The sequence below is a fragment of the Mus musculus genome, chromosome 4 (genome assembly GCF_000001635.26).
Source record: "Mus musculus strain C57BL/6J chromosome 4, GRCm38.p6 C57BL/6J".
Lineage (NCBI taxonomy): Eukaryota > Metazoa > Chordata > Mammalia > Rodentia > Muridae > Mus > Mus musculus.
In genome coordinates, this window is record NC_000070.6 from 50,182,836 (window position 1) to 50,254,924 (window position 72,089).

Here is a 72,089-nt window from a genome sequence, read left to right on the forward strand (position 1 = left end):
GATTTGGATCTAAAATCACTTCTCATGATGGTGATAGGGACTTTAGGAAGGTCATAAATAACTCCTTTAAAGAAATACAGGAGAACACAGGTAAACAAATAGAAGCCCTTAAAGAGGAAACACAAAAATCCTTTAAAAACTACAGGAAAACATAATCAAAGAGGTGAAGGAAATGAACAAAACCATTCAAGATCTAAAAATGGAAATAGAAACAATAAAGAAATAAAGAGATAGCCCTAGAGTTAGAAAACCTAGGAAAGACATCAGGAGACATAGATGCAAGCATCACCAACAGAATTCAAGAGATAGAAGAGAGAATCCCAGGTGCAGAAGATACCATAGAGAATATTGAAACAACAGTCAAAGAAAGTGCAAAAAGCAAAAGGCCTCTAACCCAAAACATCCAGGAAATCCAGGACACAATGAGAAGACCAAACCTAAGGATAATTGGTGTAGAAGAGAGCGAAGATTCCCAACTTAAAGGGCCAGTAAATATCTTCAACAAAGTTATAGTAGAAAACTTCCCTAACCCAAAGAAAGAGATGCCCATGAACATACAAGAAGCCTACAGGACTCTAAATAGACTGGACCAGAAAAGAAATTCTTCCCATCACATAATAATCAAAACATGAAATGCAGTAAGCAAAGAAAGAATATTAAAAGCAACAAGAGAAAAAGGTCAAGTAACATATAAAGCCAGACCTATTGGAATTACACCAGACTTCTTACCAGACACTATGACAGCTAGAATATCCTGGGCAGATGTCATACAGACCCTAAAAGAACACAACTTTCAGCCTAGGCTACTATACCCAGCAAAACTCTCAACTACCATAGACAGAGAAACCAAGATACTTCATGACAAAACCAAATACACACAATATCTTTCCATAAGTCCAGCCCTATAAAGGATAATAAATGAAAAACACCAACACAAGGAGGGAACTACACCCTAGAAGAAGCAAAAAAGTAATCTTTCAACAAACCCAAGAGAAGATAGCCACACAAACATGACTCCACCTCTAACAACAAAAATAACAGGAGGTAACAATCACTGTTCTTTAATATCTCTTAACATCAATGGACTTAATTCCTTGATAAAAAGACATACACAACAGACTAGATATGTAATTGGGACCCAGCATTTTGCTGCCTACAGGAAATATACCTCAGTGTCAAAGATAAACACTACCTCAGAGTAAAAAGCTGGAAAACAACTTTCTAAGCAAATGGTCCCAAGAAACAAGCTGGAGCAAAGCAGACATTTCTTTTCTTTTCTTTTCTTTTCTTTTCTTTTCTTTTCTTTTCTTTTCTTTTCTTTTCTTTTCTTTTCTTTTCTTTTCTTTTCTTTTCTTTTCTTCTCTCCTCTCCTCTCCTCTCCTTCCCTTCCCTTCCCTTCCCTTTTCTTTTCTTTCTTTCTTTCTTTTTTTTTTTTTTTGGCAAGTGACTCACTTTACTTCCTCTACCATGTGGCATCACAACAAAGGGGTGAGATAATTGCTGTTATGCTATTTTGATTTGTTGACAATTTCAACCTCTTCAAATAGTTGGATGAATATCTACAGCATTTTATTTATCACAGATGACTCAATCAGTAGTAGGTCCACAATTCTCATGACTTCCTGTACATATTACTACTCTCTTGTTATACACTAGCACAAATTACTTGTCTTAGGATGGAGTAGCCATTCAAATATTGTATAAAACAGACTTTCAACCAAAAGTCATCAAAAAGACACTTTATACTCATCAAAGGAAAAATCTACCAAGAGGAACGCTCAATTTTAAACTTCTATGATCCAAATGCAAGGGCAGACAAATTCATAAAAGAAACTTTATTAAAGCTCAAACACACATTGCACCCCACACAATAATAGTGGGAGACTTCAACCCCCCCACTATCATCAATGGGCAGATCCTGGAAACAGAGACTAAACAGAGTCACAGTGAAACTAACATAAGTTATAAAACAAATAGATTTAACAGATATCTATAGAACATTTTATCCTAAAACAAAAGGATATACCTTCTTATCAGCACCTCATGGTACCTTCTCCAAAACTGAACATATAATTGGTCATAAAACAGGTATCAATAGATACAAGAAGATTGAAATAATCCCATGCATCCTATGAGATCACCATAGACTAAGGCTGGTCTTCAATAACACATAAATAAGAGAAAGCCCACATATATGTAGAAGCTGAACAACACCCTACTCAATGGTAACTTGGTCAAGGAAGGAATAAAGAAAGAAATTAAAGACTTTTTAGAGTTTAAAGAAAATGAAGCCACAATATACCCAAACTTATGGGATACAATGAAAGCAGTCCTAAAAGGAAAACTCATACTGGAGAGAGCATACACTAGCAGCCTAACAGCACACCTAGAAGCTCTAGAACAAAAGAAAGCAAATCCACCCAAGAGGAGTAGATGGCAGGAAATAATCAAACTTAGGGCTGAAATCAACCAAGTAGAAACAAAAAGAACTATTCAAAGAATCAATGAAACCAGAAGTTGGTTCTTTCAGAAAATCAACAAGATAGATAAACCCTTAGCCAGACTAACAAGAGGGCACAGAAATAGTATTCCAATTAATAAAATCAGAAATGAAAAGGGAGGTGTAACAATGAAATATAGCTTAAAATAATTATTCTGCTTGTTGAATATTAACAGTTGAAAATATTAAAATCCTGGTCTACAAACATCATGGAAATATTATTGATAATTTTTCTCTGTGCTTAAAATTAGCATTTTCTTAATGTTTAACTTCCAAGAGTTTTTGGTATTTTCAAATTTTTAAAATATACTTACTGATTAAAAAAAAAAAATCCCAAGAACAAAGAAAGAGTCCAGGGCCAGATGGTCTTAATGCAGAATTCTACCAGAACTTCAAAGAACTAATACCAATACTCTTAAAACTATTGCACAAAACAGAAACATAAGGAACATTGCCAAACTCATTCTATGAAGCCATAGTCACCTGATACCTAAACCCCACAAAGAATAATCAAAGAAAGGGTATTTCAGTCCTATCCCTCTTATGAACATCGATGTCAAAATACTCAATAAAATACTTTCAAACTGTATCCTGAAACACATCCACATGAAGAAGTGGGGGAATGATCTCCAGGAAGATACAGAGAACTGGGATAAGGGGGGGGGGGTGCCAAAGAATCAATGGAGGTGACTTTAGGTATGACTATCAACATTGGGGATATGGAACGTGAAGTGGCAACCTCTTGTAGCCATGCAGAAACCCAAGTGGATCAATAAAGACACCAACCCACTCAGAAACTCTCAAAGCTTTCAACTCAAAATTTATCTTGTCTACAAGAAATGTAGGCACAGGGTTGGAGCAGAGACTGAAGGAATGGCCAACCAACTTGAGAACCATCCCCTAGACAAACACCAGTCCTTGACACTATTAATGATATTTTGTTATGTTTGCATAACTGTCCTCCAAGAGGCTCCACCCAGAAGCTGACTCAGACAAATGCAGGCAGCCACAATTAAACAGTGCATGGAGTTTCTGGACACTTATGAAAGAAGAGGAGGAGGATTGAGGCCCCTAAAGGAATGGAACTCTATAGGAAGATCAACAGAATCAACTAACCTGGATCTTTGAGGTTCTCAGAGACTGAACCACCAACCAAAGGACATACATGGGCTGAACCTCAGCCTCCTTGTACATATGTACCAGATGTGCAGCTTGGCCTTCATATGGGTCCTGTACATCTGGGAATGGGGGTTATCCCAAAAGCTGTTGCCTGCATGTGGTATATGTTCTTCTAGTTGGACTGCCTTGTCTGGCCTCAGTGGGAGAGGAAAGGCCTAGACTGGCAGAGACCTGATGTGCCAGGAAGTGTGGATACCCAGGGGACACTCACCTGCTCACAGGAGAAGGGATAGGGGGATGGGCTATGGATCATGAGAGAGGGTGAGCAGGATGTAAATTTAATAAGTAAAAAAGAAATAAATTAAATAAAAACCTGTACAATGAAATGATCATGATACTTTTTTGATACAAGAATAAGTTATTTTATATTTTAATCATGCTATTATTGAATACAGATATAAAACACTTGTACTCTACAAAAAAGTGGAATAAAGTTAGGTGTCACTTGCTATGGGCCTCCATATCTTGTTGGAAGTATACATGTGTGAATTACTGACATTACCAATACACTCTGTTACTCCATGTTGTATCACACCACGCGTACTGGTTGCCAGTGACTGGATTAGCTTCTTATTAACAGTGATGACAGAGAGCCTTCATTTGATTGAAGCCTACTCTATCGCCTTTACATCAAATATTTCAGTGGATAAATGTGTATTATTTGAAAATTATATGCTACACATTATTTTGAGAAAATGTAGGTATATACTTATCATTCTACTCAAAAATCATGATTTAAAACGAAGTCAATGCTGTGTTTACCATCAGTGTGACTTATTAAGTCTTTTGGCTGTTTAAATGTTACCGGTGCTTCTCTTCTCTTCCCCATCTGTCACTCTGGCTCTCAATTCTTCAGTATTCCAGCCTTGTTGTTGCTTTACACGTATTCTAAAGGATCTATTCTAGATAAATCCAAAGATTTGTTTAGTTTAAAACCTAAATACAACAGTTCAGCACACTGCAGATACTCTGCTGGGACCTGTCCTCCCCAACCAGGAAGCCAGAACCAAACTTTATCATGCCAAATGAAGACATCCTATTATTGAAATTGCAAAATGTGGATTATGAGAAGAAGTGTGGAGAAAATGAGAATAAATGGCAAGAATGTAATTCTATACTGCAGCTGGCCATCTAGGGCATTTGTAGTGCTTTAACATAAATAGTTCTATGAGGCAAGTTTCCAAACTAACCCAGCTCAATTTTCTCTATTGCACTCCAGGAACAGAAAAATATGGGAGTGATACTAATGTATGTTTGTTAGCTAGATTAAGTCCAGAAATAGCCATTATTGTTCAGTTTTACTTATTTAGAATATTAGTGTATAGTAGGAGAAGATGAAATAGTCATTAACATCTCATACTGTTCTAGTTATATTTATATTTTTGTGTATTATAATCTCATGGCACCAGACTATTTGATTGTTTTCTATAGATTCACGTTAAATAAATTGTGCTTTCTCAAGTGCTAAGTGATCATGAACTTGCCATGGTGACTTTGGAGTACATTGAGCCACTTCAATGAACTCAGTAATAAACCAGACATGCTATGCCATGTTGTACTGGGATTCAGATACCAAGAGCAGAGCATGTCAAATCCTAGGAAACATCAGAATGAAACCAACCAAATTTTATCCTCTAATTGGAAGATAATTTCTCAATTGCTTGCTTGGGAATCACATATGCTTAGAGTTAGAAATTAGAAAACTCTAAGTATATTTACATATGCTTATTGATATGTGTACACTTAAAGATTTATGCACACACATATGTGATACATGTACACATATATACCATATATATATGTTTGTGTAAAAATGATCTTTTTTAGAGGTGCAGTCACTTATATATCTACACCAATATATTTATAGAGCTACGTGAGTCTTATTATCTCTTAACTTCTGTTAGCTTTCCTATGCTCTTTACATAGGGATTTAGACTATTTCTCATGGAAGGAACAGAAATCCATAGGCATAGAAAATTAGGTGCAAAGATTGTGTTTTAAGGAACTGAATTTACTTGGGTCATAAACCATAAATATAGAGGATAGTTTGGTAAAGAAGTGAAACATTTACATTTTATCCTAACAACCCGAGACTAAATAGCATTTCTAGAGGAATAAGAAATAAAGGATATACAAATCTAAGCACCTATAATTAGAGGACCCCTGTTTTTAAAATGTTTGTTGAGTCTAGGGGCGGGGTAGGAGAAAAATCTGTTGGGCTTATGGGCTTTCAAGTAAAATGGAAACCTGAAAATTTCCTAGGTAAAATATAAGACAGAGGTAGCAAGACCTCAAATAAAATTAATATATCTAAACAAATAATCCCCATCAGCCATGCATTGCTATGCTGGGTCTAATATGAAAATTGTATAATGAGCTTTATGTTCTTGGGAAAAGGACAAGTAGCTATTGTCTGCATTCTAGAAGGTAATTTCAGCACTGGGCTAGAAACATGATCATGTGTACATAAGGACATCTATATTCAAATGGTGACTATGTTTGACAAGTGACATTCAATTTTGGAGTTGGATTTCAGGAGATGTAAGCTTGGGCTTGGGATAACCTAGTCTAGATGACACTTCTATCATGTGTTCATATAATGCTAACCTTTAGAATTTTGAAAAAAATTCAGGGAAGTAAGGAGAACTTTGAATTCATTTTAATTTATAAATGTCCTTCTTTGGAATTATCAAAGATTAATATAGACATTAGCATTTGTGGCAAAAACTTATTTATTTTTTACACACGTATGTTGGACAGAAAATTCCTGTCTCAAAAAATCTAAAAGAAGCAAAAAACAAAAAACAGAAAACAAAAAAAAAAAAAAAAAGAAAAAGAAAAAGAAAAAGAAAAAAGAAAACAACCATGGCTATGATTTTAATTTGCTCTATTTACAAACCTAAGTATTGGTGAAAGACCTTATCTCTAAAATATTAGCCATAAAATTTTATGTGTATGTGTGCAAGGTGTGTGTGATATATGTGTATGTGTGTAGGTATGGGGGTAAATATACCAGTGTACAAATATTTGAAGCCAGAGGAGGATATTGAGTATCCTGCTCTGTTGCTTACCTTATTATTTTTTAATTTTTGACATAGGGTCAAATCTCATCAATTCTGGAGTTAGACAGATAGCCAACAATTCCCAGCAATTTATTCTTTCTTTTTGTCCACCCAAGTGTTAGGGCTACAAGTGTGTATGTGTGTGTGTGTGGGGGGGTGTTTATGTGGCTTGTGAAACAACATTCATAAGATAATGGAAAATAGCAAATTAACTTATGATTAAAATATATTTTCAATAAAAATTCTGAGGGTTTTTTTCCAAGAAAACAAGGACAACCAACTCTTCTTTAAAGAAATTTTTGTTGAGAATTAGAATGTTTCAGGCCTGGGAAAGTAGCTCAGCAGCCAAGCATTGCCTACCATGGATTAAGTCAGGTTCAGTCCCCAGTCCCCCCTTCTCCCCCCCCCGAAAATGAAGGAAAATGACCCCGCGGTTTTGTTGAGTCAAATTTTAAGGAAACCCAGCTCGATAGCTGGGTAAAAGGATGGGTATGCCAGTCTAACTGGAGGGCAGAATATAAATCTTAAAGAACACTGTTTTTAAAAAGAGCAGGGTAGAAAATTGATTTTAGGGTGACAAGAATGAAAGAAAGATCTGATACAAGGCTGTTGTTATAGCACATTAAAGAAATAAATGGAGCTTAATCTATGTAGAGAACATTAGGAATGGCTAAGAAGGCTGTTCCTCTTCTCTGTTCCAAATAGATCTTTCAAAGTTCAGGGAAAAATAACATTACAAGTAAAAATGGCAGGGTTGAGATTCTAATTGAATTTAAGAATGAAAAATGAGTCAAAAAGACTCATGAATTTCTACATAAAGTCAGATGAGATGATAGTACCTAGATATAAAGTAAATCTGGTGGGGAATAGACCAGTTGGTATTTGTCTTAGAGTTTTATTGCTGTGAAAAGACACCATGACCAGGGCAACACTTATAAAGGAAAACATTTATTTGGGCTGGTTTACAGTTCAGAGGTTTAGACCATTATTTTGGCAGGAAGCATGGTGGTACACAGGAAGACATGGTGGTGGAGAAATTTTTAAGAGTTCTTTCTATATTTAGATCGGTAGGCAAAAGGAAGAGGGTGCAACATTGTGCCTGTATGGGTCTTCTGAAACTCCACAGTGACACACTTCTTCCAACAAGGCCAAACCTGCCAATAGTGCCATTCCCTATGAGTTTATGGGGGCCATTTTCATTCGAGCCACCAAAGTATTGTAAAGGTATTTATATACATTTAGATCTACTGTGAGATGCATGCAGGACAACTGAGTAGCTATCAGGCAACCTAGATGTTTGTTGGTTCTTAAGATGCATGTGGCAGAGAAATTCAAAGAATTACAAGTTTATATGAGAATCTAGTGAACTTAAAAGAAGTCTTCACAATTGGAAGCTGAAAGAAAACAGAATAGCCACAAAATGGTAAAAATAACAAGGGAAACTTTTTTTTTTTTCCATTTTTTATTAGGTATTTAACTCATTTACATTTCCAATGCTATACCAAAAGTCCCCCATATCCACCCACCCCCACTCCCCTGCCCACCCACTCCCCCTTTTTGGCCCTGGTATTCCCCTGTACTGGGGCATATAAAGTTTGCAAGTCCAATGGGCCTCTCTTTCCAGTGATGGCCGACTAGGCCATCTTTTGATATATATGCAGCTAGAGTCAAGAGCTCCGGGGTACTGGTTAGCTCATAATGTTGTTCCACCTATAGGGTTGCAGATCCCTTTAGCTCCTTGGCTACTTTCTCTAGCTCCTCCATTGGGAGCCCTATGATCCATCCATTAGCTGACTGTGAGCATCCACTTCTGTGTTTGCTGGGCCCCGGCATAGTCTCACAAGAGACAGCTACATCTGCGTCCTTTCAATAAAATCTTGCTAGTGTATGCAATGGTGTCAGCGTTTGGATGCTGATTATGGGGTGGATCCCTGGCTATGGCAGTCTCTACATGGTCCATCCTTTCATCTCAGCTCCAAACTCCGTCTCTGTAACTCCTTCCATGGGTGTTTTGTTCCCAAATCTAAGGAGGGGCATAATGTCCACACTTCAGTCTTCATTCTCCTTGAGTTTCATGTGTTTAGCAAATTATATCTTATATCTTGGGTATCCTAGGTTTGGGGCTAATATCCACTTATCAGTGAATACATATTGTGTGAGTTTCTTTGTGAATGTGTTACCTCACTCAGGATGATGCCCTCCAGGTCCATCCATTTGGCTAGGAATTTCATAAATTCATTCTTTTTAATAGCTGAGTAGTACTCCATTGTGTAGATGTACCACATTTTCTGTATCCATTCCTCTGTTGAGGGGCATCTAGGTTCTTTCCAGCTTCTGGCTATTATAAATAAGGCTGCTATGAACATAGTGGAGCATGTGTCCTTCTTACCAGTTGGGGCATCTTCTGGATATATGCCCAGGAGAGGTATTGCTGGATCCTCCGGTAGTACTATGTCCAGTTTTCTGAGGAACCGCCAGACTGATTTCCAGAGTGGTTGTACAAGCCTGCACTCCCACCAACAATGGAGGAGTGTTCCTCTTTCTCCACATCCTCGCCAGCATCTGCTGTCACCTGAATTTTTGATCTTAGCCATTCTGACTGGTGTGAGGTGGAATCTCAGGGTTGTTTTGATTTGCATTTCCCTGATGATTAAGGATGGTGAACATTTTTTCAAGTGCTTCTCTGCCATTCGGTATTCCTCAGGTGAGAATTCTTTGTTCAGTTCTGAGCCCCATTTTTTAATGGGGTTATTTGATTTTCTGACGTCCACCTTCTTGAGTTCTTTATATATGTTGGATATTAGTCCCCTATCTGATTTAGGATAGGTAAAGATCCTTTCCCAATCTGTTGGTGGTCTTTTTGTCTTATTGACGGTGTCTTTTGCCTTGCAGAAACTTTGGAGTTTCATTAGGTCCCATTTGTCGATTCTCGATCTTACAGCACAAGCCATTGCTGTTCTGTTCAGGAATTTTTCCCCTGTGCCCATATCTTCAAGGCTTTTCCCCACTTTCTCCTCTATAAGTTTCAGTGTCTCTGGTTTTATGTGAAGTTCCTTGATCCACTTAGATTTGACCTTAGTACAAGGAGATAAGTATGGATCGATTCGCATTCTTCTACACGATAACAACCAGTTGTGCCAGCACCAATTGTTGAAAATGCTGTCTTTCTTCCACTGGATGGTTTTAGCTCCCTTGTCGAAGATCAAGTGACCATAGGTGTGTGGGTTCATTTCTGGATCTTCAATTCTATTCCATTGGTCTACTTGTCTGTCTCTATACCAGTACCATGCAGTTTTTATCACAATTGCTCTGTAGTAAAGCTTTAGGTCTGGCATGGTGATTCCGCCAGAAGTTCTTTTATCCTTGAGAAGACTTTTTGCTATCCTAGGTTTTTTGTTATTCCAGACAAATTTGCAAATTGCTCCTTCCAATTCGTTGAAGAATTGAGTTGGAATTTTGATGGGGATTGCATTGAATCTGTAGATTGCTTTTGGCAAGATAGCCATTTTTACAATGTTGATCCTGCCAATCCATGAGCATGGGAGATCTTTCCATCTTCTGAGATCTTCTTTAATTTCTTTCTTCAGAGATTTGAAGTTTTTATCATACAGATCTTTCACCTCCTTAGTTAGAGTCACGCCGAGATATTTTATATTATTTGTGACTATTGAGAAGGGTGTTGTTTCCCTAATTTCTTTCTCAGCCTGTTTATTCTTTGTATAGAGAAAGGCCATTGACTTGTTTGAGTTTATTTTATATCCAGCTACTTCACCGAAGCTGTTTATCAGGTTTAGGAGTTCTCTGGTAGAATTTTTAGGGTCACTTATATATACTATCATATCATCTGCAAAAAGTGATATTTTGACTTCCTCTTTTCCAATTTGTATCCCCTTGATCTCCTTTTGTTGTCGAATTGCTCTGGCTAATACTTCAAGTACTATGTTGAAAAGGTAGGGAGAAAGTGGGCAGCCTTGTCTAGTCCCTGATTTTAGTGGGATTGCTTCCAGCTTCTCTCCATTTACTTTGATGTTGGCTACTGGTTTGCTGTAGATTGCTTTTATCATGTTTAGGTATGGGCCTTGAATTCCTGATCTTTCCAAAACTTTTATCATGAATGGGTGTTGGATCTTGTCAAATGCTTTTTCTGCATCTAACGAGATGATCATGTGGTTTTTGTCTTTGAGTTTGTTTATATAATGGATTACATTGATGGATTTTCGTATATTAAACCATCCCTGCATCCCTGGAATAAAACCTACTTGGTGAGGATGGATGATTGCTTTAATGTGTTCTTGGATTCGGTTAGCGAGAATTTTATTGAGGATTTTTGCATCGATATTCATAAGAGAAATTGGTCTGAAGTTCTCTATCTTTGTTGGATCTTTCTGTGGTTTAGGTATCAGAGTAATAGTGGCTTCATAAAATGAGTTGGGTAGAGTACCTTCTACTTCTATTTTGTGAAATAGTTTGTGCAGAATTGGAATTAGATCTTCTTTGAAGGTCTGATAGAACTCTGCACTAAACCCATCTGGTCCTGGGCTTTTTTTGGTTGGGAGACTATTAATAACTGCTTCTATTTCTTTAGGTGATATGGGACTGTTTAGATGGTCAACTTGATCCTGATTCAACTTTGGTACCTGGTATCTGTCCAGAAATTTGTCCATTTCGTCCAGGTTTTCCAGTTTTGTTGAGTATAGCCTTTTGTAGAAGGATCTGATGGTGTTTTGGATTTCTTCAGGATCTGTTGTTATGTCTCCCTTTTCATTTCTGATTTTGTTAATTAGGATTTTGTCCCTGTGCCCTTTAGTGAGTCTAGCTAAGGGTTTATCTATCTTGTTGATTTTCTCAAAGAACCAACTCCTCGTTTGGTTAATTCTTTGAATAGTTCTTCTTTTTTCCACTTGGTTGATTTCACCCCTGAGTTTGATTATTTCCTGCCGTCTACTCCTCTTGGGTGAATTTGCTTCCTTTTTTTCTAGGGCTTTTAGATGTGTTGTCAAGCTGCTAGTATGTGCTGTCTCCCGTTTCTTCTTGGAGGCACTCAGAGCTATGAGTTTCCCTCTTAGAAATGCTTTCATTGTGTCCCATAGGTTTGGGTACGTTGTGGCTTCATTTTCATTAAACTCTAAAAAGTCTTTAATTTCTTTCTTTATTCCTTCCTTGACCAAGGTATCATTGAGAAGAGTGTTATTCAGTTTCCACGTGAATGTTGGCTTTCCATTATTTATGTTGTTATTGAAGATCAGTCTTAGGCCATGGTGGTCTGATAGGATACATGGGACAATTTCAATATTTTTGTATCTATTGAGGCCTGTTTTGTGACCAATTATATGGTCAATTTTGGAGAAGGTCCCGTGAGGTGCTGAGAAGAAGGTATATCCTTTTGTTTTAGGATAAAATGTTCTGTAGATATCTGTCAGGTCCATTTGTTTCATAACTTCTGTTAGTTTCACTGTGTCCCTGTTTAGTTTCTGTTTCCACGATCTGTCCTTTGAAGAAAGTGGTGTGTTGAAGTCTCCCACTATTATTGTGTGAGGTGCAATGTATGCTTTGAGCTTTACTAAAGTGTCTCTAATGAATGTGGCTGCCCTTGCATTTGGTGCGTAGATATTCAGAATTGAGAGTTCCTCTTGGAGGATTTTACCTTTGATGAGTATGAAGTGTCCCTCCTTGTCTTTTTTGATAACTTTGGGTTGGAAGTCGACTTTATCCGATATTAAAATGGCTACTCCAGCTTGTTTCTTCAGTCCATTTGCTTGGAAAATTGTTTTCCAGCCTTTCACTCTGAGGTAGTGTCTGTCTTTTTCCCTGAGATGGGTTTCCTGTAAGCAGCAGAATGTTGGGTCCTGTTTGTGTAGCCAGTCTGTTAGTCTATGTCTTTTTATTGGGGAATTGAGTCCATTGATATTAAGAGATATTAAGGAAAAGTAATTGTTGCTCCCTTTTATTTTTGTTGTTAGAGTTGGCATTCTGTTCTTGTGGCTGTCTTCTTTTTGGTTTGTTGAATGATTACTTTCTTGGTTGTTCTAGGGCGTGATTTCCGTCCTTGTATTGCTTCTTTTCTGTTATTATCCTTTGAAGGGCTGGATTCGTGGAAAGATATTGTGTGAACTTGGTTTTGTCGTGGAATACTTTGGTTTCTCCATCTATGGTAATTGAGAGTTTGGCCGGGTATTGTAGCCTGGGCTGGCATTTGTGTTCTCTTAGTGTCTGTATAACATCTGTCCAGGCTCTTCTGGCTTTCATAGTCTCTGGTGAAAAGTCTGGTGTAATTCTGATAGGCCTTCCTTTATATGTTACTTGACCTTTCTCCCTTACTGCTTTTAATATTCTATCTTTATTTAGTGCATTTGTTGTTCTGATTATTATATGTCGGGAGGAATTTCTTTTCTGGTCCAGTCTATTTGGAGTTCTGTATGCTTCTTGTATGATCATGGGCATCTCTTTTTTTATGTTTGGGAAGTTTTCTTCTATTATTTTGTTGAAGATATTAGCTGGCCCTTTAAGTTGAAAATCTTCATTCTCATCAATTCCTATTATCCGTAGGTTTGGTCTTCTCATTGTGTCCTGGATTACCTGGATGTTTTGAGTTAGGATCCTTTTGCATTTTGTATTTTCTTTGACTGTTGTGTCGATGTTCTCTATGGAATCTTCTGCACCTGAGATTCTCTCTTCCATTTCTTGTATTCTGTTGCTGATGCTCGCATCTATGGTTCCAGATCTCTTTCCTAGGGTTTCTATCTCCAGCGTTGCCTCGCTTTGGGTTTTCTTTATTGTGTCTACTTCCCCTTTTAGTTCTAGTATGGTTTTGTTCATTTCCATCACCTGTTTGGCTGTGTTTTCCTGCTTTTCTTTAAGAGCCTGTAACTCTTTAGCAGTGCTCTCCTGTAAATCTTTAAGTGACTTATGAAAGTCCTTCTTGATGTCCTCTATCATCATCATGAGAAATGTTTTTAAATCTGGGTCTAGATTTTCGGTTGTGTTGGGGTGCCCAGGACTAGGTGGGGTGGGAGTGCTGCGTTCTGATGATGGTGAGTGGTCTTGATTTCTGTTAGTAGGATTCTTACGTTTGCCTTTCGCCATCTGGTAATCTCTGAAGCTAGCTGTTTTAGTTGTCACTGTTAAGAGCTTGTTCTTCAGGTGACTCTGTTAGCCTCTATGAGCAGACCTGGAGGGTAGCACTCTCCTTAGTTTCAGTGGGCAGAGTATTCTCTGCAGGCAAGCTCTCTTCTTGCAAGGCAGGTACCCAGATATCTGGTGTTCGAACCAGACTCCTGGCAGAAGTTGTGTTCCACTCACTAGAGGTCTTAGGATCACGTGTGGAATCCTGTGTGGGCCCTTGCGGGTGTCAGGCGACTCAGCTGGCAAGGTAGCCGGGGCTCGAGTGGAGTGGAAGGGGTTTGTGCCCCAGATCAAGCCCGGGTAGCCTGCTTCCCTATGTACCGCAGTCTCAAGTTCCACGCGATTGGATTGGGGTAGGCGCTGTGTTCCACTCACCAGAGGTCTTAGGGTCCCGTGGGGAGTCCCGTGTGGGCCCTTGCGGGTGTTGGGCAAGACTCTGCTGGCAAGGTAGCCCGGGGCTCGAGTCTCGAGTCGAGCGGAAGGGACTTGTGCCCCAGATCAGGCCTGGGTAGCCTGCTTCCCTATGTACCGCAGTCTCAAGTTCCGCGCGATTGGATTGGGGCAGGCACTGTGATCCACTCATCAGAGGTCTTAGGGTCCCGTGGGGAGTCCCGTGTGGACCCTTGCGGGTGTTGGGCAAGACTCTGCTGGCAAGGTAGCCCGGGGCTCGAGTCTCGAGTTGAGCGGAAGGGCGGGAAACTTTTTTAAGCATTAAAGATTTTCTAGAAAAAGATCAATGTCAAATGCCCTGACATACAGGAGTTAAACAACAGGATTCTTGAGGGAATGGAGCTACAATGACAAGTTTTGGGATCAGAAAACTTGAAGGAAGGAGGCAAGACAAAAATTCTGTTCAAGTCTCTTTTAATCAAGGGAAGTGGGGGGCTTTTTAAAGCTGAAAACCACAAACAGAATTTGCTCAGGTAAACAGATCAAACAGGTGGTTCGAGGTTACACATTAAGGTCAACGGAATGTCCCCATTCTAAAAAGGTCCCAAAAGGAGTGCTCTCATTGTAAAAGGAAAGGAATATCTTCATTGTAAAATGTCCTGAGTCAATTACAGAATGGAAGAAAGGTAGTGGAAGAAGCAAAAGAGTGTTAGATAATGGCCCCGGAAAAGGATTCCAGGGGCTTCCAGGCCACAACAGTCAAATGATAGTATTCAAACATAGATAGCTAAAATCTAGTTTGTCTAAATAATAAAGATGTTCAGTAGTGATTTATGACAATCATAACATTGATAACTCTTTACCTAAGACCCTGTAGGATAACAACAAACTGTTCCAGATTGAAGAAAGGATAGACATGATCACATGATAATAGAAAATTGATTGCGGCAATTGTATTATGCAAGCACAGATTATGGTATCTGCTTATCCTTCATAGTGAATGTGACTCCTAGAAATCTATCCTTTAGGTTCCCAAGGATGGAATTGAAAGTAGAAGGCAAGAAGCTGACCATGATGGTGAGCATCTGTGATACCAGCATAAGGGATGCTTAAGTAGGAAAGCTTTATGAGATCAGTGCCTGCCTGAGCTTTACAGTAAGGCCTTGTTTGAAAAAAAATTCAGGCAAAATTAACTCATAGGCACAAGATAATAAGTAAAATAAACTGCAAAGCTCATCCCATGGCCTTTGCATGTGTAATAATCTAAGTGAAGACAAATAGATAAAGTTTAAGAGTTTGAAGCCAACAACAGTACATGATAGTTTGGAAATATTAACCTAGACAGGAGGCTGAAGAATTCTGTTTTTTCTTTTATTAGATATTTTCTTTTTTTACTTTTCAAATGTTATCCCCTTTTCCTGGTTTCCCCTCTGAAGCTCTCCATCCCCTCCTTCTCCCCCTCTCCCTGATCACCAACCCACCCACTCCCATATCCTAGCCCTGGCATTCCCCTACACTGGGGCATAGAACCTTCACAGCACCAAGGGCCTCTCCTCCCATTGATGACCAAAAAGGCCGTCCTCTGCTATATATGCAGCTGGAGCCATGAGTCCCTCCATATGTACTCTTTGGTTGGTGGTTTAGTCCCTGGGAGCTCTGGGGATACTGGTTAGTTCATATTGTCGTTCCTCCTATGGGGCTACAAACCCCTGTAGCTTCCTGGATCCTTTCTCTAGCTCCTCCACTGGGGCCCGGGCCCCTGTGGTCAGTCCAATGGTTGTCTGAGTATCCACCTCTTTATTTGTCAGGTACTGGTAGAACCTCTCAGGAGACAGCTATATCAGGCTCCTGTCAGGAAGCACTTCTTGGCATCCACAATAGTGTCTGGGTTTGGTGACTGTATATGAGATAGATCCCCAGGTCGGGCAATATCTGAATGGCCTTTCCTTTAGTCTCTGCTCCACACTTTGTATTTGTCTTTTTTGGGTAATTTGTTCCCCTGTCTAAGAGGGACCGAAGTAGACACACTTTGGTCTTCCTTCTTCTTGAGCTCCATGTGGTCTGTGAATTGTATCTTGGGTATTCCGAGCTTCTGGGTTAATATCCACTTATCAGTGAGTGCATACCATGTGTGTTGTTTGTGATTGGGTTACCTTGCTCAGGATTATATTTTCTAGTTCCATCCTTTGGCCTAAGAATTTCATGAATCCATTGTTTTTAATAGTTGAGTAGTACTCCATTGTGTAAATGTATCACATTTTCTGTATCCATTCCTCTGTTGAGGGACATCTGGGTTCTTTCCAGCTTCTGGCTATTATAAATAAGGCTGCTATGAACATAGTGGAGCATGTGTCCTTATTACATGCTGGATCATCTTTTGGGTACATGCCCAGGAGTGGTATTGCTGGGTCTTCAGGTAGTAGTATATCCAATTTTCTGAGGAACCACCAAACTGATATCCAGAGTGGTTGTACCAACTTGCAATTCCACCAGCAATGAAGGAATGCTCCTCTTTCTCCACATCCTTGCCAACATCTGCTGTCACCTGAGTTTTTGATCTCAGCCATTCTAAATGTTGTGAGGTGGAACTTCAGGGTTGTTTTGATTTGCATTTCCCTGATGACTAAGGATGTTGAACATTTAAGAGGTCCCCAATAATTGCTTAGTTAAAACTGTTTGGCAGAAATAGAAGCTAAACTATTCCTCCTTTAATGGAAGTTTGTCAAATATATTTACCTGATATGAAAGTAATTAGGTGAAAGGGGATTGAAGATCAATAGATCCCCCAGAAGTATTTAGCAATGTGGTCAAGTGTAATGGATTAAGTAACTATTAAATATTTTCATGTAGTGAAAGAACACCTGAGACAAGATAATTTGAAACATGTGTTACCAGTATCAAAATATTGGAGATTTAGAAGGATATTGTTTTAGATCCTTCCATCTGCCTTTCTTTAATATCATGGAAAAGGTTGTTATGATGGCTATTCCTGGTTGTCAGCTTCTGAAATGGAGGGCACATCTGTGATCGAGATCTTGAGGCTGGAAAACACAGGCTTCTGTCCTGTATGTTGACATGGAAATCATGAGGCTTAGTGGCATGAAAACTTTAGACCCAGGCAAGGTACTGTATGTCTTTAATCACTAGAGACTGAGGCAAGCATATCTCTGAGTTCATGGCCAGCCTGGGACAAAGTAAATTCCAGATCCAGGCATGGTGTTACACACCTTTAATCTGGGCCACACCTTCACTGGAGGTCTATATAAAGACACTGGAAAAAGGAAGACTCACTCTTCTTTGTCTGTTTGCACTTACTTGCCAGAACACTTCTTCAAGATTCCAGCTTACACAGAAAATTGCAGGAAACAATTAGTCTCGTGGGAATGAGCAACTATTAGATTGTTGAACTTCCAATTCATAGCTTCCCATTGTTGTGTCAGTTGCACTGCAGACTGTCATTACAGTAAATTGCCTTAATACAGAGAGACATTCCAAAGTTCTGTCACTCTAGAGACCCCTGACTAATATAGTTACAATTGAGAATAATTTCTTGTTGTTGCTGAATAAGGAGTTTGCGTATAATTAAATGTCTTAGACTTGCACTTGCTAATAGGTATTGATGAGCAAGGATGGAGTACTAGAGGTTAGTAAGAAACTCTGAATGATTAAACAGAGGTTGAGTACCATTTGTTTTGTATAAGTCAGGATTCTCTAGAGTAAAAGAACTTATAGAATAAATCTTTCTTTATATATATATATGGTATTCACTAGAATGGCTTGCAGGCTGTGGTCTAGCTAACACAATAGATAGCTATAAACATAAAGTTTAGGATCCCAGATGTTGTTCATTCCAAGAAGCTGGATGCCTATGCTGGTCTTCAGTATAGGATGGAGTCCTGAAGAAGTGGGCTCGAATGTTAGTGAAGGAATGGAGTTGCTAGCAAGGTGAGAGCAAGCAGGTGATGAAGCACAGGCTTTCTCTTTCCATGTCCTTATGTAGGTTTCCAGCAGATGGTGTGTACCAGATTAAAGGTGTGTCTTCCTGCTTCAGAGATACAGATTAGAAATAGATATTTCTACTTCAAATTAAGCAAGCAAGCAAGCAAACAAATAAATAAACAAATCCCCTCACAGGTGTGTCCTCTGTTTTTGGATTTTAGTTAATGCTGACACCCAAGAATAGATATCATACTCTGCAATGCCACCAGCATTTATTTCTGGATAATTTTTCTGTTTTACTATATATTATCAATTAAGGATTTAGACCTTGCAATTACATTATTTGCCTTAGTATTACCATTGCAGTGATAAAACATGACCAAAAACCAATTTGGAGAAGAAAGGGTCTATTTACCTTACACTGATATACCATAGTTATCAGAACACATTAGTACGAACTCTAGTGGTGTAGGAACCTGCAGGCAGGAGCTGTTTGATCCCTATGGCTTGCTCAATCTGCATTTTTATAGGACTCGGGACCACCAATTCAGGGGTGGCAAAACACACCATGGGCTAGCCCCTCCCACATCCATCACTAATTAAAATAATCACCATGGACTTCCTTAGAGACCAGTTCTATAGGGGACATTATCTCAGTTAAGAGCCCTTCATCTCAAATGACACTATCTTGTGTCATGTTTACATAAAACTAGCCAGCACTCATCAGCATTATGTTGGTGATGTAGTGAAAGTACTTTAATATCCAGGGTTCATAAAATATTTTGAAATGCTGAAATATTGTATCTAAATGTACTATGAGAAGTAATATGGTCTGGAAATCTCAGAGAGACAAAAGTGATAGGAATAATTTAATCTGGTAGATCAAACAGTAAAAGTTTCAGTAGGTTATTAAGGTTAAAGAAAACAAAGAACTGGTAATGTTTAGTTACTATTTTTTCCTGTGGTGCTGGGGTTTGAACTGCAGCCTGAATACATGCTAAGCATGTGGTCTATCTTTGACTTACACTCCTAGCCCAATTTTTGAAGTGTTAGTTAGCATTTTTGCTTTAAATAGATCTCTAGCCATGATCTCAAGTGTTGAGGAAAGCAGGCTATAGAACCCTGATTTCATTTTTATTTTTTTCAAAAATAACTTTTATTAGATATTTTCTTCATTTACATTTCAAATGTTATCCCCTATACCCTCCCCCTCCCTGCTCCTCTGCCCACCCACTCCTGCTTCCTGGCCCTGGTATTCCCCTGTACTGGGGCATATAGTCTTCAAAAGACCAAGGACCTCTCCTCCTAATGATGGCTGACTAGGCCATCTTCTGCTACATATGCAGCTAGAGACACAAGCTCTGGGGGTACTGGTTAGTTCATATTGTTGTTCCACTTATAGGGTTGCAGACCCCTTCATCTCCTTGGGTACTTTCTCTAGCTCTTTCATTAGGGGCCCTGTCTTCCATCCAATAGATTACTGTGAGCATCCACTTCTATATTTACCAGGCACTTGCATAGCCTCACACGAGACAGTTATATCAGGGTCCTGTCAGCAAAATCTTGCTGGCATATGCAATAGTGTCTGGGTTTGGTGGCTGATTATGGGATGGATCTCTGGGTGGGACATTCTCTGGATGGTCCTTCCTTCTGTCTCAGCTCCAAACTTTGTCTCTGTAACTCCTTCCATGGGTATTTTGTTCCCCATTCTAATGAGGAACAAAGTATCCACACTTGGGTCTTCGTTCTTGAGTTTCATATATTTTGTAAATTGTATCTTGGGTATTCTAAGTTTCTGGGCTAATATCCTCTTATCAGTGAGTGCATATCATGAGAGGTCTTTTGTGATTGAGAACCCTGATTTTAAAATGCTGTTGATAACAGAGTTTAGATCGCAAATGCTGTAGTTGGAAGTGGAACAGACCTTAGGTTGTGGAGAGAATCTGTGGGCTTTGAAGCTAACATAGGACCAAACATCCAGTGGCTAGGGAAGAGGTGAGAGAGTCCAGGAGTCAGAGAGGCTCACTGAGCGCTTCAGGCTAGGCATCTGCATTCCACAAGCAGCCCCGTTGCATCGTTAAAGCTACATCTCTCTTCGTTTTTGTCATTTGATGCTCAAGCCACAAGGGAAGAAGATTCTTTATCTCTCAGAGGCCTTGCCAATGGATTAACTAAAATAAAAACTGTTCAATTGAACATATCCATACCAAGGACCTGGGTTTCTATAACACTTTCTCTGGAATAATCCATTCGGTGGTTTGTTTTTTTGTTCTTTCTTTCCCTTTTCTTTTGCTCTACATCATTTGGCACTTGTGTATATCTTAAATATCTCAAGTAGAACCAATTCACTCAGCACATCGAATTTCACTCTCTCATTCAAGTGGAGAACTGACCTGCCCTGATATTTTTCATGGGCATGGTGATAATTGGTAGAGTGGCTGGGGCCAGCTTTACCCAGCTGGTCACCTGCATGGAGAACAGCTTTTCTATTAATGTTAATTCACCCATGAAGGACCTTTGAATGCGTTGCTTTCTCCAGGTGGATACTGTGATGACTCATTCTGCTCAGATAACCAAAGAAAGAAGGCTTGGGTTATTTTTAATTCAAAGCAAGCAAAGGGCTGATAAGCAACTGCCTGTACAGTTAGAGAATATGCTGGATTTTAATTCTCTTTTTGCTATGGGACACGATTCTGTATCTTTCTAATTCTTAAGCCTGGTTGAGCCTCAGAGTCATCTAAAGAGGTTTTAAAATTTTCAATAATTAAGCCTCACATAGTGATCTTGATTCAGGTCCCTATTCCCAAGTGATATTATTGATCTAAGCACTGTGTTAGACAGAGATGCTTACCTACCTGATAGGAATGTTTGGGAGTGTATCCTCACAAAGGTGTGGGAAGAGAAATAGAAAATGCTTGACATTGATAAGACACAGAACCTAGGCCACTACTTCTCCTCATCTCTAGGTCTTTTGATCTTAATAGGATTAAAGTATGAATATGTTAGGGCTTGCCTTCAGGGCAATGTAGTAGGATTAATGCTTAGCTCTCTGCATCACTAAATCACTTCAAATACTTCACTAATTTTATTATTTCTTTCATAATTCATTTTATTCTCTAAATTTATTTACTTATTTATTTTTATTTATATTTTGAGACAGGTTCTCATATCATATAGTTTTTATGCTGACATTTTATATGCTATGTAACAGAAACTAGACTTGAAAACTATATCCCCCTGCCTGTACTTCCTGAGTGGTAGGATTACAAGTATATGCAACAAAGCCTGGCTCCTCCAAACACTTTACATGAACACTGATAATTTCTCCAAACTCAAATAGCATTTATGCAATCCAGAGATTGTCTATAATGGCAGGATCCATTCATGCAAAGACTAGTGTAATATTGAGGAGGTTTATTCTAGATGAGGAGAAAGAGCATATGTTGAAGAATGGGGATAAAACACAATTAAGAAGTCTTAGAATGATGCTAGAAAGTGGAGTTTCTGTATTTCATCCTGGTGTTAGGTGATTGAAGTAGAAAGGGCAAGAGAGAGTCAGTTTCATGATGAGCAGTAATGAGCCAGGATACTCTACAGTGAAATGGGCATTTATAAAACTAATTGTATTCATGCAAGTATCAGAGCTGGTTTTTTACAATGCACATTTAGTATATTTCTTTTTCCCTAGACAATGGAGATAGTGAAGGTTCTTTGCATGGAACTTAAATATGTATTTTATTATTCATTTTCTTCTCCATGGAATTGTCACATGGAAAGAATGTGATCTTCCATGCTAAAAATCTCTCTCTCTTTTGTTTTTCTGTGTGTTTGTCTTGCAACAGTCTCCTTCACACAGCAGTGATTTAAAACTCAGGATTCTTTTTAGGAATTGCACCTACCTAAGTAGACAAATGGATAGGTCTCTGCTCATTAGCTTATGTTCATGGTATCAGGCATATTATCAGTTGGGCTGAGAGATTGATTGTGGTCCAATTGTTGGGAGGTTGATGAAGGAGAAACAGATCTTCTGTTTTAGGATTGGATAAAAATCTTGGAATGCCTGACATATATCTCCCTATAAGATACATTCTACCAACATTTGCAACCACCAGAAGGAAAGTATGCCCCGAAAATTTAACTCCCAAATCCAGCCATTCTCTGATCCTCTGATGTCTCTGACTGAGACAAAGGACTCCTCTCTCTCTTATCCCCTCTGTCATCTGTTCTCCTTCTTTCTGTTCTCTCTCTCTCTCTCTCTCTCTCTCTCTCTCTCTCTCTCTCTCATTCCAGTCAATCTGTCAAATTGAATTGGGATTTCTAATACCTACAAACAAAAAGAGTGATGATTAAAATTTTCTGAAGCAGAAAGCTATTTATTCACTGAAAATTAGGTTTCCTTTTGGCTCAAATGTAGTGTGTAAAAAAAAATAAGCCTTTAAACACATTCTGATAATAATCACTTGTTCAAAGAGTGAATCTAAGTGAAATTATTTTGAGAGATGTGCCAAAATACTGCTTGAAATGTATAAGCAACAAAGACAAAAGTGGAGGGGTAAGGAAGAAGAATTGGGGAGGGGAAGAGAGGGAAGGGGGGAAGAGAGGGAAGGAGAGAAGAGAGAGGATGGAGGGGGGAGGGGAAGGGAGGAGGGAGGGGTGCAGGGAGAGAGAGAATGTGAGACTCTCTTAGTGTCTAGGAATATACATATACATGGACAAATTATGTTACAACTGTTTGTCTACCAACCCAAGGGCTGCCTCACGCTTCTGGAAACAGAGAGCTATTTGTTTTAGTCTTGACTCTTAGATTTAAAGATGGGAAAATATTGGGGAGGCTAAATAATTAATATACTTTAGGTAGTGAATGGCTGTATTAATTTCACCTTGATGCAATGCCAATCTATCCAACAAACCCACCAAAGGTAGGGTTATGTTGTGCCACAGTTCAAGAGTGACCCTCTTTATGGTGAAGATGTCATTGCACTGAGTGTCAATCAGATATTTACATTGTGTTCACAGTCAAGAAGCATAAAGCAATAAATTGTTGTAATCATCTCACTATCTCCTGTTTATTCAGGTAAACACAACATCTCACAGAATGATACCACTCACATTTATGGTGGGTCTTTCCATCTCAATTAACCTAATTGAAATAATCTCTTACACACTAGCCAAAAGACTTGTTTTCATGGCAATTCTTATGCCTATCATATTTATCACCAAAATTAACTTTCACAAATGCTAAAACTAGCAGGTAGATGTGAACAAAAATGAGAATGTTTTACAGGTATTAAAGTGTAACAAATCATTAAAATTTCTTTTGAAGTAGCATGGACAGTTTTTCACTAGATTAATCTGATAATAATTGTTTTAACTTTTCACAAACTAAGAGGCAAGTTATACATAGTCAGGAGGGATAGGAGATGTGCTTACACAATATCAGTCAAGATATCACAGTGGAATAGAGAGATTGTCCAGTGGGTGATTAGTAAGATGGTACAAGTAAAGTTGGGCAATCTATTCGCCATCCTACTTGAGCTGTCATGAAATTAATCTTACAGCAGAAGTCTCAACTAGAACCTAAGTCATGTTTGTTTCTGGGACTCAGATATATCCATACATGCCAAGAGAATCGGCAAGATACTTAAAAAATGTTTCTTGATAAATAAAGCTGATGGAATTCATTGTGTCTCAGTGAACTTGTTTGAGGAAAGATTTCGACTCAATCTTTGAATTGCCATGGAGTGTACTCTTCATTTTCTGGTCAGGTGTCAGAACAAACAGTACAATATACAAATAATAAGAAAATGAATTATAGAAAAGATTTCAATACAAGAATAAGCTGGAAGCATCAAAATATTATTATCTCACTAAAGAAACATGCAAATGCAAGGCATCTTCAGTCACTACATCATAGCCTATAGGGCACTAGGAAATTCTAGAGTGTAAGCAGTTCAACTGTGGCAATAATAACCTATAGAAACACTGCATCTGATCAAGAGTCATAGATGCAACCATCACTATCAGAATATAAGAGACAGAAAAGAGAATCTCAGGTGCAGAAGATACCATAAGAAACATTGACAAAGCAAATGCAAAATGCAAAAAGCTCCTAACCCAAAACATCCAGGAAATCCAGGACACAATGAGAAGACCAAACCTAAGGATAATAGGTATAGAAGAGAGCAAAAATTCCCAACTTAAAGGATCAGCAAATATCTTTAACAAAATTATAGAAGAAAAATTCCTTAACATTTTCCAAGCAAATGGTCCCAAGAAGCAAGCTGGATTAGCCATTCTAATAGCAAATGAAATTGACTTTCAACCAAAAGTTATCAAAAACGATAAGGAAGGACACTTCATACACGTCAAAGGAAGAAAATTAGCAAGATGAACTCTCAATTCTGACTATCTGTGCTCCAAATGCAAGGGCACCCACATTCATAAAAGAAGCTTTACTAAAGCTCAAAGCACACATTGCACCTCACACAATAATAGTGGGAGATTTCAACACCCCACTCTCATCAATGAACAGATTATGGAAACAGAAACTAAACAGAGACACAGTGAAACTAACAGAAGTTATGAAACAAATGGTTTTAACAAATATCTATAGAATATTTTATCCTAAAACAAATCTTTTCAGCACCTCATGGCATCTTCTCTAATATTGACCGTAAATTGGTCATAAAACAGATCTCACAGATACAAGGAGATTGAATAATTACATGCAACCTATCATATCACCACGGACTAATGCTGGTCTTCAATAACAACAATAATAACAGATAGCCCACATACACATGGAAGCTGCAGAACACTCTACTCAAAGATAATTTGGTTAAGAAAGAAATTAAAGACTTTTTAGAATTTAATAAAAATGAAGGTATAACACACCCAAACATATAGGACACAATGAAAGCAGTGCTAAGAGGAAAACTCATAGCTCTGAGTATGTCCAAAAAAAACCAAGGGAAATTTTCCTGAACAGAAAATTAATGGCTTATGCTCTAAGATCAACAATCGACAAATGGGACCTCATAAAGTCGCAAGCTTCTGTAAGGGAAAGTACACTGTTAATAGGACAAAACAACAACCAACAGATTGAGAAACTATCTTTACTAATCTTATATCCAATAGAGGACTAATATTCTATGTATATAAAAACTCAAGAAGTTAGACTCTAGAGAATCAAATAATACTATTAAAAATGAGGTGCAGAGAAAAACCAAGAATTCTCAAATGAGGAAATTTGAATGGCTGAGAAGCACCTAAAGAAACTCCTACGAAGAAGCAGCCAGTCTCATAGCTCTCTATCCTGGATAATTAAGATGTCAATATGATATGCTTGTTCCAGCTGCTGTTAGTATATCCTAATCCAAATCACTAGATGCTAGGGCTCAACTTGTTACATGTTATTTGGTGTGCTTGTATTTGTCTTGTCTTGCCTTTCAAAGAAATAATGAGAGAGAGAGAGAGAGAGAGAGAGAGAGAGAGAGAGAGAGAGAGAGAGAGAGAGAGAGAGAGAGATATGTTCAACATCCTTAGTCATCAGGGAAATGCAAATCAAAACAACCCTGAGATTCCACCTCACAACAGTTAGAATGGCTAAGTTCAAAAACTCACTTGACAGCAGATGCTGGCAAGTATGTGGAGAAAGAGGAACACTCCTCCAATGTTTGTGGGATTGCAAGCTGGTACAACCATTCTGGAAATCAGTCTGGTAGTTCCTCAGAAAATTGGACATAGTATTGCCTGAGGACCCAGCTACAGCTCTCCTGGGCATATATACAAAAGATACTCTAACATATAACAAAGACACATGCTCCACCATGTCCCTCAACAGAGGAATGGATACAGATAATGTGATACATTTATACAATGGAGTACTCCTCAGCTATTAAATATAATGACTTCATGAAATTCTTAGGCAAATGGATGGAACTAGAAAATATCATCCTGAGTGAGGTAACCCAGTCACTAAAGAACACACATAGTATGCAGTCACTGATAAGTAGTTATTAGCTTCAAAGCTCAGAATACACAAGGTACAATTCAAAGACCAAATGAAGCTCAAGAAGAAAGACCAAAGTGTGGGTGTTTCAGTCCTTCTTAGAAGGAGGAACAAAATACTCATGGGAGGAAACACAGAGACAGTGTTGAGCAGATCCTGAAGAAGACCATCCATAAAATGCTCTACCTGGGCATCCATTCTATCTGAAGACACCAAACTCGGACACTACTGTAGATGCCAAGAAGTGCTTGCTGACAGGAGCCTGATGTAGCTGTCTCCTGAGAGTCTCTACCAGAGCCTGACAGATACAGAGGCAGATGCTAGCACCCAACCATTTGACTTAGCACAGGTTCCCCACTGGAGAAGTTAGGGAAAGAACTGAAGGGGCTGTGGGGTTTTGCAACCTCATAGGGTAAACAGCAATATCCACCAACCAGAACCCCCCACAGCTCCCAGGGACTAAAGCAACAATCAAAGAGTGCACATGGGCAATCCTATGTCTCCAGCCACATATGTAGCAGAGGACTGCCTTCAGGGCATCAGTGGGAGGAAAGGCCTTTATTTCTGTGAAGGCTTGATGCTCCAGTGTAGGGGAATGCCAGGACAGTGAAGCAGGAGTAGGTGGATGTGTGGGAACACCCTCATAGAAGCAGGGAGAGGGAGGATGGGGTATGGGGTTTTTTGGAGGGGAAACTGGGAAAGGGGATAACATTTGAAATGCAATTAAACAAAATATTCAACAACAACAACAACAACAAAACAACAAAAGAAACATGGCATCAGCAAGGACAATGTGACAGAACAGAGGGTATAGTACCCAGCAGCAATGGTAACAGCAGCAGCAGCAACAACAGCAGCAATGTGTTTAATAAAATTACTTACTTACTGGAGGGATCACCTCTGTCCAGAACAGCGGTGGTGTGTAGTAAGCATGGCTTGACTTAGCAGCATATGACGCAGTGCCTGCCCCAGGCACCAGGTGGAGAACAGCAAGGCGTGCAGAGTTTTTTCTAGACTATGAACTAAAAGGTAGTGAAACAATCACTTTAGCTATTGGAAGTATTTCTGTTCTTTACTCATGAGCACCACTGCAGGCAGGCATTTCCAAACATGTATTCCCCAAATCAACCTATACTGTTTTGCAGTTGTACTCTTATTGCAAAGTGTTCTTTTTTTAAAAAAACTATTTCTTTTATTTTTGAGGCAGTACTAAGTTATTACCTTCTTTTTTTCCCTTCGCTCCGAATGTTCCCATATATATGCACTTCTTGCTTTCTTTTAGTGACCTATTTCCACTACTTGTTGCTACATATATAAAAGAACATATATATTATTTCTTTTTTTTCATTTTTATTAGGTATTTAGCTCATTTACATTTCCAATGCTATACCAAAAGTCCCCCATACCCACCCACCCCCACTCCCCTACCCACCCACTCCCCCTTTTCGGTCCTGGCGTTCCCCTGTACTGGGGCATATAAAGTTTGCGGTGTCCAATGGGCCTCTCTTTCCAGTGATGGCCGACTAGGCCATCTTTTGATACATATGCAGCTAGAGTCAAGAGCTCCGGGGTACTGGTTAGTTCATAATGTTGATCCACCTATAGGGTTGCAGATCCCTTTAGCTCCTTGGGTACTTTCTCTAGCTCCTCCATTGGGAGCCCTGTGATCCATCCATTAGCTGACTGTGAGCATCCACTTCTGTGTTTGCTAGGCCCCGGCATAGTCTCACAAGAGACAGCTACATCTGGGTCCTTTCGATAAAATCTTGCTAGTGTATGCAATGGTGTCAGCGTTTGAACATATATATTATTTCTAAGAGAACTAAGAGGTAAAATACTCCCCCACCTTGCCATTAAAATCTACTGCTAATTTTAGAAACAGTCAGACAAATACCTGTCAGCATTACCAGTATTTGAATCCAACAACAAGGAAAAAAAGGCTGTTTCTTCCGCATCCACATTTTCCTAGAGTTGTGAGTTCAATATATCGTCATTTTGACATTGTTAGAGATGAGTCTGTTAAACATGAATTATGGTTACTCTGTCTCTTATGTTGGTCCATTTAGGCTAATAGCTTCAATTGACCTAAGTAGCAGATGGTACATTTTATTTTCTTTGAAATTAAAATAGATTGAATGTTTTTCTTGTATGTATCACTGTTGAAGTTTTTGTTCCACATTTAATTAATATAAATAGCAGAAATGACAGGACTGGATGCTCCTGGCATGCATTATTGGATTTATTACAAACTATTTGATAATTGAGCATTTACATTTATGTAACTGAAACTCAGTAATGGTTTAAATGTTTCAAAATCAGGATGCTTTAAAAAAACAAATTCTAAAAATATAAGCAATATATCAATCACATTAAGAAGGGGTAATGTCCTACCCAGTAAACTAATAATGGATCATCATTCTGCAGGGTGTTCTAACAACACATGGCAAAACCTGTAAAATGTCCATACCCTCTGACTCAGTAATTCCTCTGCTAGATTTTATTCAAATGACATAAATTAAAGATATAATAAATATCTAACTAATTTCTGTCCTTGACAAATTTTGTGTATAATGTGTGAGTAACTTTAAATATCCATTAATAGGGTCTTGAATTAAAAGACACTTTATATCAGTTCAATGAAAAATTATGTTTTAAATTTAACCACATCTATTTTTTATTTTATTTATTTTTATGTTTTCAGTCATCAAAAATAGATTCTTTCCTCATACAATATATTCTGATTACAGTTTCCCCTTCTCCTCCCAGTTACTTCTATCCCACATCCCATCTGAATCCACTTGCTTTCTGCTTCTCATTATAAAAGAGCAGGTTTTTAAGAGATAACAACCAAACATGACAAGACAAAATAAAATAAGACAAAACAAATACCATCACATTGAGGCTGGCCATGGAAACCCCAAAGAAAGGACAAAAGCCCCAAGAATAGGAATAAGAATCAGAGACCTACTCATTCACACACTTAAGACTACCATAAAAATGATTTAGCTGAAAGCTAAAATACCTGTGCTTGGATGTGGTACAGACTCGCGCTGGTCCTGTATTGCTGCTTCAGTTTCTGTGAGCTCATACCAGCCATGCTCAGAGGGCCTTGCTCTCCCTGTGTCCTTCATTTCTTCTTCTTACATTCTTCCTTTCATGTGGGGTACCCTGAGCTCGGGGGAGGGGATTTGGTGGACACATCCCATTTATACTTTTTAAAAAGTAACATATTTTATGTACTCTTGGAAAATTTTACACATACATAAATGTATCTTCTTCATATTCAACTCTCATTATTTTCCTCCAATTTCTTGACTCAGTGACTATAAAACACTATAGGTGTTTTAAAATTTTAAAGCAAAATGCAAAAAATGGAAGGTCAGGCAGATATTCATGATGTAATAAGTTATTTTAACTCGAACAGCATTGTAGAGGCAGAAATTGCCCATGGCATTTGGCTCTCCTCTTCATGTATGAACACTAAAGTTTATATAAAGCATTTTTTTGGTGTGTCTTTAAAGTTTCTATCATTTTGGGTTATTAACAATGTCATAATTCATTCTTAATCATTAACATAAAAATTGCAAGTAGTTTCAATACCTGTTAAGATTTTGTTTTGTTTTTGTAATTGTTAAGCTTTCCTTACATCTGGTAATTTTTTCCTTTTAACTATAACTTGTATGTTATTTACATGAGGAACATTTCAATATGAAGAGTATATTATGCTGAATAGTGTGGAGGCTCCTTGTTTTTTGTGTACTTTTATGTAAATGTGTCTTTTATCCACCAGATGCAATTGTTGTCTTAATATTAAATAAGCTTACTCTTTCTAGTTCTTTCTGAACTCTGGCTGGCTAAGTTGTTTTAGCTGCTCTGGCTCAAACTTCTCTCTAAGCTGACTAATTCAATCTGACTTCTCTCAGTTTCTCACTGAATTGCTCTGCCTGGCCTCAAACTAGCTCTGGTAATCTGTTCTACTCTTATGGTTCCTAATCTTCTGGCTAGTTCTGCCTTCACCTGCAACCTGCGTCTGTAAAACTGCTCTCTCTCTCTCTTTCTCTCTCTCTCTCTGCTGCTTTCTTAACTAACCTCTCTTTTCTGTGCTATTCTTTTAAGTAGCCTCATGAGAATTGGGTATATCCTATCTCTGACTAATTCTGTCAAATCTTTCTCTGATTTGTCACTTTGTTTGCCACTCAATTAGATGTCACTTTGAAACAAGGTCTCTTTCTCTTTCAAGCTAACTTAACGTTCATTGTTAGAGATTAAAGGTGTGTATGGAAGGCCATGAAGACCTCACACAGACCCAGGCCTTTGGAAGGAACACTTACCAGACCAGCCATGTTGCTGGATTAAAATTACTTAATGATACTATAGTTGTTGATAACAGATCTATTAATTACTTGAACTGATTCATTGTACACATTTCACCGATTTTTAAAAACATTGGTAATCAAATATTGGAATATAAAATCTTATCTGCTATGCTGTTTTTAAGCAATTCTATAAAACATTTTATCTGGTACGTGATTAATAAGCAAAGGAAATACATGCCTCCTTTTTTTTTTTTTTGCTTTTTTTCAAAAGAGATATACACTCTCCCTTTTCCATTTATTTTGGTGCTATTTGTCAAAGAAATTAACATCTGTTCTTATGTCAATATTTCTCCTGTCACTGTTACCTGAATTCATTATAGGTTGTACTAAAAATTAATTTAACTGTATTTCTGCATGTAGATAAAATATTGTGACCTATAGAATCCAAACTCAGTTTTGCTAAATAGAAATCCTTGGCTTATATTTTATCTCTTGGATTCTTTTAAGCCTGATTTTCATTTTTTATCCAATGGACATTATTTTTTAAAGTTGAGTGATAAGGCAATATTGTTTTCTGTCATAGATTCATTTTTCCTCGATTTCCAAAGATTTTACTTTCTTCCTTTTTTTCTACTTAATTTTGAGCTTCTATTAGTAGTTCACTTTCTTAATTTTTTAATTTTTTTTTTACTTACTTTGAATTCTATTCTGAACTCTGGACCATTCTAAGATTTTTTTCTATTGTTTCTGTTTATCCATGTATATTTTGTACTTGCCTTAAGGCAAAAATTGTTTATGTCACAACATCTTTCCATAAAAATATTTTAATGAATACTTTATGAATGAATGATTTTGGCTTGGGGTAACTTTATCTTGCCAGAATTAACATATAAGAACTTCAAATATTTCAGTACTTAGAGAATATAAAACTAATGATCTGGTAGAAATTATTTGAGCTCTTGGCACTAGTGTGGATATTGATGCTAAGGAAACATGTGGAAAGTTTGACAAAAGCACTTCATAACATGAATTAATACATATTTAAAAGATAATGGAATGTGGAACAGTCTGAGGATAGATGGGGTGAATAAAATATGGAGTGTAAAAAAGTAAATTAATTAAAATAAAACAATAAATTAAAAAGTAGGTGGTTTGCGGAGGGGAAACTGCAACAGGGGATAACATTTGAAATATAAATAAATATAATAACCAATAAAAATACAAATATAAGTCACTTTTTAATAATAGAAAAAAGAAAATATGTTAAATATTTGATCTCATAAATACATATATTTGCAAATAAAAACATTCCTAGAATTTCTTAAGTACAAATCTGTCACCTATTTCTGTGAAAATTTATATTTTCAACCAAGTCACTTGATTTTTGTCAATGATCAAAGGGGTGTGAGGATATTTTCTTGGTTGTGATGAGTTTCTTTTCAATGCTCTATCATCCTTATTATTTTCCATAGTTTCTTTATGGATTCAAATATGTCTGGCCATCTTTCCTAACACATGGAAAACAGTGACAAAGTTTAGTATCACGACTCTATGACACGTGAATATCTATGTTGAAGGCAGTCTGAGTATGCACTTTGGTTATTATAGTTGAGTCATGCTTACATGAAAACATTATTAAGTCATGTTGTTTGCTTACTTGTTTTTTTTTTTTTTCTGTAGACCCACCAGACACATGTTATGCACACCTTTTCTTAGTTCATCATCATTTCAGATTGTTTTTTGAAATAGTCTCTGTTATGATACTGTTATTTCTCAGGTTGTATAGATACTTAATATTTTAATATAGGTTGAATTAATATAGGTTGAAGTTATTTAAAAATTACTTTTAAATGGAGTTGATTCCCTAAATTTGTTTTTGTTTCCTACAAGGAAAATTGCAATCTTATAATTGTCTTAGAGTACAGACATACATACAATTGATCAATTTTAATTGTTTTTAATGCCCTAGTACATTGTCTAAAATCCAGGAGTGTCATTTTGGTGCATTAATATATTCTTGTATGTATGGATTAATTATTACATTTTAAAGTTTAGGAGATATTTATGTTATTATTCAAGATCAAACAAAACAGTGACTCTGTAAAAAATCTTCAGAAGTATTGCTTATCAAAACAATTATTGGAAACAGATGAGAATGGCTTTTAAAACCCAATACCAAGTCATGAAATGTGCATTCTACTAAAAGGAATTTCTCATACACAAAGAGGCATAAACAGTATGTATAGAAAGTAATGATAGAGTCTGCCTTGTTCACTTCATAGAAGATGAAATCCAATGGGTATGATACCTACTTTGTTAGTTCATGACAGAAGAATAGAGAGATAATTTTATGAATCAATAATAGTTAACAGATAAATTATGTAAAGGACCAGTGAAGTAGAAATTAAGCAAAGTTGATAACAAGATAGCAAATAGATAATAGGAGTCATAATAGAGTTACCCATTAGTTATATAGAGTTCTTGAAAGTACATAGTACAGAGCCTGACAAAATTAACTGCTTTCATTTAAAAAGTTATGATCTTTTAACATCCTCTGTGTTGCAGTAAACCTCCAAGCCCCCACAAGGAAAACATGACTCAATTAATATAAATACATGCTGTGTGCCTAGATTGGGAAGATCTACCACTACACTACCATCTTCCACATTTATGAGACCCCTTATAACTTGCCGTTTTTCTGGGCCATGTGCTTCTACTCTGCTTTTCTTCTCCTTCTTACTTCTCTGAGTCCTCTCTCTCTTCCATTTTCTCCTTCTTCTTCTCCTTCTTCTTCTTCTTCTTCTTCTTCTTCTTCTTCTTCTTCTTCTTCTTCTTCTTCTTCTTCTTCTTCTTCTTCTTCTTCTTCTTCTTCTTCTTCTTCTCCTCCTCCTCTTCTCTCTCTCTCTCTCTTTCTCTCTCTCTCTCTCCACCTTCCCTTCATCTGCCCAATCATCAGCTCTCCTTTATTTTACAAATTAAGGTGGAAAGCAGGTTTGTTTACAGGAAATCACCTGAGTGCTGACTCATTCCTTGTTCACAACCCCTCCCAGGAGAACAGATTTAAAATCAAATATAATTAGCCTCAGGGCTATCCATAACACTCTGTATATCTAAAGATGAGTTTTCTTGTAACATCTATGAACAAAATACTCAGTCTCTGCGCTAATGGACTCAACTTTCTGATTAGCTAGAAATTAATAATTGTACCCTCCTGATTAACTTACAATACCTTTTTATCTTCCCAAACTTCAGCTGATGAAATGGAGTCTTTACTGCACTTCCTACCATAAACTATTTTTCGGAAAGAATAATACAAATTTTTCATACCCACAGATACTACCTTTATTTCCTTTTTATCCCTAATATTTGACCTGGACTAGTAAAACCCACTTATAACACAGAAATACTTAGTTACTTGTAGCAAATCAACTACCCTCTTCATTTGTTGTTTTCTGGCAGCTGTACATTTAGATCTTCATTATCCAGCATTCATCTGCATATTGATTGCAGTTAACTAGATATGCCCATAAAATTCAAAATGAAATAAAATAGAAGGATGAATTTCTCAACAAAATTCAGCCATAAGATGACATTACCCATCTTGAATAAACATCCTGAAATTACATGAATATATGCATGTATAAATTCACAAGATATTAAAATTCAATTTACTTGATAATTTAAAAATAAAATTATCCTAATTCTTTTCTAATAGATATGAAAGTTTTGTATTTTACCTTTAGGTATATGATTCATTTTTTTGTCTAACTTAAAATGGCAATTATAAACTGTATGTACTCCCCTTGTACAACAGATCAATTGAAGTGATTGTTTTGTACCATTGTACAGGTTTTTTTCATGAGAACACACCTATTCTAGTTTTCAGAATTAAACATTTGCTTTTTAACTGTAGTCTAGTTTACCTTTTTTGCGATGTGTATAAGATCTACTCATAGATGACCTAGGGTTTAGTGATGGCTCTTAGAGACAGTAAATGGTCCATGGTGAGGCTTTGGAATGATCCATGATGTGGCTTGACAAGCTAGATTTAATTAAAATTGAAATGGTATGCTCTGAAAAGTAATGTCAAGAGAACAACAGCAACAACCGTAAAAACGTAGAAGTAAGTATTTTGAAGGATTTTTATGTAAAATATACAACAAAACCTATTAAGAGTGAACAATAGGGAATGAACTACAAAATAAAGAATAGACCAAAGTACTTACATTTCTTTAAAATAGTATACAAGTCTTAAGTAAGTATATAAAAGATGTCCCATATCATGTAATCAGGGATATGCAAGGAGATAAAACAACACACCTACTAGAACATAGAAAATTCAGGACATTGACAGTAATAATTGCTGGCAAGGATATAGAGTTACAGGAACTGTACTTCATTTTTAGTATCCCTCAGAGCTTGTGTCTCTAGTTGCATATGTAGCAGAGGATAGCATAGTAGGCCATGAATGGGAGGAGAGGCCCTGGGTTTTGTGAAGGTTATATGCCCCAGTACAGGGGTATGCCAGGGCCAGGAAGCAGGAATGGGTGGGTTGAGGAGCAGGACATGGGGAGAGTATAGGGGATTTTGGGATAACATTTGAAATGTAAATGAAGAACATATCTAATAAAAATTGTTTTTGGAAAAAAATAAAAAAAAATAAAGAAATATATACATGCAAAAAAAACAAAAAACATTTGCCCCAAAGATGCAGTAAATGTATACCAACATTAAAACCTGTTTATAAACAGTTACAGCAGCTTTGTTCAGTATTGATCAGATGTTGAGGCAACCAGGACACATTTCAATGGGTAATGTGCATAAATTATAGTATGCAGACAATAGAATGCTCTGTAACACTAAAAATGAAATAATGAATCTACGACAGAAATGAAGTAAAGGAATTCAATCTGAAAAGTGTATGTGCTGTAAGAATGCAACTGTGAGACACTGTGGGAAAGGAGAACCTATGGAGGTAGTAAATGATTAGTCGTTACTATGCCTTTTGGATAGCAATGAGCAACAGTACAAAGGATTCTTAGGGAAGTGAAACTGATATGCACTGAACTAAAATTAATGCATGCCTTTATTCTTACTTTTGTTCAAAATGTGTTTGTGATAACTGTTTTTAAAATCAACGTGCCACAAATTAGAATCCCTTTAGTTGGGAGCCTTGATTGGAAAATTGTTTTAATTGCCTTAATTGATGTAGGAAAGCATATACCAAATGTGGGCAGCTTCTAATAGCAGCCCAGATAAAGGGGGTCATGGGACAGGAGGATTATTCATCTTTTGGTTGCTCTCAAGTTAATTTATTGTGTCCTTGCTGCTGCCTCCTTTGCTAATATCACGAGATATTTTTTCAGTCTTCTCTCATTGACTGAATACCAGCATCTCTCTAGGAAACCCTACCCCATGTTTTTAGCATTCGATTGGGGCAACTGAACCTCCTAGTCTTGTAGACTGAACTACAACCCTGTTCTTGTCCTTTCCAGTGTGACAGAGGCAGGGTCAGACTACTCTAAATGCTGAAGCATCAACTGGTGTTCAACAACTGGGCACCTATGAAATCCTCAGTCTCTTGGGTATGATTTAGCACTTGATACTTCAGTGAGAACTGATGTCATACATTTTTCGCAATTAGTTACAAACACACATATACACATACACACACACACACACACATACTACACACACACACACACATACACACACAATTAGCCTATCCTATTTCTCTAGAGGATGCTAATAGAGTGTGTTACTAAGAGTGTACCCTAATAAGATTTGGGTGATAATGGTACAGCAATGTAAACTCATCAATTATATGTATATCTGTGGTGAGAAATATGAGTTAAATAAGAGAGGCTTTCTGTGAGTGTGGAGCAAGGAGTATCCAGAAGATCTCAACATTTCCCTTCCACTTTTATGGTGAACCTATAACCACTCTAAGATTAGCATCTATTAAAATATGCAATTTAAGTCGAACAAATTGTAAGACGAATCCTTAGATTTAAAAATATGTTAGTGAACTAGAATCTTTTAAGTAACTGTGAATTTTCCTAAAAGCACTTTGCAGCATGTACTTCTATATTTTATACCAGAGAAAGAGATCTACATACTCTGGGATTATTAGATGCCACCTTTAATATCCCCTAATCTCTTCAAAACTGAAAATTCCCTATATTCCACCAGTTATAATAGGACAGTATAAAGTGTCAGAACAGGGACAGTTTTATTTTAAAATTTCTCACTCAGTTTTGTTGAACAACAAATTTATTTCTGTTTTCTCATATTTCTTTTTTCTTTTCATTAATTAATTAATTAATTAACTTTATATCCTGATTTCAGCCCACCTCACCTTGCTTAACATAACCGCTCTCCTCTATGCCCCCTCTCTTTCTCCTCTGAGAATGGAAATTATCTGGCAGATCAAGACTCTGCAGGACTAGGCATATCCTCTCCCACTGAGGCCAAACCAGGTGATCCAGTTAGGGCAACAAAATCCATAGGCAGGCAACAGAGTCAGAGACATGAAGACCAAGCTGCACTTCTACTATATAAGTGCATAGGATGGGGGTGGGTAGAGTAGTGCTCTTTGATTGGTGGCTCAGGCTCTAGGAGTCCCCAAGCATCCAGATTAGTTGACTCTGTTGGTCTTCTTGTGGAGTCCCTATGCCCCCCCAACTCTTCCATAAGACTTTCAGAGCTCCATCTAATGTTTGGCTGTGGGTCTCGGCATCTATTTCGATCGGCTGCAGCATGGAGCCTCTCAATGGATAGTTATGCTAGGGTCCTGTATGTAAACATAACAGAGTATTATTAATAGTGTCAGGGGTTGGCTGTTGCCCATGGAATGGTTCTCAAGTTGGTCCACTTATTGGTTAGGCATTCACTCAGTGTCTTCTCCATCTTTGTCTCTGCACACTTCTTGTTGGCAGGGCAAATTTTGGGTCTAAACTTTTGTGTGTGGGGCAGGGTTTGTGTCCATTCGTTTACTGGGAATGATGTCTGGTTCCAGGAGGCGGCCACTTCAGGGTCTATTCCTCACACTGCGAGGAGTCTCGACTAGAGTCATTCTCACAGACTCCCTGGAGCCTCCCCCCACACAGATATCTGGTACACCCCTCTTGTGTTCCTTTACTTACTTTCATGGTACTTTGTGTTATTTTTGAGATAATGTAACTGACATTTCTCCCATCCCCTTTCTCTCTCCAAACCTTGCCAAATAGCTTTTGTCACATTTCTAATTCATGGTCTCTTTTTTAAAAAATTATTTTTTCGTATACACACACACACAGACACACACACACTGTAAGACTCTAGCAAGCCTTACCTTATGGGGACCCCCTGAGTGAACAACATGCAATAAGGAATCAATGCAAAAAGCAAGAGGAATTTATTGTTCAAATGCATTGGGGCCATCCTACACCTGAAGGAGAGATGGCAACCTTGCACAGCCCATTGGTTAAGTTTTCATACAGTTTTTAGAGCAGCAACAACTAGGCACAATATGATTGCTGGAACAGTGTGCCCTTTAAACTGATTGGTCTTTAGGGAATGAGGTAGGAAGGGTTTTCCTTGGCTGCAAGGGGGCCAATGGTCCCTCTGCTCTGGGCTTCTTTTATCGGTCAGTGGTCAGTCCTGCCCCCCATGGTCTGAGAAATATAATTAGCTTCTCCCTTCCAGAGAGTAGAGGTGCCTATGTGTTCTATGGCCTTTCTCTTGGAGGAGCTGAGTGAATTTTCCAAAGTTCCTGAACTGATCTCTTCATTCATATATCCTGTTTAGTCACTATATTACTTGTGTGTATTTTGTGTATTTTTTTGCACTGGACTGCCATTTGTCATGTTTTAAACACAAAGTAAAAGAACGAAAATGTGGTACCAGAGACCTTGCTAATTACTTAGTGCAAGTGAATTCACAATTATTGGAGGAGAATATATGACTATTAGCTTACAAAACCATATATAATCCATAACACTCTATAAACATTTGTTCTTATACCCACAGATAAGTGTAGTCTTCACCCTTCTTCAAGGAAACTTCCTCTTGCACCAGATAGAGACCACTAAATAAAACCATAACCAATAAAAATGCAGAGTTGTGGAGCCTATTCCCAATGGATAAATCTATCACACATATACTTTGGGCTTAGGGACCCTTGCAGAAGAGGGGGATCACAATAATGTAAGAGCCAAAAGAACAGAGAGATTGTGACTTCATGTACTACCACTTAAAGTGTATATACAAAGTGAATTTACTTAACACAGGTATGAGATCTACTGTTACTGACTGATGGAGTGCCATGTATTCTGTGGATAATAACATTGTGATGTTATTATCTTTATTCATCAATATTTTATGAAGTAACAATACTAACCTTTTTGGTAGACAAACTCTTGTCATCTCCTAAGTAACATGGGGTAACTATTAAATTCTCTTTTTCTTTATATCTGGGACCTACATGTCCAGCTAGCATATATCCTTATGAGCAGTATTGGTTTAGATACTCAGGCTCATCTCAATTTCTCCCTTCCCTTCCCTTCCCTTCCCTTCCCTTCCCTTCCCTTCCCTTCCCTTCCCTTCCCTTCCCTTCCCTTCCCTTCCCTTCCCTTCCCTTCCTTTTCTCTTTCTCTTTCTCTTTTCTTTCTTTCTTTCTTTTTCTATTCTGTAAAACTGGATCATCAAGTCTTGATATTGTTACTGTTCTACTATATTATTACATAAGAAATCTTAGGTGGCTGTTCCTGGCAGTTTGGTTGACGAATTTGAAAAAGTCAAATAAGATTAATTTTTATGAAAGTATCAATCTGTTACTTGATGAGTAGAAATGGCTGTGTAGATGCCACATGAATACCATAAATCCACTGTGCACTGACTGAGTTGCCCCTCTGTACTCTGCCATTTTTCTGTTCTGCAGGCTCCTTTGGCTCTTGGCAGTATCTGCCTGCAAGATACTATTTTTGTTGTTGTTATTGTTGCATAAGGCCAGGGGTAAAATGGACTTTGAGCAGGTCCAAGCAACTATACAAGCCCTCCTACCATTTGGATTCTTGTGACTTGTAAACTAAAGATACTGGAGGCCGGGCAGTGGTGGCACATGCCTTTAATCCCAGCATTTGGGTGGTAGAGGCAGGCAGATTTCTGAGTATGAGGCCAGCCTCGTCTACAGAGTGGGTTCCAAGACAGCCATGACTGTACAGAAAAACCCTGTCTCAAGAAAACAAAACAAAACAAAAACAACAACAACAAAAAATACACTGGAAAATTCAGTGACAGGCAGAGGCATTATGGGATTTTGGCAATTACTAATACGATCCTAAGAGTCTCAGAAGAAGTCATTCATCTTCTGTGAGTGGTAAATCCTCATTATAGTACAGATGAATATTTTTAATAGTTTAAAGACTGAACACATGATTGCTCTGCAGCAAGTAACTCTTTGAATCAAACTTATCATCACCAACCCTGAGACTGTTCCTAGTAAGCACTTGTCTTGCTTTAATATTAGGTTGTAGGAAACACAGAAAGAAGGATACATAGACATACACCATAGGGTATTGTGAATTATTTGAGTGAGTGGAAACAGCTTATGAAGAGCAATATGAAAGTATTGGCAATGCAGAAAAATATGCAGCTTGACTCTTCTTAATCTAGTTTTTTTTTCTGTTGTTATTAAAAAATACTCATGATAGAACAATATAAAGTGATAAAAGTTTATTTTGCTCATAATGCAGTCTGAGAGGTTCAAGGGATGATATTGTTATATAACTGACATGGAATGAAACTTCCTTGTTGCATCATAATTTAGAGGAAGTTGCACTGAGATACAGTAAGCCTTAAGGCTCAGGTTTCTTTCCTTTTAAAGTTCCTAACTTTATCCTCAACATTTGGCATGTGCATCTTTATCTTATCTAAGTGGCTTCCTAAAGGCCTCACCTCCTACTACCATAATATGTGAATTAAGATTATGTTTTCAGGACACTAGTTTTGGGGGAACATAATCAACCTATAAAAGACTTCTCAAATTTAATTTGCTTTTTTCTAGCATAAATGTACTAGAGATATCCTTAACAAAAAAAGTCTTATCTAGGTTAAATAGACTCAGTTTGAAAACATATTTGCTGTGTGATCTGGAAGCTTTTCTGAAAGCATCATCCTTAAACCACTATGGCTTACCAGGATTAACATGACGTCTTTTAAAACACTATAATTAAAGGTTAACTGAAAATTTGGCAGTTACTCATTACCATGAAATTTATTAAGCTCTCTCTGTCATCCATTAAAAGAAGCTAGAACAGGTTGTTGAAGACTTAATTGTGGCATAAGCTAAGAGTTCATCTTATGAGTTAGAGATGGTAGTCTAAAATGTTTACTATGTAAGGAATGACAAGTTTATTGTCAGAAATCACTATCAAATACCAACATACATAAAGTATATATATTTAAATAAAATATGGCATAGTATATTTGAATATTTTTATTTTCTGCTTCTTTTGTTTGTTTGTTTGTTTGATGGTCTTCATACTGAAATACATGATCAGGTTTTACACAGTTAAGTTGCGAGTAGTCCTTCCAGTCTGAGTCAGAGCTCTGAGCAGACCTTGGGCACTAGCTTTGTATCCATTCCCACATCACTCAGAGGAAGCTTGACTCCCAGTTGCCCTAACACGGTCAGGATCATAGGTGAGGGAGCTACAACATCTGCCCCACACTGAGAGTAACTGGGACCAGCAGGATCCAGGGACACAGGAATCCCTTGCCTGGCCAGTGGCACAGTTCCTTCTGGTCTGAGCCTGTGCCTTGAGTAGACTTAGGGCGCTAGCTCTGCACCCAGTCCCACAACACCCAGAAGTTCGGCTCTCAGATACTCTAACACACCCAGAATCACAGGTGCTCTAACATACCTAGGATCGTAGAATCTCAGGAGTTTGGTCACACCAGGATTTCAGGATCCCAGAGGCATCTTGATTCCCAGGAGCTCTGACACATCCAGGATCACAGAGACAGCTGGACTCTGAGGAGTTCTGACACAACCAGGATGACTGGAGGGACAGGCTCCTGTCAGTGACAGCGAGGGCAGGTAGCACTAGAGATAACCAGAGAGGCAAACACAAGAACATAAGCAACAGAATCCGAGGTTACTTGGCATCATCAGAACCCAGTTCTCCCGCCATACTAATTCCTGGATACACCATCACACCAGTAAAGCAAGATTCGGATCTAAAATCACTTCTCATGATGATGATACAGGACTATAAGAAGAACATAAATAACTCCCTTTAAAAAATACAGGAGAACACAGGTAAACAGGTAGAAGCCCTTAAAGAAACAAAATCAATTTGGTTTCTTTGTTCTTTTGTGTCAGTGCTTACAACAGGGGTTGAAGGCTTATATTTAATCATCGAGAAGTAATGTCATTTCAGATATATAGTGAGGAAGACTATTTCTAAAATATAAGGGGACCACTGAGGCAACTTGCACTCTCCATCTGACCAGTTATCTTCACTCAAATGAATTAAGATTTTCATACAACGTGCTACTTAGACTGTATGACCTTATGTTTTCTCCTCTTGACTTCTAGCTTTATGCCAATGTGGGAGATATTACACGGAGGATTATTTTAATTTTCTTACAGGTCTTCTAATTAGTCCTATGTGCTGATATAGTATACTTTTTTTTCCAAGTATGTCCCATAGACCTCCAAGAAGGATGTAAATCCTGGGTTGTGCTTTATATTCTGGAGGTGTTTATGGAGTCCTTTGGGTCTATAGTGTCATTGGGCTCCACTCTTCTTATACTCATTTTTCACCTCGATGTCCCATCTACTGATAACAGTGGTCATCACATACTATTACTGTTGGGATTAAGTTTTAATTTAAAATCTAGTAGTGTTTCTTCTCTGAAATTAAGTGTGCTTGTGTTCAATGTGTGTATGTTTAGAATGATACTGCCTTTTTGATGGGTTGATTCCTATATGATATCAAGTAGATTGTCCTCTTCTTACATGTGTTTTCCCTTGTATCATTAGAGTCCTGCTAGACACCTGCTTGTTCCATTTGCTTTCAATAACTTTATCTATCTCCTCACCCCAAGGTAGACTTATTGACTTACCCACACTGTGATATGGGGTGTTTCTTTTATGACTTTGATATTTTGTCATGATTATACTTAATTTATATGACACTTATACCTGGATGAATATTTTTCCCCCTAGATGTGGGGATTTTCTTCTATTGTTTTGTTAAGAATAATATATTGTATTGAAAATGCATTTGGTTTATTTTACTTATAAGCCTATAATTTAAATTTTTTGTTATTTATTAGCATCCCATACATCTTTTTTTGTATTTTTTATTAGATATTTTCATTATTTACATTTCAAATGTTATCTCATAGATCTTATATGTGACATTTTTGTATTTAAATACTGTTGTCCTTCACTGGGTGGAAGAAGTGGATATTTGAAATTAATTCATATCTGACTCTAGATGCAGATATTAAATATTTATTTTATATGAACTATATTCTCTTTCCTGCTCCCAATTTCTCCTTATTTTCTTGTACAATGTGCATTGCTTTCAGCTAACAGATTTTTAAATTTAATCATGAATCATATCAAACTTCAAATCATATATATATATATATTTTTGACAACTTGCCTTTTTTTTTTCAGGGAAAACCTGGGATTGTAGCCATGCCAGTGAACTTGTACCATTCAGATAACTGTTTTAGAAGAACTGCCTGATCACTATTCTGATACTACCATCCATGAAAATTCTAGTCTCTAGGAATTCAATAATTTTTATCTTTAGCATATGTTGCCATCGGAGTACAAGGTCTATATATTCTGCTTTATGTTTTTAATTTGGCTAACAGATGAACTTATTTTACTTATAAAAGTAGAGTCAAGGTTTTCCGTAATGTTAACTTAAGTTTGTTAACTAAATGAAAGAAAGTACAATGCTAAAAAGTCAAAACTGTATACATGCATTCCTTAGAGATGAGGCTCCATCTTTTGCTCTTCTGCCCTTTTCCCACTCACCTTCTTATACAGATGTTTATGTTCTTGTCCCTTATCTTATAACCATTCACTTTCATATATATATATATATATATATATATATATATATATATATATATATATATATAAAGCAACACCATTTGGAGCCATTGATGTGGTACAGCATGTTAAGGTGTTTATCTCTTATGCTGGGAATGTGAAGTTTCAGTCCTGGAATTCAAGTAAAAGTAGGATACAGTGACTTAAGGTTATTCTCTGACCTCCATATGCCCTCCATGGGATGTTCTCTCCCCTCTGTGAATCATGCACACAAATAAAAACAGAATATTAAAATATAAATTAAAGTTACATTATTATCACTTTCAAAACCTGTGCTGTATGAGTATTTCTATCTTTTTAAAAAATAATCATCCAATGTAAATTTTTTGCGTGTCCAGAAACTATCTTCTTCATTTTTTCTCCTCATAGGAAGAACAACTGTATCAACCAACCAGAAACTACATTCTGTCTTTGTTGATGCTTTCTACATGTTCATTCTAACATCTCTTAGACTTACATGAGATGTGCTTGGATTTTTCTGTAAATTTAGGGTAAAGATGTCACTTTCTGTTAACATTCTAGTTGATTCAAATACTAACATATGCTATAATGCATAACTTTCTTGAATTCTTGAAAACAACCTGTTTGCCATGAATAATATTTTAAAGCCTTCAGATTTTTATAATTGGAAAAATTCAAACTTAGTCTATATTTTTATTTTATATTGAGTTCTTTGATTCTGAAAATAAGACAAACTTTTATAAGCTTTTGACAAATATTTTGGGACATTTTGAGAAAAAAAACAGGCTATTTGTAACTTTAAAAGTTTTTGAAGTTTATATCTGAGATGAAAAATTAGATGCAAGAAAGATAAATACTACATGGTATCTTTTAAGTATAGACATTAATTTCTAATTATTATATCTGTGTATTAATGCAGGAATGAGTATGATTACGTCATGGAATTGAATAGGGAATCATGAGTGTAAAAACAGATTTTAAGAGAAGGATACAGAAGATCAACAGAACACATGGGATAGAACAGAAAAGTAGAACGGGAAATGTGAGAAAGTGTACAACTGAGGAACAGAGTCAGGAAGACCAGGAAAGTAGAAAGAAATGAGATCAAACAGAATAAGTCTATTTAAGATGCCATAAAGAAACTTGTGTGCTACTTAATAATGGCTTAAAATCTAAAACCCAAATAAAAATAATCAGAAATCAATTCATATTTTGTATTTACTCTTTAAGTAAATAAAATTGCTCATAGAACTATATATTTTATCTGATACCAAACTTACAAGATTAAAGTTCAAGGTTATCAAGAATTAAGTGAAGCCCAGTTCTCACCTTTTTTTTTTTCCTCCCTTATTGGGTCATCTCTGCTTCGATGCCATCAGTCTTGTTCAAGCTTTACCCATTGTATTTGATGTTTAAAACAACATTACCTAATGTTTATTTTAAGTTTCATTAGTTTTTGTTATTTTCATTGTCTTCTACCTTTCTTTTCCTTGAGGGCTTTTTCGCTGTTTATTTTCTAGCCATTTGAGAGAATAACTCATTTATTTCTAATATTGTTTCTGTTACTGGAATCTATTGATTTACATCTACTAGTTACTTTTCTTGAATTCTTGAGATATCATATGTGTTGATTTTACTGCTACTGCTATTAGGTTTCTTCTGACACCCAACTTCATCCCACATATGATCATAAGTGCATGTATATATTTGAATTTTACAAATTCATGTTTTGGTTTTTCAATAATTTTTAAAATTAATTTGGAGTTTTATTATTACATTGTGAATAAAGAAAGTGTACGTATCAGCTCCCAAGTCCTCATTTGTTGCTTGTTTTTATTTCGTTATAGTACTAGCTCAGTGTAATTGTCATACACTGATGACTCAAACATATTATGAATGTAAAGAAGCACATCGCAGTATGTCTAAATCAGAAGTTAAGGTCAGAATAGGAAATTTTCATGTATCATTACCTAGTACATTCTTATGATTAACACATTTTACCTAATCAACTTCATCTTAAAAGTATCTGAAAGATCCAAATAGTCATTTTCAGAAATACTAAGTAATTGTCCCCTGCTCATGGCTATGGTGGATGGAGAAACAGATGCTCATGTTAGAATTCTTTAAAATTAACAAAAATACAAGTCCCAGTGTGCTAGGACTCTAAAACACTGTCTCCTACTCCCACTATCTACTGGTCCTCTGATTCTTAACGTGACATAATAGATTGCTTTCTTTGTTAAATTATACATAGTTAAAAGCACATGGAATGCAAATGCAACCTAGAATAATAAAAATAATAAGATTGTTATATGGTTGCTAAGCTCTTGTCGCTAGCATGTAGGTAAGCATAGAGGAATAGCTCCCTAATGATGACACTCTGATTTGGAGAAAATATGAAATAAAAAATTAGTGGACATTAAACTATATTTTAAACCTGACTTTTTAGGATTAAATGTATTAGATGAAATTCCACAGAAATAGTTTGTGAATTCTTGAAAAATAATTGCCTATATGATAATCTTCTTATCCATAGTAAAATACAGATAATACGATGATTAAGTAAAACAGTGTACCAAAAATTCTAAAATTTGTGCTATTTTTTAATTAGGTATTTATTTCACTTACATTTCCAATGCTATCCCAAAAGTCCCCCATACCCTTCCCCACCCACTCCCCCACCCACCCACTCCCACTTCTTGGTCCTGGCATTCCCCTGTACTGAGGCATATAAAGTTTGCACGACCAATGGACCTCTCTTTCCACTGATGGCCGACTAGGCCATCTTCTGATACATATGCAGCTAGAGACACGAGCTCTGGGGGTTGAACGGGTTAGTTCATATTGTTGTTCCACCTATAGGGTTACAGATCCCCCCAGCTCCTTTGGTACTTTCTCTAGCTCCTCCATTGGGGGCCCTGTGATCCATCCAATAGCTGACTGTGAGCATCTACTTCTGTGTTTGCTAGGCCCCGGCATAGCCTCACAAGAGACAGCTACATCAGGGTCCTTTCAGCAAAATCTTGCTAGTTTATGCAATGGTGTCAGCGTTTGGAGGCTGATTGTGGGATGGATCCCCGGGTATGGCAGTCTCTAGATGGTCCATCCTTACGTCTCAGCTCCAAACTTTGTCTCTGTAACTCCTTCCATGGGTGCTTTGTTCCCAATTCTAAGAAGGGGCAAAGTATCCACACTTTGGTCTTTGTTCTTCTTGAGTTTCATGTGTTTCACAAATTCTATCTTATGTCTTGGGTATTCTAAGTTTCTGGGCTAATATCCACTTATTAGTGAGTACATATGTTAGTTTTTTTCTGATTGGGTTACCTCACTCAGGATGATGCCCTCCAGGTCCATCCATTTGCCTAGGAATTTCATAAATTCATTCTTTTTAATAGCTGAGTAGTACTCCATTGTGTAAATGTACCACATTTTTTGTATCCATTCCTCTGTTGAGGGGCATCTGGGTTCTTTCCAGCTTCTGGCTATTATAAATAAGGCTGCTATGAACATAGTGGAGCATGTGTCCTTCTTATCCGTTGGAACATCTTCTGGATATATGCCCAGGAGAGGTATTGCGGGATCCTCCAGTAATACTATGTCCAATTTTTTGAGGAACAGCCAGACTGATTTCCAGAGTGGTTGTACAAGCTTGCAACCCCACCAACAATGTAGGAGTGTTCCTCTTTCTCCACATCCTCGCCAGCATCTGCTGTCACCTGAATATTTTATTGTAGTGATTTTCTGTATTTAAAAACAGAATACATATCTATCTCTATCTCATCTCTATCTCTATCTCTCTATCATCTATCTATCTATCTATCTATCTATCTATCTATCTATCTATCTATCTATCTCCTACATTGTACATCATGGTAAATTGGTAAATATGTAAAGCTGGTTTTGATCTCTGTCTTTTTTCCTATTCTCTGTTGAGGAAATAATCATCTTTCCTTAGGCTTGTGTCTGTATTTTAAGACAGTCCATACAACACGAATTGAAAAGCATCTAGTAATCCTTGATTATTGGTCAACACTATGTAAAACAAAACAAAACAAACAAACAAGCAAACAAAAAAACATCTTTTTAAAACTGTTTATGATGGTTCTCTACCTTTGTCATCATCCAGACATCTATGTGTTGTTGAGGAGTCAGTTTCCAATTCTTGATCACAGTAGGAATCAGTCAGTGAAAACACTACCCTTGGCCAATTTCTGACTATATAATGTAGTTTATATTGTGGTCTTCAATGTGAAGTGTGATGCTGCTTTTGGCTACTGTAATGAGATCTGTAAGTCAAGTCTGAGCTAGGACAAGTTGAATTCCATCATGTGAGCATCTGTGATCTCTGACCCCAAAGCGAGTGTGTGCAAGTAAGTTAAGAAATCCACAGTTACCCTTGGGTTCTCCGGCTTATGGCTACATCTGTTGCCTGTATTGGTAGTTTGATTGCACTGGGAATTTCTTTTTATACTTGAGATATCTTTTTTGCATTCTATTGTTCCTATCATGAAAATTTTTATTAACTATCAAGAATTATCAAAAAACATTTGCATCTTTAAAAGAATCATTTGTGTTTCTTACCAGAAATGACCTGTTCAACAATTTCCTGTAAATAGTGAAAGCCGCCTCATATTCACCATGTCAATATGTGAGCACACAATCTGCCCCAAGCCATCAATACTATTAGTTAAACTAGAGGCATGTATTAGTGTTTTTTTTAACTCTCTCTAAAACCAAATACCTATATTCGTATTAGAGTGTAATGTACACAGGACAACACTAAATCAGAGTTTCTTGGTGCTATGCAGATTTATGAGTTAGTGGTTCTACAAACAATTACAGAAGATTAATATTAATATTTCATGTTAATATTAATATTTCATAGTCTTCATATCCATTTGCTAATCTCTAAAATAGATTAATATCTAGTCATGAAGTTCTAACAAATTAAATAGCAATGAGTAAGTATGTGGTTCCTAGTGAGCACGCAACACATCTTGGACAGTACTTGGGAAAATCATAAAAGTAAGGGACTCTGTGGTATGCTCTTTCTTGTATATCCATGATGTTGCTACTTAAACTCCTGAGAAAAATCTTGAATTGCCATTGATTTTTTTTTTAGTGAAAAGATAATATATTAATGATATGATATTTATGGTTTTTATTTTGCTTTTAAAATAATAATTAGAATTAAATCCAGTATCTCATACATGCTGCATAAATGCTTTATCAGTAACATGCTCAACCCTTGTAATGTTTTCAAAGAATTGTTTTATGCTGTGTATATACACATTTTTGCACGTGTATGTGTGTGATGTATATGTGCATGCATGTAAATACACTGCTTATGTGCCTACGGGAAAATGTGCACGTAGATGTACATGTGTGTGTCTGAGTGTTGAGGCCAGAGGTTGATGTCTGGTGTCTAATTTAATTGTCAACCATTTGATATATGGAGGCAGAGTCAATATCCTCAACAAAGACTTCACTGATTTGACCACTCTAGCTAAGCAGCTTGGTCTGGGTATACCTTGTCTCGAGCTCCCAACAACTGGGGTTACATGAAGGCTACCATGCCCAAACAGCATTTTCATAGGTGCTAAGGATCTGTCCTCTGATCCTTAAGCTTGTGTTGCAAATACATTACCCACTGATGCAAATGTCCAGCCTGTATCTTTGAACTTTTGATCCTCTTTCTCTGCCACTTGAGTTGAGATTCTAGGGGTGGATCAGAAACCCAATTAAGAATTTCCCCTTTAGACACTGGAAGAAAATACGCCCATGCATTAACATGCAAAGCTTACCGTAAATATATGTGATCCTGTAAGCACTTTACCTTAAGCTGGCATTTCATCTTAGATATTATACTTTCTCATTAGAAAATAAAACACTCACATTTTAGTGGTTAGTATAAAACAATGTGAACAAAAATGTCTTACAATCCCAGATCAAGAATTGTTTCTGTCTAAAAGAAATACAGGGACAAAAATGGTGCAGAGACTGAAAAAAAGGCTGTCTAGTGACTGGTCCAACTTAGGATCCATCCAAATGGGTAGGAAACAAACCTTATTACTGATGCTGTTTTGATTAGTGACATAAGCCTAGCATGGATGTGTTCTGAGAGGCTCTACCAGAAACTGACTAAGCCAGGTACAGATGCCAATCATTGGATTGAGGTCAGGGACCCCTATAAAAGAGTTAGGGGAAGGATTGAAGGAGCTGAAGGAAGTCCCATGGATAGACCAAGAGTGTGAACTAACCCAGACATCTGGGAGCTCCCAGAGACTAAGCCATCGACCAAAGAGGAGGAAGGAGAGAAAGATAGAGATGGAGGTGGTAATAAGCCACTGGGGGTATTAATTTCCACATGGAAGGAAAACAGAATACTGCTTTCTCACTTATATCATGAAATCCAGAAATGAATGCATTGATGACATTGAAAATGAGAAATGCTTTAGCAATGAAAAGTTAAAATAATAAAGACAAGATTGAATCCTTAAACATCATACAATAAAGTATACTATTTTTTACAAATTATACTTTCCGGATGTGCATACTTTAAAAACAAAGATGACATATTCAGAAGAACATATATTTTCCTCATAATGGGTGTCATTTGTAAGTAATATCACAAAATTCTTATGATAGATGTATGGAAAAGAGATTGTCAAACGCTGTCCCCTAAAGCAGCAATTTTACTGTCTGAGTCAGAGGTGAGATGGCTGGAAGATAGAGGGAGACTGAGACCTTGGCTTCTGGACCCTTGCCTTCCTTCCAGTATGTTCTTATCTATGTTAGATTCTCCTAAGTTATGATACCCTCCTTCTGAAAAAGAGCTTCAATGTGGGAAAAGCCCTTTGGTCTTAGTCTCCCAGGATTTGTTTTACATGCATGATATATATATGAATTTAGAAAATTCTCTGTCTAAATTTAGTCTAATTCTCTGACTCTTTTCTGTTTCTTAATTTTAGATGTCTGAAGCTATTTGTCATTTTAAGTAATTCTTCTCTCTTAGAATTTCTCTTACAGCAGCTATCACCTGAAACAATTAATTTGTTTTATTAAAGATAGTATTATAAACACCAAATAGGAGAAAATACAGTAATATTTATTCAAAAGAATTTAAGTGTTTTTGTAAAACAAAACTAATACTTAACAACATTTCACTTCAGACTCATGATCTCAATTTTTATTAACCTTTGATTTTCATTTTAAGTATATCTCAGACTTGAACTCACAATTTTCCTGCCATGTCTTGGTGGTGGTTACCAGCGTGCATCATTAAATCAGACTAAAGTATTATAAAGGTCAGATTGTAATTTATTTATGAAAAATGCCATGTAACCATGTTTTTTTGTTCATACATTTTCAGGTAAAAATGAACAAAGCTATTCTTTGAGTTCAACATCAACATAGGATTGAAGAATTTCAGACTTAATTTGACTCATTGTCAATTAAACCATTTTATCACCAGGGGTTGTGAAAACTTAAACTCATCTCAGTTTTGTCAGAAAGAAGTCTATTCTGAAAACAAAGCTGGACTTCCATTTTTATCAGTGCATGCTTGCTCTGTGTCCCTTAACCTGTGCCCTCACAAGGATCATTAACTTCAATTAAATGGGGTTGGGCCAAAGGACTCATGACTTGAAACTAGACTAGGCAAGCCATGTAGTTGTGCTTATTAAGTGGTATCCCCAGGCAAATGCCACTTGCTATACTCCTTGTGCAATCGACCATTCATATTGTGTGACCTTCGGCAAGACTGAAAAGCTGCCTAGAATAAAATTGACTTTTTTTTGAAAAACTTGATGGATAAAATAACATTAAAACGTTTGGAGTCATAGATAAAACATGTCTAACATCTTAAGTATATTTATTTTCACTAATATACTTATCTATATAAAATGCTGAATGAAATATGATTTTACTACATAATATTAATCCACTTAATTTTTTTATTTGTCAAATGTTGCCATCAACTTTAAAAAATAAAACCAATTTCAACTTTTTTGTTCTTTATACTTCCTTCAAATTTATCCAAAGTTCCCAAGTAATATATAGACAGAATGATGGCTATGAATAATATATACCTAATAAGTCCCTGTCTTGCCTATTTAGTGCAGGTTCTATGTTTTAATAATGGAAATCGCTTAGTATGCCCTGTTATTTAGTCATTGAAACAATGTGGTTAGCTAAGCATACAATTCCCAGAATTAGAAATGTTATAAACTATGGTTCAATAGGTTAAACTGTAATCAACATGGCTCAATTCGTAACTAGTAGATCTACTTATAGTTTATAATTTTGTATGGTTCAAAAGCCATATGAACCACATAGTTTCCTCTTCCTATACATTTATTTCTTTTTCCTTAGTAAGATAATGTCTGATTTTATGGGGATACAAAGATGCCCAACCGAGTAGTTCAATTTTTAGGTGGTCATGATCTGGTGTGTAGGACACCAACAAAAGTGTCATATGCAACTTGAGTACAGCAAAGTGTTGGAGAATGGACATGTCCTAATATAACATATCTTCTTCCTACCTATTAGAATATGAACATTATAGCTATCACAATAAAGTGTTTCCATGATATAATAATATGTTACATACTTTAGAATTACTTTGTAGGTCACAGAATCAATCATCCTATGACTTTTGGATTAGTTACAGGATTTTGCATGAGGAAGAATAAACCTTTATCATATTTAATTCATTATTATTTATTATTCAATTATTTATAATTAACTCAACCTAGACTATAGAGCAAATTTATTTCATTTCTTGAAACTAGCATTTCAAAAGAATTAATTTTCTTACAAACATTTCATAAAATGGTAGCTTATTAATTATATTTCATGTCTGCTTATTTCAGACAGCTAGTATTTAACTGCTAGTATTTTCATACATTTGTATAACCAAATTCTCCTTCAACAGAACAACAATACATGCAGTGTTTGGAACTTAATTACAATCAGGATTCAACTCATCTCTCTTTTGTTGCATAATGAAGATAGAAATCATTATTGTTGATATATGACCTGCCAAAATTTTATAGACTTTAATTTATTTCAAAATGCTTAACTGATTCTAATTCTGCTCTGCTAGGATGCAAAGATCAGAACAATAGATGTTTCAAGAATTTTAAGGGAAATTATATAGGCTGTTGAAATTATATGATTTGGAACCAAGCCGGAGCAGAAGCGTTAACAGCTGTGCAAAATCTCAAATCAGCAGGAGGGCTCCCTCAAAGGAGGAAGGGCTTTCTTTGAAATGCAACTGGCAAGACACTGTCAGACACTGTGAGTATTTGAAGATTAATATAGACAAACTCTGTAGTCTATCCATTTTCAAAGAATTGTCATTAAAATTTCTCAGAGAGATATATGCATTATTGACAACACGATTTGAGAATCAGTATGGTAGAAAACAGTATTAGTTTGGAGTAAGATATACTTGGGTTTGAAAGTCAGCTACCCTAATGGTAAACTATTTAACATTTATATCCCCAGAAAGAAAAATCACAGTAATCCCTCAGATTTGCTGTGAAGATTAAGTGACTTAGAGGATTTATAAGTTGGAACATACAGACTATTTAAGAACAACTAGTGGGCTAAATATACTAGTTTTCTAATGAAAGGCTCTATATCTTTAAGTTGTAATAATTTGAGCTGCATAAAATCAAAAAGTTAAGTAAGGATTTGAATACAATTCCTTTGAGAGATGGAGCCAGTAAGTAGATATGAAGGAGTGTGAGGAGTGAGACATAAAGGGAGGAAATGGTTCATTGTGTTAATGACCTGAAACTTGGCTTCTGTAGGAATAGGGGATGTGCCTCCAGCTGATCTGAGTAAAACTATAAAGGCTGAGATTCTGTTCACTGACTTTCTTCTGTAGTGGACTGAAACTTGCCATTGGACACTAACTTCTCTATGTTTTGAGTTAGAGTAGAGAGACTTCAGGAACTTTTACAAGCCTGGAGAATGGTAGAATGCACATAAGTGAGTAGAAAGGCTGCATTCAGAACTCAGGAAGTTAATCAAGCACTGGTAGTATTTTTGAGTGTCCCATAGAGCTGCTTGTAATGTTTGGTGCAGCTGCTGGATAATTTGAGAGGACTTCAAGGTCTGTGTGTGTGTGTGTGTGTGTGTGTGTGTGTGTGTGTGTGTGTGTGAACTTGTATATGTATGTTGGAAGGTTGAGGTATTTGTTGCTATTCACAATCGCAAAACCTAAACATAGAATGTAGAAAAGGTGTAGGCCAACACAAAGTATCAGGCTTTTCTGAGTTTGAAGTTCTATATTAGCAGGGTATATTACTATTAGCATTTTTATTTTGTTTTATTTCTCTGTGATAAATACGTATTTTTAGGAGCACTGGATGCTCTGATATTTCTGTGAAAGACTTTTTCAAAATTTAAAGCCCTTGTGAAGCTATATCCTGTAGTAACTCCCGAGGTTTTGAAACTGAAATGGCAATGGGCTCATCCTTCAAATTCTTGGTTCCTCAAGGAATTCTGCTATTTTAGAGAGACTATTCACATTTGGGTCATCTTTGACAGAAGCAGGACATTAAGACTGGGCATTTGAAAATTAGGCTCTTTCCCTATTCCCCAGCTCCTATTATATTTTGTGACTCCTGGTCTACCTTGCTGTGAATGTCCTCTACTGCATATCTGTGCCGTGAACTAAGCTTTCTATACCATACCTTTCCTTGCATCATAGTCTTAAACTCTATGATATCATGAGCTAAAAATCATTCTTTCTCCTTATAGCATTTTTGTCAGGAGTTGTTCTCATCATGATTCAAAAGTATCTAACACAGAACTAATGTGTATATTCCTATCAAGATTAGTAAAAATAACCATGTATCTAAGATGACATAGCTTCGCAAATGCTATTTGCCCAAGGGGAACATATAGATATTTATTTCTATCTGTTGTGGAAAGTCCTGGGGCTAATTATATTTCATGTTAATTCCATTCTCCTGTGAGTGGTTGTGAACAAGGAATGAGTTAGCACTCAGGTGATTTCCTGTAAACCTGCTTCCCACCTTAATTCGTAAAATAAAGGATAGCTGATGATTGGACAGATAAAGGGAAGGTGGAAGGTGGGGAGAGAGAGAGAAGGAGAAAATGGGACAGAGAGGGGGATGCAGAGGAGGAGAAAGAAGAAGAAAAGCATAGCAGAAGCACATTGCCCAGAGAAACCGCAAGTTGTAAGGGGTCTCATAGATGGGGAAGATGGTAGTGTAGTGGTAGATCTGCCCAATCTAGGCACACAGCATGTATTCATATTAATTGTGTTGTGTTTTTATTGCTCAGGCATATTTGGGATGGAGAGTTTTACCGTAACATTTGCCTTTCAAAATAGGATCCAGGAAGTCAAGAAGAAGTTGATTTTGATGAAAACAACAGCATAGCTCACCTGTATATTCACTTTCACTTTGGCTGTTGGTGTCAATTATCCATTTAAAATTTGTGTTTTATTATTTATATTCTACTTGCTTCGCATACACTAGCAAGCGTTTGCCAAAAGGACCCTGATATAGCTGTCTCTTGTGAGACTAGGCCGGGGCCTAGCAAACACATAAGTGGATGCTCACAGTCAGCTATTGGATGGGTCACTGGGCCCCCAATGGAGGAGCTAGAGAAAGTATCCAAGGAGCTAAAGAGATCTGCAACCCTGTAGGTGCAACATTATGAACTAACCAGTACCCTGGAGCTCTTGACTCTAGCTGCATATGTATCAAAAGATGGCCTAGTCGGCCATCACTGGAAAGAGAGGCCCATTGGACAGGCAAACTTTATATGCCCCAGTACAGGGGAACGCCAGGGCCAAAAAATGGGAATGGGTGGGTAGGGAAGTGGGGGAAGGGTATGGGGGACTTTTGGGATAGCATTGGAAATGTAACTGAGGGAAATACGTAATAAAAAAAAAAGAAGAAGAAGAATTTAAAGTCTATTACTAAAAAAAAAAAAAAAAAAAAAAAATCCCTAAAAATAAAAGAATGAATAAACAAGTCATACCTAATATGACATCACTTAAAAAGGAAATGAAACAGAGAGAATGAGCAATAAATATTCCAGGATAATTAAGTTAAAGGGATGTAATTGATCTCAGTCTCCCTATAATAATAATAAATAAACTGACCTGCAGATCACTCAATAAAGATAATTTTTCACCTTTTCTTACTTGTACTATCTTGGTGAGTATATATTTAAATTAAATTATCATTAAGGAAAACTCGAAAAAAATGGGAATTTTTTAAATGGGCAAAGGTTCTATTAGAATAGCTTTAAAAAAGAAACTACAGCTTATATTTGAATATGGTGTTTTAGATATACCTTAACATCTGCCAAATTACTGGATTTATATTTTAAAATGACAGAAACATGTGGAAGGACTTTTTTGAAGCAACAGATAAGCAAGTATATTGTCTTTCTCTAAAGTTTCAGTTTAACCCACCCAGTAAGGATATAGTAGTACACAGTTGTTTCTTTTTCAATCCCAGGTCGAAGGATCCATACAAGAGGCTTTCACACCACAATGCTGAGTGTCTGGGTGATATTACACTGGGAGGAATATAAAAAATTAAAAGCAACCAGATATGTATAATTAGGAAGAAAATGAGAGTAGAAACCAGATGAAGAAACCACTCGGTTCATCTCAGCTTAATTTTCAGCCCGCCCCCCCCCATACATACACACTTGTCTCTGCTTCAAACACACATTAAACATTGGTAGCATTTTCCATTTTCAGCCCTCTTCCACAGGTTGCTTCTGTTTTAAACTCACACCCAGCATTAGCCACACCTGACCCATTCCTTCCTCCTTAGCCTTCACTTCAGATTTCAAGCTTTCATCTCAAAGCTTTCCTAAAATATTCTTTGCATTCTGCTTAGCTTCTCAGTTTCTACTTTTCTTGCCCTAAAGACTATCCTCTCATGACAGCAGCTAGCATATCCTTCTCACCTGTAAGAAGATTGTTTCTTTCCAATGATAAATCCCCCAATCGCCACTCCCTTTGCTTCCGTGAAAGCCAAAGTCCATCAATTGTGCTACATGGCTCCTTCAGAGTCTTTGGCTATCTCTCCTGGGCTCCTTCTGTGGCAGTGACCTGGTACACTGTCTTCATTGCCAGGAACAGCCTTACCCCCAAGCCTTTGTACAGCTGTTGCTTTTGCAGTGTCATCAGTTTCCTTCCCCTTTTAAAGTTCTTTTCAAAATTTACCTTCACAATGTTCTGAATAAGGTTTTAAAATGTTTAGTTTGCTTTTATTCACTCCTGATTACCCTAGTTTGATTATTTATTAGTTTCATTCATTTATTGGTAGCACTGGAGATCTAAGCCAATGCCTTGCACGCAGTAGGTGAACACTTAATCATATTGTGCTATATTTCTAACATCATTAATCTTTTAACTACACCTATACACAAGGGACAGTTGAGAAAATATCCAATATGTACATAACATGACCTTTGATAAGTTCTCACAAATTCATCCACCTGTGACACTATTGTCACAATCAAGAAAATTAACATTTCATTGATATTGATAATATTTTTGTACCATTGTGACTCTTACTGTTGCCTTGCCTATTCACATATGGCCACATATCTGTGGTCTATCAATAAGAATACTTTTTATTCAAATATTTATTTTTATTTTATATGTATGAATCATTTTACTTAATGTATGTAAGGATACAACCTATGTGCAAGGTTGAAGAAGAATAGAATGGCATTAGATCCTTTGGAACTGGAGTCACAGAAGGTTGTGAGTTGGATGGAGATACTGGGAATGAAATCCATCTTCTCTGGAAGACCATGAATTGCATTTAACTGCTGAGCCATCTCTCCACTGTCATTTTGTATAATTTTAAATCAAATGAAACACATAGTATGATATTTTGGAGAAAGAAGAATTTGCCTGTATCTGAGACTCTTCATGTATGTATGCCATAAAGTTTACTTTTTGTTGTATTCAAAAATAGTGGCTCACCCTCAGCCCTTATGAGGCAAACAAGGGCTAGATCAGTAATCAATACTCTTTAGGAAGGTGCTTGGACTATTTTAACTAAATATTTGAAAAGTATCTAGTGGCTGGTGCTGTTTGTTGTAATTGTTGTTTTTTGATTGTTTGTCATTCTGTGGTTCTTGTGGTGAGCCTTGTTATTCCTAGTCACTTTAATTTTCTGAAGTTTTGCATACATACATACATACAACAAAAATACGTGCAATAAATATATAACATGCTATATAATATAATTCCCCGAGGCTTTAGCAAACAGCCTTGGTATTTAATATTTGTCCTCCTTGTACTTTTGTATAGATCCCTCTCCTTTCTCCTTGCTGGAGCTCCTTTGACTGATTCTGCTTGCCACTTCACATTTTCTATATCCTGCTACTCACCTCCTAAGCAGCTGCCCCCTTCATCTATGATCCATTTATACTTTTCTGCTTTCTGTGGTTACATTCCACCACACACTTAAGGCACATGCATTATTCACATTGCCTAAACTGGATATGGTTTGAAAGACATTTTCTATCAATTTAGCTCTCATTGTTCCAGAGAATACTATGCCAACTGCCCAGAGAAGGAAACAACTGAACATTCCTACCCAACTGTAACACTATGAACCATGACAATTAACAGCATAAGATGTGCATAATCATTTAAGAAGTTCCGTTTGAATGTCCATGGAAACCGACAACTAATTGTCTAATTGGACTTAAGGCCCACACATCAAGAGGGAAATCATGTCTGGTACTGGAAACTTGGCTGTCTTCCCAGGACTAGTATGGTTATAGGCCTTAGAAAAGAATCTACTATTGTCACCTTGCTAGCCAAGCATAGCTACTTATTACATTCTGAATCTTATCACCATGTCCATGAATGAGTGTAGTTACCACTGCTTTCTATGGAAGCCTCGAATTACAGCAAATGGAGACAATCACAGAAGACCACACCTGAATACAGAATACACCACAATACAGAAATCAATAGATCTTGAGTATCCAAGCCTCAACATATCAACATCTACATCTACATCGTGGAATCTCTGGCTCTGGAATAATGGCAGAAGAGAGGAAAAGACTGTAAGAGCTAGGATACTAGCAAACCTATGTGAAAGTCTCTCTTTAAAGTGGCTGCACAAAGAAGACTGTAGTAATGGCAATATCGATAAACATGTTAAAGTTGAAAGGGGAAATTTTGTGTGGTTGTACCCCTAGGCAAAGAACTAAATGCAACTATTGACTACTAGAAGAAGAATTAATCTCTTCAAAGGATGAGCGTTCTTACTGGATTCCTAATGTGGAGTGATAAGTCCTGAAACCATACACATGTAAATACTAAAAACAGACCCAACTCAGAAATACTTATGTACACACAGATACACAATTATGTAACAAATATTATCATAGAAAAAGAGACTGTTAACTTGAGCATGGATTGCATGAGAAGGATTTGAGGAAGGGTAGCTGAGTGGGGCTGGAAGGAGGAAAGGGCAGAAGTGATGTAATTTTATCTCAGTTAAAAAATTTTAAAAACGATGCAAGAATGTGTAATGAATAACAAAATTAGTTTTTATTCATGAGCATTACTATTTCATTGAACAGATATACCACTAATTGTATATTTATTTATATTTTGGCATAAATTTGCAACCTCTTACTAAGAACTACTTTGGACATTTGTATACAGCCTCTTTTTCTTTCTTTTTTTTTTTAAACATATGCTTTCATCTATCTTGGGAAAATACCCCAAAGCTGGGTATTTAGAGCAGATGGTAGCTCTATGTTTAACTTCCTAAGAAACTGCCAAATTTTCAACACAGTTTTTACCCCTTTGCATTCTAACCAATATTATATGTAAGCTGTTTTCCTATTTGCACAGACACTTAGTTTGGACAATACTTTCAACTTTTGACTTCTCTTATGTGGTTCTTACTTTGTGTATCGTTTTTCTTAGTGACCTGTACAAGGCTGTATATGGACAACACTTTTATTTAGAAAAAATAAATGGATGGATTTCTTTCTTAAGGTTTGAGGGAAATTTAATTTTTTTTTTTTTACACATATGGGTGTTTTCTCTGTACTTGTATCTATGATCCACTTGTTTGTCTGGTGCCCATCAAGACCACAAGAGAGCATCAGATCATTTAAAACTGGAATTACAAACAATAGTGAGTTGCCATATAGGTGCTGAGAATCAAACTCCTGTACTCTGAAAGTGTAGACAGAGTTCTTAACCCTTGTACCATCTATATCATCTCTAGTCATTTGAGTCAAAAGCAACATTAGAGGTAAGAATGTGTTTGGTCTCATAATTTGAGTGTATAATCATCATGGAGCAAGAGGTGTCTTGGCAAGGGTTCCTGTGGTAGCTGAAGCCTGTGGCAGTGGTCACACTGAGTACATGGTCTAGAAACACCAGTGACATGATAAGAGAAGTCAGAAGGGTAGATCTGGGTGTCTTTTATGTGTTCTCAGAACCAGGACAGTCTTTCATGGTTAGTGTGAGGCTAAACAGTGGTTTTTCTTAAAGTGTGTGGACTTTTGTGCTTTAATTTCAATAATATTTTCCTCATTCCTCATTTTCTCTTAGCAGACAGTGCACATTACTTTCAGTGTTTAATTGCTGGTTCTTCAACTAGCCAATGTCCTGATTCTAAAATATTACTAGCTAAGAATGAGCGTCTATAAAGTAAGTCCTATGGGATAAAACACTTACTAGATTCTAGACTGGATTCTTTTATAACTCTTTTAGTTGAGAATCCCACAATGTCAGGGTATATTTTTACCAGTGTACCGATGGCTCATTGGACTGACATGTTAAATGCAATATTAAATATTACACAAGTTTAATCAAAGTATCAATGTTGAAGGTGCATAGAAGTATACAGTGATAAACATTTAGAGATATAAAATGATAAATATTTAGCATGGGCTAGATTCTCTTATTTCATGTTTTCATGAATGAATGAAAGAATAAGCAAAAAGACATTTCTCTATGCACATGGAAAAACTGAGTTCAAAGTTTTATTGAGACATTAGGTCACCATGCACGGTAGAATTATATACAACATGAGCAGGCAGAACAACTGAGAAGTGGAACACTTATATGGCAACTGAGAATTGCTACATTGAGAACCATACATACACATAAATACTTGGTTGGGGGGGGTTGTCATCTTTGCAGTTTTGTGATTGTTTTGTTTTCCTGCTTTACTTATTTCTTAGTAGTTTCAAATGGGAGAAAAGTTTTGGAATAAGCACGTGGTTGTTGTGCCTGATTTCTAATTTTGTTTCCAAAGGTTCAAGTAATTATAATACAGACTCCCAAAACATGTCCTTAGAGGAAATATTATCGCACATGTAGGAAAACTGAGGTTGGACACATCAAGATTACTATCTATGCTTACATTTCACCTTCTTTTCTTTTTTTTTCAATTTTTTATTAGATATTTTCTTCATTTACATTTCAAATGCTATCCCAAAAGTCCCCTATACCCTCCCCCCACCCTGCTCCCCTTCCCACCCACTCCCTCTTCTTGGCCCTGGTGTTCTCCTGTACTGGGGTATATAAAGTTTGCAAGACCAAGAGGCCTCTTTTCCCAATGATGGCCGACTAGGTCATCTTCTGCTACATATGCAGCTAGAGACACAAGCTCTGGGGGGTACTGGTTAGTTCATATTGTTGTTCTACCTATAGGGTTGCAGACCCCTTCAGCTCTTTGGGTACTTTCTCTAGCTCCTCCATTGGGGGCTCTGTGTTCCGTCCAATAGATGACTATAGATATACTTTTTTTTCCTGTTTAAGTTGTATTTTGTATTTTTCATTATTAACTCACTTCATTTTCGAGTCACTACCCTCTCCTTCCTCTAGTCCCAGTCCCACCCTTGGAAATCATTCTCCCGCTACCCCTCCCCTTCTTTTCATAGAAGGGGAAGCCTTCCTCGGGTACTACCCCACCTTGGGACATCCAGTTGCAGTAGGAATAAGTGCATCTTCTACTGAGGCTCAACCTGGCAGTCTAGTTAGGGGAAAAGGCAACAGAGTCAGAGACAGCATCCTGCTCCAATTATTAGGGGACCCACATGAAGACCAAGCTGCATATCTGCTACAAATGTGGGACTAGCCCTTGAACACTCATTGGTTGGTGGCTCAGTCTCTGTAAGTCCTCTTGAGTCCAGGTTACTTGTCTCATTAGGTCTTTTGTGGTGTCTTTAACCCCTTTGGCTTGCTCATTATATCACTCACTCTTCAACAAGTCTCTGATTTCTGCCTGATGTGTGGTTGTAGGTCTCTACATCTGTTTGATGAAGCCTCTGGGGATACAGTTATGCAGCCTCCCTGGCACACCAAATCTCTGCAGCACTAGGCACAGCCTTTCCCACTGAGACCAGACAAGGCAGCCCAGTTAGGGGAACATGTCCTTATACCCTCCAGGTCCCACAATTCTTCCCTCAACTCTATCACAATATTTCCCAAGACTCACTGAGCTCCACCTTATTTTTGACTGTGGGTCTCTGCATCATTTTTTGTCAGTTGCAGGGTGGAGTCTCTCAGAGGATAGTTATGCTAGGTTCCTGTTTACAAGCATACCAGAGTATCATTAGTATAGACAGAGATCGGTTCTTGCCCATGGGATGGGTCTCAAGCGGGGGCAGTCATTGGTTGTCCATTCTCCCTGTATCTGCTCCATTTTGACCCTGACTTTGTAGGCAGGATATATTTGGGAACTAAGTTTTTGTGGGTGGGTTGGTGTCCTTATCTTTCCATTAGGAATTATGACTGTCTATTGGAGGTGGCCACTTCAGGGTCTATTCCCTCACTGGTAGGAGTCTCAGCTAGAGCCACCAACTGCTTTATGTAGGCACTTACAGCTATGAAATTTCCTCTTACCACTGCTTCTTTTGTTTTCTGTAAGTTTGGGTATGTTTGCCTTTATTTTCATTGAATTCTAGAAAGTCTTTAATTTCTTTATTTTTTTCTTTGACCCAGTGGTCACTGAGTAGAGACTTGTTCAGTTTCTATGAATTTGTATATTTTCTGTTTCTTGTGTTGGTCAAGTTCAGCTTTAATCCATGCTTTTCTGATAAGATGAAAGAGGTTATTTACATTTTCTAGTATCTGTTGGGGTTAGGCTTGCTTTTTGACCAAGTATATGGTCAATTTTCAAGACGGTCCTGTGAAGTACTTGAGAAAAAATATACTCTTTTGTGTTTGGGCAAAATATTCCCTAGATATCTGTTAGGTCCATTTGATTTATTTCATCTGTTAGTTTCATGATTTCTCTGTTTAGTTTCTGTTTGTATTAACTCTCTATTGATAAGGGTGGGATTCTGAAGTCTCCCAATAACAAGTATTGGAATTAGGTCTTCTTTGAAGATCTGATAGAACTCTGCACTAAACCCATTAGGTCCTGGGCTTTTTTTGCTTGAGAGACTATTAATGCTGACTTTGCATTTGGGGCACAGGTGTTCAGAATTGAGACATAATCATGGCAGATTTTTCCTTTGTAAGTAAGAAGTGTCATTCCCCATCTCTCTTGAATATTTAGTGTTAAAACTCAATTTTAGTAGATATTAGAATGGCTACTACAGTTTTTTTTTCTTGTGTCTATTTGTCTAGAAAACCTTTTTCCAGCCCTTTACTCTGAGATATTATCTATCTTTGTATTGTATCTACTCTGTTAGGTCATGTATTTTTATTGGCGATTGAGTCCGTATATTTTGAGATATTAGTGAACATTTTCTTTTTAATTCTTGTTATTTTGACAGTGGAGGTGGTAGCATATGCGTGTGCAAGCCTCTGTGCATGTGTGTGTTTGATTTTCTTCTTTTGTTCTTGCTTCTGTGAGGATTATTTATTTCTTGTGTTTTCTTGGCTGTAGTTACCCTCCTGGTGTTGAAGTTTCCATTATAGTGTTCTCTGTAGGGCTGGGTTAGGGGAAAGATATTGTTTAAATTTGATTTTGTCACAGATTATGTTTTTTTTCCATCTATGGTGATTGAAAGTATTTGCTGGATATAGTAGTCTAGGCTAACATCTATAGTTTCTTAGTGTCTGCAAGACATCTGCCCAAGCTTTCTGCTGTTTTGAGTCTCTATTGAAAAGTCAGACGTTATTGTGATACATCTGCCATTATGTATTATTTGGCCTTTTTCCCTTTCAAATTTTAATATTCTTTCTTTGTTTTATACATTCAGTGTTTCAACTATTATGTGGCAGTAGGATTTTATTTTCTGGTCCAATTTGTTTTGGTATTCTCTAAGCTCCTTATACATTTATAAGCATCTCTTTCTTTAGGTTCGAAAATATTTCCACTATGATTTTGTTGAAGATATTTTTGGGCTATTGAGCTGGGGATCTTTTCTTTCTTCTATTCCTATTATTCTTAGATTTGGTCTTTTCATAGTATCCCAAATTTCCTTGATGTTTTGTGTTAGACACTTTTTTAGATTAACAATTTCTTTGATCAAGGTATCATTTTTTTTGTCATATCTTCTAAGCCTGAGATTCTCTCTTCCATCTCTTCTCATATTCTCTTGCTGATGCTTGTATCTAGTTTCTGTTCTCTTTCCTAGGTTTTCTATCTCCAGGGTTCTCTCAGTTTGTATTTTCTTTATTGCTTCTGTTTCCATTTTTAGGTCTTGAATAGTTTTATTCATTCCTTTCACCTGTTTAATTGTATTTTCCTATATTTTTCAACTTTATTTGTTTCTTCTTTAAAGGCCTCTACCTGTTTGTCTTTTCTTGTATTTCTTTAAGAGTGTTGTTCATTTCCTTTTTAACTCTAACATCTTGTTAAAATTAGAATTAAGGTCATTTTCTTTTGATTCATGTAAGTTAGGATATCAGGAGGCAGTGCTATAATAGGATAGCTGAGGTCTGGTGGTCCATATTTCCTTGGCTTTTGTTAACTGCATTTTTAATCTGGACTTCAGCCATCTTGTTGTCCCTGGTGTTGGCAAGCCAAGTAGTTCCTGGTGGCAGCAGGCATCTGTGACTGCAGGTATAACTGTTATTGCCTTATTGCAGTAGGCCTTTGGGATTGCAGGTAGAGCTCATTGTCCCAGGTGTCAGCAGGCTTTTAGGGACATAGGCAGAGCTGATAGTCCCTGATGGCTTAAGTCCTATGCCCTGGGTGGCAGCAAGCCTCCGGGGATTCAGACAGAGTTGGTGGTCCCTGGTGGGTTCAGGCCTCTGGGATTTTAGACGTTTGAACCAGAAGATGGAGAGTTGAGGAAATATTGCAGACCTCAAGGCTGATGGCTTGCTGAGAAGGTACAATATCATTATTCTTGCAGTCTTGGAAAACAGATATATCTGTATCCATTCTGAATTTTCTGGAAATAAATTCTAGAGCTGGACTCCTGCATCAGTTCTCTTGAGAAATTCTTTGCAGGCGTTTTAATTTAAATAGTTGACAGATGAAATGAGTTTAAACTGTAAAGCCTTCAAGAAGTGGGTGTACTTTTAAAGTAGGGCTTATAACAAAATCATGGAGCTGCTTCTTATCACACAAGATATGTGTAAACTCCAATATCAGTCAATGTAACATATGTCTTTGGGAAGATAACAAGTTGATGCTCAATATTTGTATAGCAAATTTGAGCCAGTATCCTCATGTACTACCACAAAGGCTCTTTAGCTTGCATCTTCCCACTGTCCAGCCTATTCCCTGCTTTACTCAAGTCCTCTCCTTTGGTTGTTTCATTTTTGCAGTGACTGAAAAAAATCATGTAGCAAACAGAGCTAAAATTGATTTCTTGGTATTCTCTTTGCTTTATTAAGTTGATATTCAGATGATATTGGTATACCTGAAGTATTTGCTGGATATATTTGCTATGAGTGACAATGAAAATTAAAATTATTGCCTATGACCTGTAGCTGTTTATGCTTATCTACCTGGATAATCCAAACAGAAATTTTTAGGAAAACAAATATATGTGGAAGATCTAAAACTATGTGACTTTCATCTACCCATTTCAATTAAGCATTGAAAACCCACTCTTGCTGTTAAGTGACCCTTGTATGTTATGATGACAGTTTTCTGCTTTTCGTCCTTTTCCCATTTACACTCTGTGAGCATGGGTGTGACCACTTCAACCATAAATCACTCAATCTTTATACCCTGACTGGAATTGTCAATATCCTCCTACAGCACCTGGAAACTCCCACCACCCTTTAAGTATAATTAGAACGACATGCTATTCATAATGCTCTTATTGCTTGCCTCCTTCCCCTCAGTGATTGCTCAGGATTGATTATTTCAAACAATGAATAAATCTACACTTAGAAATCCTAAGTTGTGCAATTTTTTGGCATGGGCTAATCTCTCCTGGAGTCACATTCTCCTACCACAAAAAATGTAAGCTGTTGTGATATTTAGAACTTTGTTATTCAATATGCAGCAAATCTTTATAACTTAGTAACTTGAGATAAAGCTATAGTCTCAGGCTCTACCCTAAATGTTATAAATTAGAGCATAGTAATTAATGTTCCATAGTTAGACATGAATGACAAAGGCAAAAGTTGTAGTTTAGAATCTTAATATTCTAAATATTACACTAAAATGTTTTCATTGATTAAGGTCTCAATGACAGGGAACTTTTCAAGGTCTAAACAAGTTTATATGTCAGGTACCACTTGTCATTTTAAACATCACTCATTTATGAAAATAAATTTGTATTTATCATACTGTTTATGACCCTCAGAATTGAATTGCTTGTTTGTGTACTTTCAATTTTATTGAAAGAACTTACTGTTTTTGAACAAGATAAAGTGCTAGAGAGGATTAAAGAGATACAGAGCAGTCAGAAGATGCATTTTTGTCACATACATTAGATGATTACTGTAACAAGACTGACTCAATTACAACTCTCATTGTTCAGTCTAGATACAAATATTAGAGCATACATTTCTGAAGACAATACAGTTTAAAGTGCCACAAAGGCTACATGAACGTCAAAGTAATAACTTTGGTAGAATTCCTGGTAGACATTGCTACCAAGGAATGCTATACTTAGCATAGCAAATTAAAAATTGGAAAACAAGTATTTATACAATGAAATGATAATATCAGTTCAGATGGGAAATTGAACAAGAAACAGAAATTTTCATTATTTCTGATAATCAATAGTATTGAAAATATAAAATTGGATCAAAGGTGACTTTAATTGTGCTTTGGAATTATCTCTAATATGTGATCAGATAATCCATGTAAGGTACCATGAAAGATTCCACAGCACTTGTTCTTAACTTGTAGGCCACATCCCTCTGAGGTTCAAATGACCCTTTTACAGAGATTGCATATCAGATACCCTGAAAACTGGAAATTCACATTACAATTCATATGTCCTTGCTGGGATTTGAACTCAGAACCTTTGGAAGAGCAGTCCATGCTATTAACCTCTGAGCCACCTCTACATCCCCTCACATTACAATTCATAACAGTAGTAATATTACAGTTATGAAGTAGAAACGAAAATAATTCTATGGTTGGGCATCAACAGAAAATGAGGAAGTGTACTAATGACTTACAGCATTAGAAAGGTAGAGACCAGCTTTGGTTGAAACCTTTACTGAGTTCTTTTCCTGTATGGACATCAACTTTCTTAGGCATAGAAGCTATTGTCTTGTATTGAAAGAAAGATGAAATTTCAAGACCTGTAAGTCATATAAAGTACTCAGAAATTGCTGGTTGTTTGTGAGCCTAGTGGCTACCCGGGGCTGAGAAGAAAGAAAAAAACAAAAACAAAAACAAAAACAAAAACAAAAACCCAGGCATGCCCCATCGTTAAAGCATTCCTGGGAACAGCTTGACCATAAAGATAAAGAGGAATGTGAGGACATAACAGGGCTATCTGAACTGAGTCAACAACTCACAGAACCCTGACACCCTGACCTGCATGTATTCTTTTGCTGACATGTAATTTTTCTGCTGATGTTTGAATAAGCCAATAGTGTGTCGCTATGCTGAATTCCCCACCCCTAAGTCCTTTACCCCATATAAACCCCTAGCTTTTGAGCCTCGGGGTCGAATCCACTGTCTTCTGTGTGAGATCCACTATTAAACTGCCTCGTGTCTTTGCACCAAGAAGGATTCTCATGTTTCTTTGGGTGTGCTCTCTCTCCCAAGACTAGAGTGGGGGTCCCCAAAAGGGGGTCTTAGAGTACAACAGTACACCATCAAACACTAGATTTTTTTCCAACTGTCCTGAGCAAGTTCTAACAATTGTCTTATGATCTCTGATCTTGTGTATCATGGAGCATGACTCTGATTCCTGTTTAGAATGCTTTGCTGAAATTGGGGGATTTTCCCTGTTAACTGCTATGATTATATACTCTTGTATTTTCCTGTTGTACATGGTTTAGGAGTGTATCAGTTAGGAGGTAGGTTTTCTTGTTTAAATGGTCTAATTAAAGACAGTTAAAAGTATGAGGATGGCCGAGCCCTACCTTTCTTCCAGCCTGCTTCCTACCCAGGCCACATTAGTGATCACATATGCTGCCCCCCACAATGCTACAGCCTGCTTACATTCTAGGAAGACTGCAATAACTAAGGACACAGAGCCCAGCTGTCAAAGTGCCCACATGCCCTGCCAAGCTCCACCTTCATTCTGGTCTGCTTCTCCACTCAGGCCATATCAGGGCGCTGTTACCCTCCTACATTCTACAGCTTGTCTGCCTCCAAGGAGGCCCAAAGTAACCAGGGACACAGGAAGCCTATTCTAACCAAAGACTTAAGTGGACCATCCTAACTAAATATAGCCTCTAAGGAGTTTGGCTTGAGTCAGAGACAACCAGGCTAGTTAGCATGAGAGATAACTAAATGGTCAGAAGCAAGCACAGGATCATAAGCAACAGAACCCAGTACAATCTGGCACCACAAGAACCTATTTCTTCTACCACAGCTAGCTCTGGATACCACAACATGCCAGAAAAGCAAGATAATTACTTAAAATCCCATCTCATGAATATGGTAGATGACTTAAAGGAGGATATAAAGAAATCTCTTAAAGAAATACAGGAAAACACAGGTAAACAGGTAGAAGCCCTTAAAGAGGAAAAAAAAAATAAATGCCTTAAAGAAATACAGGAAAATAAAATCAAGCAGGGGAAGGAATTGAGCAAAATGGTCAAAGGACCAAAACTGGAAATAGAAAAATAAAGAAAACACTAAGAGAGGCAACCCTGGAGATGGAAAACTTAGAAAAGAGATCAGGAGCTACAGATTCAAGCATCACCAACAGAATACAAGAAATAGAAGAGAGAATTTCAGGTGTAGAAGATACCATAAAAAGTATCGACACATTGGTCATTGTTATAGTTTAACATTATACTCAAGGCAATAAAATAAAGCACCAGAATCTATGTCAATAGGAAGATAGAGAGTTTTCTGGAAACACTCACCAATGAAAACATAATCCAGGCAACAAGTAAAGCATGAATTCTTTGGTTAATAGAGGAAAAGCATACTATGCTTTGTAAAGAATTGATTAAATGTTCAACTTAAATGTCCCACACACTAGACAAGAATATCAGTATTAACCAGAAGAAATTAAAATCTTGAGGAGGTGACTGTGGATGTGAGAAAAATGCAGCAGAAAGCATTACTGCCCAAGAAGATCAACACATCCATCTTTTTCAGGTTCTACCATTGAACCAACAAATAAATTAGTTCATTTACACATAAGGAATATTCTAAATAAAAATACATTAAAAATGTTTTTTTTCTTTGTGTAACTATATATCCACTAGAAGCAATTATGAGTGATGAAGGATTTATTTTGTTTTACACTTTGAGAGGATATGGCCAATCATGATAAAGAATGTAGCTGGGCACATTACATTTTCAGGAAGCAGAGGGATAAGGATACTGCTGCTTATCCAACTCCTTTTTTTTTTATTTTTTTAATTTTTTTTTTCAAATCTGAGCCTGGCTCATAGGATGATGTCCTTATATTCAAAGTGGTTCTCTCCTCAAGCTTTTCTGTAAACATCATCATAAATACATCAAGATCGTGTTTCCATGGTGATTCTAAATCTGGACAAGATGACAAGGAGAACTTAATAACCACATAGGAGTATATAAGATAAAATTATCAAAGGAATATGAATATGAAAATGGGTAAAATAAGGACTAGTTAATATGTCTCAATGGATTCTCCTTGGGGTATAACTTTGCTTTGTTGAATAGAGTAATGAGTAAACAAATAAGAAATTAAATTTTAACAAACTAAATCTTAATGTATTTAGTTCTGATATGATTTTATCTAATACAAGGAAGCTCAAAGAGGCATGATTTATTGCCTAAAGTAAAATTGTTTACCTCAGGAGACCCTGTGACATAGTCTAGGAATTGTGGTAAATCCTATATGAAGAGAAAAGCAATTCTTACAAGTTTCTGTCTGACCATCCCTATCTCCATGTGATACATAAAATAAATTCAATATATTTTAAGAGTCCTGACCAGAATAACCTGAGGAAGACACAAGGAGTTATACGATGGACGTTAAAAAATGTTCATTCAATGGGGATTTGAAAGAAATAATATCACTACCCCAGAAATCAAACTATGGAAATGAACACTACAACATTTAGTAGATTGGTATGCTAATCCTAAGATTAACACCAAATGCTGGAAGATCTGCTTTCACCATAGCGTGCTTGAGAATTACAAATCATTAGAATTTAAGGGTGAGTCTAATCTAGATTTAGTTTGGATATGTAAATTTTGGGAGAACTAAAGGAGATATAGTTTACAGTTTCAGTAACTATATCAATAACCATTTATCTCTATCTTCTCCCTCTCTCACACATACAGAAACATGTCTGTGCGCATGCCCATATACATAGACCCTGTTATTTTAACTTTGGTAGATTAATCCTTGTGCTGCTTTCGAAATATGATCCATCTTCATGCTAGCTGTGACTTATTGCCAAAATAACACAGAAGTGGAGAATGTTCTCAGCTCACACTCTGCCACATCTTGCCTCATGACTGGCGTTGATTATAAGTGATTTTACAATGTATAAACATATTTCTTTTATTTTAGGCCATATATAAAAATTCTGTACATCCAGTATATTCTTGTCCAAGAGATTTAATAACATGGTCAGTATCTGAAAGTGCATTTTGGACTTCTGGTAGAATATAATATTATTAACAACAATATTTTTTAGGTTTGGTCCAGTATTTTTAATGATACATTGTGAAGATGTTTTCACACTTTAACTTATTATATCATCGTAATTTTCACTATCATCATCAAGTTAAAAGTCTAAACATGAGTTTCAAGTTAAATATCTATGTCTTCACTGTAACTTTTTCATCAAAAAAAGTTTCTAAGCCTTATATATGTGGCAATACAAATAGAAAAATAATTGAACTTCTCAGCAGAACTCGCAATGAATTCGGTATTTATAAACAGAAAAGAATAACTTGCTGCTAATCTCACTGTTATGTAGTACAGATTTTCAAGGATAATGCAAACATGAGTTTACCAGAGATTAGAAGAAAATCCTCTTTTAGCTATTCAAATCTCATAAATTATATTCCTACTAACGCTTTCTATATCTTCAGGAAATAGGAGCTTATTCTAATTTTTGTCCTTAAGTTAGCTGGTAGGAAGAACTGAATTTACTTATGCCAATTATAAAACTAGTAAGAACAAAACCTAGAATATAAACCTCAGAAATTCCAGAATGATATGCTATGGTGGATAAGCACAGTGAAACGTATAAGCTAATGACAAATCATCAGATATCCTCACTAATATCTGACTACAGGAAAAAAAAACATCATGATGTTTATATCAACAATGCTTTCAGTAGGATATATGCATGTACAAATACATTTTAAGACATTGGAACGAAGACATTGCCTTAAGGACTTATGCAAAAATGAAAACTTTCAAAATACAATAGTCACATCATTATATAATCAGGTTCTTTAAAACAGTGGGGTTCACTCTACTCCTGAATTTCATGCTGTTTCCTACCAAAAGGGACAAAGCACATAAAGAGATGCTGAGCATCAGTATTCATCTCTGTATCCTCATCCTGCTATGTAGCTCCTGCTGTGGGAGCTGCAGCAGCAACGTTGTTGTTCTTACCACCAGGTCTTTCTTTTCCTTATGATTGACTGTACTGTGGGCTGATGTTAAAAAAACAAAAAACAAAAAAACAAAAAACAAAAAAACAAACACCTTACTCCTTTAAGCTCATTTGTCAAATATTTTATCACAGTATTGAGAAAAAAATAAGAAATACATGTTCTTACTATTTGAAGTCCTCACTGGACTATGTTACCACATCATACTAAAATGCTATAATCTACTAGAAATAGTTAAATGAACCATGTTTTCAGTCTACACATGCTTGTGTTTTACATGTTTGTTCCTGTTACAAAGTATTTCACAAAATCAAGGTAAGGACAGAATGATTTTGGCTTATAGTTTCAGGGACACAGTC